At 37.2% G+C, this 71,276-nt stretch overlaps 6 protein-coding genes and 1 long non-coding RNA gene across 9 annotated transcripts in view; 1 reads left to right on the top strand and 6 right to left on the bottom strand.

The window, feature by feature from the left end:
- The window catches only part of LOC130081883 (izumo sperm-egg fusion protein 1), a 7,700-nt gene extending 6,607 nt beyond the window's left edge, over positions 1 to 1,093 (bottom strand). Inside the window, exon 1 of the mRNA XM_056246597.1 lies at positions 808 to 1,093. Coding sequence (XP_056102572.1) covers positions 808 to 1,027 — 220 coding nt within the window. The 5' untranslated portion in view covers positions 1,028 to 1,093. The remainder of the gene's footprint in view (positions 1 to 807) is intronic.
- A 9,156-nt stretch (positions 1,094 to 10,249) lies between these two features.
- Positions 10,250 to 11,466, bottom strand: LOC130081884 (uncharacterized). Its single transcript, XR_008806722.1, has 2 exons — positions 11,190 to 11,466; positions 10,250 to 10,495 (listed from the first exon to the last, which is right to left on the bottom strand). It is a non-coding gene; the product is annotated as an uncharacterized LOC130081884 (long non-coding RNA).
- A 6,265-nt stretch (positions 11,467 to 17,731) lies between these two features.
- LOC130081880 (serine/threonine-protein kinase pim-3-like) lies at positions 17,732 to 19,288 on the bottom strand. Its single transcript, XM_056246595.1, has 3 exons — positions 18,913 to 19,288; positions 18,627 to 18,806; positions 17,732 to 17,896 (listed from the first exon to the last, which is right to left on the bottom strand). Exons 1-3 carry the CDS (start codon positions 19,247 to 19,249, stop codon positions 17,847 to 17,849), a joined length of 567 nt encoding a protein of 188 aa, XP_056102570.1. The 5' UTR covers positions 19,250 to 19,288; the 3' UTR covers positions 17,732 to 17,846.
- Positions 19,289 to 19,506: 218 nt separating this feature from the next.
- Positions 19,507 to 21,928, bottom strand: LOC130081754 (uncharacterized). The gene is made up of 6 exons (XM_056246463.1): positions 21,774 to 21,928; positions 21,330 to 21,512; positions 20,944 to 21,219; positions 20,321 to 20,509; positions 19,711 to 19,805; positions 19,507 to 19,569 (listed from the first exon to the last, which is right to left on the bottom strand). The coding sequence occupies exons 1-6, from the start codon at positions 21,796 to 21,798 to the stop codon at positions 19,507 to 19,509; spliced, it is 831 nt and encodes a 276-aa protein (XP_056102438.1). The 5' UTR covers positions 21,799 to 21,928.
- Positions 21,929 to 27,751: 5,823 nt separating this feature from the next.
- LOC130081879 (serine/threonine-protein kinase pim-2-like) lies at positions 27,752 to 31,573 on the bottom strand. Of its 2 annotated transcripts, none has more exons than XM_056246593.1 (8): positions 31,318 to 31,573; positions 30,935 to 31,210; positions 30,307 to 30,495; positions 29,730 to 29,824; positions 29,537 to 29,587; positions 28,931 to 29,312; positions 28,647 to 28,826; positions 27,752 to 27,916 (listed from the first exon to the last, which is right to left on the bottom strand). In XM_056246593.1, exons 2-8 carry the CDS (start codon positions 31,044 to 31,046, stop codon positions 27,867 to 27,869), a joined length of 1,059 nt encoding a protein of 352 aa, XP_056102568.1. In that variant the 5' UTR covers positions 31,047 to 31,210; positions 31,318 to 31,573; the 3' UTR covers positions 27,752 to 27,866. The 2 variants fall into 2 exon arrangements, with proteins under 2 accessions (XP_056102568.1, XP_056102569.1); XM_056246594.1 differs by having other exon boundaries at positions 30,307 to 30,483.
- Positions 31,574 to 43,653: 12,080 nt separating this feature from the next.
- Positions 43,654 to 63,701, top strand: npc1l1 (NPC1-like 1). The gene is made up of 19 exons (XM_056246596.1): positions 43,654 to 43,758; positions 45,119 to 46,436; positions 46,977 to 47,241; positions 49,390 to 49,490; positions 49,576 to 49,748; positions 49,835 to 49,963; positions 50,389 to 50,571; positions 51,249 to 51,363; positions 51,663 to 51,928; positions 52,840 to 52,929; positions 53,080 to 53,270; positions 53,982 to 54,109; positions 54,198 to 54,330; positions 54,450 to 54,508; positions 57,125 to 57,275; positions 59,883 to 60,114; positions 60,218 to 60,331; positions 60,446 to 60,608; positions 63,425 to 63,701. Exons 1-19 carry the CDS (start codon positions 43,696 to 43,698, stop codon positions 63,637 to 63,639), a joined length of 4,089 nt encoding a protein of 1,362 aa, XP_056102571.1. The 5' UTR covers positions 43,654 to 43,695; the 3' UTR covers positions 63,640 to 63,701.
- A 1,582-nt stretch (positions 63,702 to 65,283) lies between these two features.
- Positions 65,284 to 70,320, bottom strand: sb:cb288 (uncharacterized). 2 transcript variants are annotated; one of them, XR_008806721.1, is made up of 5 exons: positions 70,156 to 70,320; positions 68,756 to 68,804; positions 68,530 to 68,676; positions 66,848 to 66,932; positions 65,284 to 65,775 (listed from the first exon to the last, which is right to left on the bottom strand). XR_008806721.1 is itself a non-coding variant. In XM_056246592.1 (5 exons), the coding sequence occupies exons 1-5, from the start codon at positions 70,219 to 70,221 to the stop codon at positions 65,709 to 65,711; spliced, it is 336 nt and encodes a 111-aa protein (XP_056102567.1). In that variant the 5' UTR covers positions 70,222 to 70,317; the 3' UTR covers positions 65,284 to 65,708. The 2 variants fall into 2 exon arrangements, 1 of the variants encoding a protein (XP_056102567.1); XM_056246592.1 differs by having other exon boundaries at positions 68,608 to 68,676; positions 70,156 to 70,317.
- Positions 70,321 to 71,276: the final 956 nt, after the last annotated feature.

The following is a 71,276-nucleotide window of genomic DNA, read 5'->3' as shown; positions in this document are numbered from 1 at the left end:
TCAACATTTGAAGTGGATCAAAACCTTTCATCAGTTATACATTAATTTTGAACAATACCTGTTCTTGTCTTAGGACAACTTTGATTAACTTTTTTGATCCACTTCAAATGTTGACTATACACACACACACACATCGCTAGCATATCTGAATGTGACTATACTTGAACACCCTAAAATAACATATTTACCTTCAAGGACCTAAAGTGTATTCTGTATGATGTCTGTAGATATAACGTTACAGACTGACCCAGGCCAACAATGCAAGTGAAATGCCCACTAACCTCCCCGGACAAACCATACGTACGTTTTTGACATGTTTGACTTGCTTCATCTACACCAAACACAAGACAGATATCATCCACATTGTAGGAAATAAATGTCCCCAACCTTTCCGCTAAGAAATTAATTGTAAGCATCCAGACTGAGATTTGCTTTTATCGCATCTCTCGTGTACACGCAAGCAGATAACGTTAGCCGTCAGACTATTCAGGAAAACGTTTAATGTTCTGTGTAAAAAAAAGTGTACGCATCAAACTCTTATTGAAAGGGTCCGGTAATTCCAATCATCGTTTATTTTCAGATTTCGGAAATACCGTAACTGTTGCCTTTTCGCCTGACTTAAAGGGTACGCGCTTGTGGTTTTGGTTTTCACAGATCTGAAATTTAAAAATGGCGCAAACGGAAATGCTTCAGGACAAGACATGCGCAGTAGCATTCCAACGCGTTTGTTATTGTTATTCTTTTACTGTCTATGGTTATTGTTTACGTCCTTGAAATTGACTATAACAGCAGTAGGCCTAACGTTACCTATGACACCCCGAAATGATGTGCTGGTCTCCCGATAGTTGACGTAAGCCTGCTCAATTATTTGCTTCAGTTCAATCTGATCACGGACAGTGATTCCTTTAACTGAGGACAGGAAATCTTCGTGCACATAACGAACCACCGGGTCACACTGCAGACAGGACCTTACACTGGGGTATGAACCCAGAATCAAAAAACACCCAAAAAGAAACGCAAACGCCATTTTGTTATATATAAAACGTGAATCATTGGCATTATTTAACCCGTTCACACGTATGTTTAGCGTGAGTTTTAAGGCGACCGTTATTTTAGAACGTATCGGTCACATGACACACCGCAGCCACAATGGCAGATGTAACGCTTTTATTTCGTTTCCTCCCCTTCTTTTTCTTCAAAATATTCACAAACTTGTTGGCTATGTCATCACCTAAGTTACCTGATATTCCGATTCTCAAATACATGTGTTTTGTCTTTTAAAAACCTTTATGATGATCATAATAGCTTATCTATGTAACTGTCGCCATGTTATTTTGCAGAGAATCGGATCTGTCGGATTTACAACACGTCAATTCATCCTCTTCACCCGAAATACATGAAAGTAAGTGGCAAGAACTCCCAATGTTCATCAAATGTTTAAAGACATCAAGGTTATGTCAGATGCAGACAAGAGGGTTCAGGCAGGCTAACGTTACTTCCTCTAGATCAGTCTTGATGTCAAAGTACATCATCACAGTAAGTCAGCCCACTCAGTGGTTAACCATGACAGTGGCGGGCCGTCCCACCCCGGCACAGGCCCCGCTGTAGGTGACAACTGCAAGATCCTTTTGCTTCGTTAATGACGTGTGATGACTGTAGGTGTGATGACAATGAACATGAGCACATCGGAAAGTTTTGAAGTTTCCATCATGTACCCAAACCATCAAATTACACATGTAGTCATGTGTGTGCATATGCATTTACAGTTAGGCTTTGAAATATAATTCAAACCTGGAAATAATTGAGAGTTTTGAAAAATGTTAAAGAAAGAAACGATATCATGTAAAATGAAGAAGACATATTAAAGATTCTACAGTATTATATGTCAAACAAGCAATACAAAAAAAATATTCTAGAAGTCAAAATCAGCCAATATCAATGAAATATTGCCACCCACTGGTACAAAAAGCAGAAATGCTAAACCTTTCAAGGCATCCCTGCAATCAAGAAATTAATAATTTTTAGTTAATCAAATGTAAAGGTATTTGGACACCATTTTAACCAAGAGGATAACATTTATAAAAGGATAAAAGATTATAAGCAGGGAAAAGATGTGGTTACCTGATAGTTTATCACCTGCCAGAACATCTGGGTAAAGTTCAGCATACTGTCTCGCCATAAAGAAACTATATGTTCAGAAGTGAATTTGTGTGTCCATAACCATCTTTCTATATGTGCATTTAAAAAAGTGTACAGCGCATAACCTGTGTAAATCTTCATCCATGCACATTCACTTAATCTGACCCCTTGCATGAAATACACAAGACTCAAAACTGTAAAAAGTTTGCATGGTATTTTACTTTTAAACATTTTCTTTAACCTATTACATTAAGTCCAAACAAATAATTACTCCTACATCACAAGACAAGTTACTGTGACAAGAGCAATGTAACAATGTAATTAACAACAATGCAAAATAACAATGTATTAATTATCTATGCCCCAATGCATGCTGGAAGAGGGTACTTTTTTCTAATTAAGCTTGAGCTAAAATAAAATGCATTAAACCAGTTCGCTTAAACTAAATTTGAGTATAAATAACTGCATGATGCATTACATGTTTTCCTGAAACTTACAAGTCATTAGGGTTACACTTTATTTCGATGACATTCTAACTAGTAACTTTGCAACTACATGTCAACTAACTCTCATTAGCCTATTAGCAAACTGTTAGGTTAGGGTAATAAGTTGACATTTACTTGCAAAGTTACTAGTCAGTAAATGCCTGTTGTGGAGCATCAAAATAAAGTGTTAGATATTAAACAGACAGTCTAATAATACTGCTAGTTGACATGTTGTTACAAAGTTACTTATAGTTAGTAGAATGTCTAAAGTGGACTATCAAAATAAAGTGTTACCTTTATTAGAACTATAGTGCATAAACCCAAACTGCTTTTTATGGTGTTTTTACAACCGTTTTACAACTTTTACAGTAAAAACACAATACAAGACTCTCAGACTCAAGAACAAACAATGACACTAAAGAAAAAAACATTCTCACACACCCTTCGAGAAACTATAATCATTGTGGCACCACACCTAAAATAATAAAGTTATTGTTCCTAGTCTTCAATGTCCAGCAGGTGTTTGCTGAAGAACTCTGCTCTCTGATGGCAGGATGTATGCGTTTGAAGATCTAAACAAGTGTTAAAGGTACACTCACCCTTAGCAGAACAAATGGAAAGCCCCTCTCAGTGGTTGCATTTAACTGGGATGACTGGACTGAAATGTGATTCAAATTCACTTTTACTTACTCAGATCCCTTTTTTGCTTGGTAAGCCCCTGTCATTATTCAGCATTTGCAAGATTTTTACCTTTCAAATAATATTTCCCCATTTCTTGAAATAGTTTGATCGAACTAATAAATCTCAAATTTGAAATAATTAGGATTTTTACTGGTTGTGATATTAACATAGTCCATGAAAATTCTGGTGGTTTGACATTCATAAAGTCATGTGAGAAATTCATCTCTAATCTGAACTGAATCAACACTGAACTGACTCAAAGTAAATAGCGACTCTTATGTTTTCTGTAGAGCTGCTCAGTTGAATTGAACATTTGAACATTGTTTTTTTTTAACTGAACTGAATTTTAGCGCTGATTTACAGCAACATTTGATTTTAATATTTAATGAAGTTTGCATCATTGATCACTATTTTCCTGTTTATCACTGTGAAGCTAATCTGGATTGTATAAAGCATTAAAAGGTGATTTGCCTCTAAAAATAGTTATATGTTACCTGATGTATGTTCATTTATTCATCAGCCGACAGATAAGTTCAATTTATACAACAAGAGATTCTCAGAATTATCATGTAACAGCTTATGTTTCCTGTTCACTATGGCAACGGTCACTTTGTCCTGAGCATCTGTATTATCAGTCATATACCACACACTGATAACACTAATCTTAATTAATTGGATTCTCAAGGGCAGGGCAGGTAATCATTCACAAGTATATGGGATTATATGTTTTACATGAAGAGACAAGATACTGTACATATGAAGATAATATGCAGATTATATTATATATTTTTTTCTAGAAGACTTCAAAATAACAAGCAGGTATGTTTCTTGAAGTGATTTCACGCAGCTTCTTTTATACTCACGCTGAAATTCATCTCTCCTTTAAAAAAAAAACAGGCATTTCTATTTCATATTATCCCCACTCATATTGTGTTTTTATGTAATCAGTGCAAAACATCTTTGTGTTTAAGAGTGTTGGTAAATTATAAGCATAATTCAGCACATTGACAGTTTACTGTCCAAGACTCTGAATTACTCAAACTATTAAGGTACAGAGACACAGAAGCTCAAAATCATTGGCAAGCTTTTAAAATACTTAAAATAGTTTGATATAGAAAAATGCATGTGGTTGTGTCTAATCTGCTTAGAAACACAATGGAGTGAAAGCCACAAGTCTGGCAATAGTCTAGTTCAAATGCAGGCAAGTGTTTTTCACTTGCTTCAGAAGTGTGCAGACATTTTTGTTGATTTTGTTTATTATTTTGTTGAGCACTATTGTATTAACTGAAATTTTCTGAAGTCTACTATTTATATTCACTCTATTCTGTTTCAAACCCCTTCATTCTTCTCCCCTATGTGTGAAATTCAACAATATCTTAATCATTAATCATTTGTTTTGATTCTGCACAATTACGCCTGTCCTTTTACTTTATTTCGATTCAGGAATATACACAAATCATATATTGTCATTATAGTCTATTTATTGGTCACACAGCCCATTTGTGTGCATAGAAAAATGTGGATATTTAGACATTGTAGAATGTCTAGGCCTTAGTTATTAAGTGCCAAAAGATAGCAGCATTAAAATATTTAAGTTATTTGAAAGGTGTCAGCTGCCAAAGAGGCACAAAATCTTAAGGTTTCACCTTTCAACTGGTATTATTAGGTGAAAAGGTAAATAATAGCTCTCACTGAGGTTATCTGTTAAAGATTTGAGACCTGAATCTTTCTAATAATACAAGAAATGAAATGAAAACAGAGGCTGACATTTTTTATATATATAAACAACCATGGAGAGGGCTGTCGTGCACCTAATTTTTCTATTCTTTGAAAGCATTTATATTAAAGGGATCATGTCATACTTTTTATATAATCCCACTAAGATCCACTTAAAATGTTTGTCAAGATTTTTATTGAGCTGAATGATGACATCACTGTTTTCTGCAGAGCTGCTTTACAGCTGAATTGAACTCATTACATAATGGATTAACTTTACACAATTACTGAACTGAATCAACTATGAACTGACTGCAGCTGAATAATGACACTACTGCCTTAGAGCTGAATCTTAGAGAATTGAATTTTGTTTGCATCATTGAACATTATCCTACAGTTTATCACTGTAAAGCTGCTTTGAAACAATCTGTATTAAATAGAGATGATTGTCTTAACTTTTAAAAACAAAGCGTGCTTTTATTTGATTGTATTTCTGTACCTTTTATTATTAACAAGACATACGATACACTTACCTAAATGATTATTAGGAACACCATACCAATACTGTGTTTGACCCCCTTTCGCCTTCAGAACTGCCTTAATTCTACGTGGCATTGATTCAACAAGGTGCTGAAAGCATTCTTTAGAAATGTTGGCCCATATTGATAGGATAGCATCTTGCAGTTGATGGAGATTTGTGGGATGCACATCCAGGGCACGAAGCTCCCGTTCCACCACATCCCAAAGATGCTCTATTGGGTTGAGATCTGGTGACTGTGGGGGCCATTTTAGTACAGTGAACTCATTGTCATGTTCAAGAAACCAATTTGAAATGATTCGAGCTTTGTGACATGGTGCATTATCCTGCTGGAAGTAGCCATCAGAGGATGGGTACATGGTGGCCATAAAGGGATGGACATGGTCAGAAACAATGCTCAGGTAGGCCGTGGCATTTAAACAATGCCCAATTGGCACTAAGGGGCCTATAGTGTGCCAAGAAAACATCCCCCACACCATTACACCACCACCACCAGCCTGCACAGTGGTAACAAGGCATGATGGATCCATGTTCTCATTCTGTTTACGCCAAATTCTGACTCTACCATCTGAATGTCTCAACAGAAATCGAGACTCATCAGACCAGGCAACATTTTTCCAGTCTTCAACTGTCCAATTTTGGTGAGCTCTTGCAAATTGTAGCCTCTTTTTCCTATCTGTAGTGGAGATGAGTGGGACCCGGTGAGGTCTTCTGCTGTTGTAGCCCATCCGCCTCAAGGTTGTGCGTGTTGCGGCTTCACAAATGCTTTGCTGCATACTTTGGTTGTAATGAGTGGTTATTTCAGTCAAAGTTGCTCTTCTATCTGCTTGAATCAGTCGGCCCATTCTCCTCTGACCTCTAGCATCAACAAGGCATTTTCGCCCACAGGACTGCCGCATACTGGATGTTTTTCCCTTTTCACAGCATTCTTTGTAAACCCTAGAAATGGTTGTGCGTGAAAATCCCAGTAACTGAGCAGATTGTGAAATACTCAGACATATTTGCTTTGTTTCAATACTTAAAACAAAGCAAATATGGCTGTGCTGACTTCTTTTATGTTGACTTTGTTTCACTTGTTTACAGGGGCAGTGCACATTAATGAACAACATAAATGTAAATGTGCCAGATATGCATAAAAAAGTATATTTTTCATCTGTAGACCCTTGACAGAATGTTAAAAAGTCACCCTAAAAACCAAGCATCTACAAACACCCAAAAGAGAAAGAAGAAAAAAGAGGGGGGAAACCCCATTCACATTACCAAATAAAAAAAAATACAAGTACACGATTCCACGTGGAAATCATGCTAAAATACACTAACAGAAAACTTTGTCTAAACATATTGTGCTACATAAGAGGTAAGAAAAATAGTGACAGGAGAAAGCAAATAACTCAGAGCAATTATTACAAAGAAGCTAAAATCAGAATATTAAGATACTAATGTTGACAGTGCTGAGTAGTAAGTAACCATTTTTTTTTTTTAGATGAAACTTAAAAGAACCATATGTATATTCAGTCTTCTAATTATTGATGTGATGGAGTTCCGTTCCCTTGCGCCTTTTACTGAAAATACAGAGCGACTAAATTGACTTTTTCTGAGAGGAATAATACAGTCCCCTCTTTCTCCAGCCCTTGTGGACCGATGTGCAGTTGTTCTAACGCTAACATACAGTTTTAACAGGAGAGACAGGCTATGTATAGTCTTAAACATAAGACAAACATCTACATCAGATTATCCCAATTTAGCAAATTGTCTTTTTTTTTGTGTATTGAGCAATGATGAAAATTAACTGATTTTTTTATCAAGAATTTATGTGATTGTTTATACAGAGTCCAATGGTTTTAGAGTAGTGGTACCTAATAATTTAGACATAAGACTTCTGTGGTTTACAGTGTCAAAAGTCTTTGTGAGGTGAAGATACACCGCCCAAAAACCCCACCTTTGTCTTATGCTACGTTCACACCGGACGCGAATAGCGCGTCAGGCGCGAGTGATTTCAATGTTAAGTCAATGCAAAGACGCGTTACGCGCGTAAAAAATTCCTGCGGCGCGAATGAGGCGTAGAGCGCGGCGCGGTAGACGCGAATACGCCTCATTCGCGCGTCAAGTTTGCGCGAATGGCGCGAATTGAAGCGTCTGGCGCGGAAGCGCGTTACGCGCGAATGATTTAGGGCCCTTACATAGTCAACGCATCGGTACGCATACGCGTGCGCAAGGCTACACATCGCTACGCTTCGGCCGCCATTATGCGTCGATGCGTAGCCAAATGTGTCGTCCTAGTTTTTGATACGCGACGCGCCGATGCACGCAATACTATGCGTTGTCGGTGGGGGCGACATTGCAAGTAATGTACATAAAAAGGTATATTATTATGTTTACAGAAGAAGAAGATTTGAATACAATGGCGGGCGAAGAGGAAAAGTTATGCGAGCTTGTTCGTATATATCCTTTGTTGCCGCCGATGTAAAATCCAATAGTATCCAGCTGCAGACCCGCAGCACCACCAGTTTCAGAACCCCAGCGCCAGAACCGGAAGTAGGGGCGGAGCTTACGTTCTAACACCAGCGCCAGGACCGGAAGTGAGGGGCGGAGCTTACGTTCTAAACCGAGTAACGCCACCTAACGTTTTGGAGCGTAATTTGCTTAGACACGAAACGGCATTATTACACACGAAACGTCATACTTTATACGTATTATAATGATACATTAAGGTATAGTACAATAAGCATTTTAAAACAATGATTTTGTGTAATATAATTGTATATAGTTATCCGTTTCATTGTATTATGAGAGTTACTTCCTGGTCATGATGGTAAAAAAAAAAAAAATAATAAATTTTATATAAAATATACTTTATTTCACAAGAACATGTGCAGCATGCATTTTTCTTTATGTAAAATAATGTCCAAAATCTTTGAACATTCGGCATTGTTTTAAAAGAAACAATAAAAATGTACCGTAAAACTTCAAATAATAGCCGAGTCCCAAATAGCCGATTGTCTCTTTAGCCTACACGCCTGGTGTGGCTGCAGGTTTGGGTCAATAAAGGCCGGTCTCAAATAGAGGTCGGGTCTGTTTTTTAGTTTCAGGTTGTATTTAATCTTCTAAAACCCGTCAGATCGTCCGCTTTTTAGCGGCCGCCAAAGCAAATTTGTGTCCCGCCAAAGCCTATTTTGATCGGTGAGTGATGTAGAATAGAATGACTGCTGCGCATGACAGGGCGCTTAACGAGCAGAGAGAGAGAGAGCCCTGGCCGCGCGCGCGCACTCTGTCTTCAAACAACACGAGCGCTGTCTTGCTCTTTATTTGTCACATACCAGTTACCCAGCTAACACAAATACGTAACTGTTACGTAACTGCAACGTAATCTGGTGACCAAACTTTCGTCGTGGCGACGTAATTAGTTACGTAGTGGCAACCGGAAAAGTGAAATTCCCAGATACGTTGTTACAACGTAACTTTGCAACGTTGTCAGTAAGTAACTGCGACGTTGTGGCAACGTCGTGGATCAATAGTCGTGTGTTGGTAACCAGTTGGTCATTTTAGTTTTAATTAATATGGGCGGACAAGCAGTGGTCTAATTTAACTTGTCCTCATTTGCCCAAAACTATTTTTTAAACTTTTCAACGACATACGAAAGATACAGACTCAGTATTTGGTTAATTCAGTTCATTTACTATAGAACAAAGCACAAACAACAGCAAAAACAGTGTACAAACAGGTTTATAAGCATTTAAATGAAGAAGGTTTTATATTAATATAATTAAAATACTGTTTTTCTATTTTAATATACTTTAAAATATAATTTAATCCTGTGATGCAAAGCTGAATGTTCAGAATCATTAATCCAGTCTTCAGTGTTACATGATATAATATCAGGGGCGTAGAATTTAGTAGGGATAGGGACGTGTCCCTACCAATATCCAGTGACACTGATATATCCCTAGCAATAATTTCAATCAAAACTTAAAATATATTTATATATTTATGTCCCCGTCCCCACCAATTTCAAAATCAAACATACGCCACTGTATAATATTATACACAGGAATAAATTACACTACTATATTTTCACATAGAAAACAGCTGTTTTACATTATGATAATAATGTTAAGCAGATGATAAGCTGAATAGTAATGTTTCCAAACTTTTGACCAGTACTGTATATGATTTTATACAAAATAAATAGTTAATAAGATTGACACTGTATTATATCTAGTATTATTGAAGCAAAACAGAGTCCCTATAACAGTGCAATTTGTAGATTTTAAGTCTTCGAGAAAATGTTTTATGAGTTGCAAACCTCTTTTTCTTTCCTTTATCTCTCACAAACACAACACATCAGTTACACCTTTTTAAATTCTTCATTGCAGGTGCACAAATCCTATTCTACAAATTACCAAACTCATAGGGTCATATTTTTGTTGATAAACAGTAACATTTTGGCCAATTATGCACATTTCTTGGTGTATAATTTTGTGAATCATCTATACTGTTTGGCTATTCTCATGTGGTCACACTTCACTTTTTATTCACAGTCACATATGCTCAAACCCCCTGTGTGGCCGCGCCTTAAATGTCAGCATACATTTCTTACTTTGTGATTTGAAAAAAATAAAAGTATTTGTGCACCTCCAATGAAGAATTTGAAAAGCTGTAACTGCAGTGTTTTTTGTGAAAGAGAAAATAGTTTGAAACTTCTATAAAAAAATAAAAAAAACTTTCTCTCTGTGACTTTAAATGTACTGATGTCTGACTACTTTACACCTACAGATTCCACTGTCACAGGTGCTCAGTTTTGCTATAATAAAACCTATACAGAACATAGTAGTAATCAGCCATCCATGCAAAAGCAGAGGTCGGTGTGGTGTTCAGGTACATCAGTCCAGGCCAACATCTCACGCCTTGATGCCTTCCGCTGCGGATCCCAGAAAACCTGCAATACAAACATAGTACAGTTCAAAATCTATCATACATACATCTCATCTGGTATCACAAATTATCATTCCAGGTTCAATTTAAAATTAGGGTTAGGTTAAATGCTCAATATTAGGGCTGCACAATATTGAAAACCTTAAATAAAATATGTTGTTTATCTGCTGCTATATATATTGCGATATAAAAACAAATTTCAAGAGATTATTTATTTAGAGGAGTGAATTGCATTGAAAATTATAAACAAATTACAAGCATGGATAAATTCAATAGAAGAAAAATACAACTGAAATAAGCAGTGCATGATGTTTTTTAAGGAAAATCTAACTTATCAGGTACGGAAATTGAATTATCGAATGTAAAATAAGTCTTCACTGAGGTACAGCCTCTCCCTACTCTTACAAAATTACAAACAACCAGCCTGAAAAACACATGTTGTATGAAGACTGTTTAAAACACCCCTCCTAATCCTCACAGAATTTGCAAGACAATGTCTATAATAAATAGTGTGTGTAATTTCTTCAGTACCGTCAGCAGAGCCGATAATGTCTGGGCTTATGCGGTCTTCCTTAATTTGGCCCCAGGGCCCGTTTAATGTTTAATACCGGGTTTCGGAACCTATCCCTACATATGGATGAAGGCCTGTTGTGTTCTGTCTCTTGGTTTGTGATAGTGGCAGCTATTGTGAAACTCACCTTCGTCATGTACTGAGTGTTGATGGCATCAAGATCTCGTCCTGAAGAATCACAGGGTCAAAGATATCTCATCTGGTAACAAGAGCATAGCCATAACTTTAAAAACTCTAATGATATCTTTACCCCCTGATATTGTATTGCGGATATACATTCAAACATTTTAAGGGCTAAGAGTATGAGCCATGAGTAAACTGGACAGATATCTGTGAAAAATAACTTGCGTGCCTAAAGTTGTCGACTCCCTGAATTCAGCATTTAAAAGTAAAAACAATTTCAGTATTTACCAGTAAAAAATACATAAAAAATACCTTTGAGTTGGACAGTATGGTGTCTGTCTCATTGGCCAACATAATTAAAAACACACCTAGAGAAAAAATATATATATATAAATATATATATACCAATGACCATGATATCCTGTTATCATAATAGTTAAATGAATTATCACTATGACCATTATAACATTATATTTGCCGCCTGAGGCCTATTATTTAGCTGATTATTTAGCCTACAGGCTTCTCAAGGACAATGTCAGTGAAAAAAACTGGGGTTAATGCATTTAAAGTGTGAGACTTCATTCAAAAGCATAAATCCTACAGACCCACAACTATTGAACAGTATGTTTGAGGTTTTGCTTAATAGTCGAGTTCATAGCCGTGGAGGTTGTCTTGGACAGGGGGTGCAGCAGGCCATCAGCATGATGATCTTCTAGAAAATAACATGCAATGTGTCACAGAGCCAACAATGTTACATAGAATTTACAATAGAACAAAGGGTTTATTACAAGGAAGCAAGCTAGAGCAGAGATGAAATGCAGAAAAAATCTTAAGGTAATATATTGTGCAATAAATGCATATGAAATTATTATCATGATTAAACAATAATTCCCCCTTTCTATCTTTGTAAGTGACGTCATTAACAGTACGTTACAGTGAATTATTTCAGGTTAAATAAATTAGCTTACTTCCAATCACCCATTGACAAATTACCAGCAAAACAAAACAAAACTATCAAAAACTGTTATCAACACAAAAATGTGGTTAAAAACCCAAACTTATGTAAAACAAGAGCTCAATTGTAACGTAAACTTAACTTAGCTCTTCTGAAAACGGTTGAGATGCTAACGTTAACGGACTTTTTCCGTTAAGACACAAAACCATTTCTATAAAGTAAATATTCAACAGAAGTGTATCAGTTACACGTAAGAAAGATGTCAGGAACGTTTGTATGTATTATTTGTGTGATTTTGGTAACTATACTTACCTGTAAGCAGTGAAAACAACAGTGAGAAACGCTAGTTTTGCTGTTTGTCAGTTGAGGAAACCTCCTCGTTTCCATGGTTTCCATCTGCTCTCGCGCGCTCCTGTCTTTGAATCAGATAGCTTTGAATGCGACTCAATGTTTACGCGCACGTACGCCCATTGAAACCATAGAACACGTAAAAAAGGCACGCAGTATTTAAATAAACATCTAGAATTATAACATTTAACAATTTAAAATATCATTAATTTTAAATAATAAATTTAAAACTCATTGTGTAGTTCTATGACCCATTCACTTCACAATTATGCTTTATTTTTTTAATACCATTTTGCTTTTATTTTTATTGTAAAGCAATTTCAAGACATCTGTATTATATATTTAGGCTATATATATATATATATATATATATATATATATATATATATATATATATATATATATATATTACATTAAAAGAGAATATGAATTAAGCACTATCTTTATATAAATTAAAGATGGTAATGAAATTACGGGCCGTGACGTTGCAGTTTCGTTGCCAGTAAGTCATAAAATTACCAAGTTATTACGATTAGAGTACGTATCTGCGACGTTGTTGGTTATTTTATAACCTTAGGAGGACGTACTGACGACGTTGTGGTTTGGTCATATGATGGTAATGAAATTACGGGCATGCGACGTTGTAGTTACGTTGCCAGTAAGTCATAAAATTACCAAGTAATTACGATTAGAGTACGTATCTGCGACGTTGTTGGTTATCTTATAACCTTAGGAGACCGTACTGACGACGTTGTCAGTTGGTAATTTGATGGTAATAAAATTACAGACATGCGACGTCGAGACTACGTTGTCAGTTGGTAAGTCATGAAATTACCAAAAAGTACGAATAGATTACGTAACTGCGACGTCGTGTGTTAGCTGGGTATAGTTCATACAACGAGCAGTGAAATGTAAGTCTGGTATTCCTATAGACTCACTGTGTAATATAAACATACCCTAAATATTATTTAAAAGATGCAACAATTTTAAATATTTTTAAATACTTGCAAAAATAACCTTGCTTGTGTCATTGTCAATAATTCCGCCCCTCCCTCACTTCCGGTTCTGGCACTGGGGTTCTGGCGCTGGGGTTCTGAAACTGGTGGTGCTGCGGGTCTGCAGCTGGATATATCTCGTAAAATCAGCAATATGCACTCCTCTTCAGTTGCCATTTTGATCTGAATTTTACGTGACCCGACTCTAGACTCTACTACCCCCTGCTGCGCAATCGGTGTATTGCATTTCACGCATCGCCGGTGACGCTTGTGTACTATGAAAAGGAGCGCGTAGCTCGCGTCGCTCGCGTTGCTCGCGTTGACTATGTAACGGCCTATTTGTGCATTCACGCGTTTGACGCGAATTCGCGTCTGCCGCCCAAGTTGAAAAATTTGAACTTCTGCGTCAATTCGCGCCGCGTTAACCAATCAGGAGCCTGCTTGCTGCTGTCACGTGGTGAAGTGAAAGTTTGTTATTTTAATAAATTATTTTGTAATATTACTAAAATGTCTGGTTTGGTTCTAATGCACAACAAAGCAAATCTTTCACATAAAAACTCGATTTTAATATATGAGAGATAGTACTCATTTTGTATTGAATGCTATTTATTCCATATCTATTTTAGATTATATGAAACATTATTATTTTAATGTAAAAACAACAAACACATAGTGTATAATAAATAAAAAAATCACAGGACAGGTTTCACTTTTGGAGGCTGGCTCCATTTATTATCAAATAAATGTGCGGGCGAGGGTGAACCTCGCGCCGGGCTGTAGAGCGCGGGCTCTTCAGGCAGCGACCACTCGAGGCCGAGGCTTTACACGGCCTACGGTGTCCTCGTCAGCGTCCTCACCGTTAGGTCCACCAAACCTAGCTCCTGGAACAAATGATGAAACTCCTGAAACCCTCCGGAGGGTCTGGTGGACCCGAGTACAGCGACGATGTCCCCTACGCAGCTGTTTCTGCTCTCCAGAGCATATACGAGCGGTGACTCTCTCGAATAATGCTAATGCTCGATAAACATCTAAAAAGATGGCCGCCGACGGGTTTCGAAACTTTCGCCTCTGACGCGCGTAAATTTCGCTTCAAACTTTTGTTTTTACGCGCGTCAATTTCGCCATTGACACGCGAATTAACACAAAGTGGTCAAGCGTCAAACTAGACGCGGTAGACGCGAATTTGACGCGCTATTCGCGTCCGGTTTGAACGTAGCATAAGAGAGACTTAGGGCCCTATCTTGCACCCGACGCAAATGACTTTGTACACTGACGCATGTATCATTCCTATTTTGCACCCGCGCAAAGCAGACTTTTCCCTCCACGGACGCACGTCGGTTAACTAAGAAATACACTTGCCATGTATTACATGAACCATGGCGGTTCAGCGCAAAGAGGAGGCGTGTTCCGGCGCAAACTTTCCCTCATGCTATTTTGCTGTTCTATAAAACAATTGCGCCACTGACCAGAAAAAAAGTAGTCTAAAGTCAGTAGCGCGTTGCGCGTTGTTCTTTATGCTATTTTAAGGGCACGTGCTTGGCCATAATCAATGTAGCGTGTCCACAACGCGCATACACTTTGATTCTCTCATCTAAGCAGCAGTTTTCATTTTTGCAAATCATACATTATTACGATAGATAGATAGATAGATAGATAGATAGATAGATAGATAGATAGATAGATAGATAGATAGATAGATAGACAATTTATTATAAAAGCATACATGTAGCTTACACATTTACCCAAATTATACGCCTGTTTAACAGAAGTTAATTTGGGTGGGTTTCTCCATCCCCAATGTCACTTCTCTGTGTTTTACGGCCCTGACAAGAACGTTGCTCTCCTCGGCTGTGAACCGCTCCTGGCGCGCGCCTGGCAAATCCGCCGTTATAATAGGAATCCGCTTTAGAACAAGCGCACCTGGGGCATGTTCAAGATCACAACGGTGCGCAACGTTTTGCTACGGTTTCCGGGTTGAACGTCATGTTTCCTGGAAACGGCGTGCACCGGTGTGCAACGTGGTTTGAGATGCGTTTTCTCTTGTTTGGTGGGCGTGTCAGAACTGCAGTCCAATCAGCAGCAACATGTATATAAAGCACACGGTATTAAAGAGAACTCGCACAATGGAAGTAATTTACAAATGTGTTCGATACGCAACAACTGAGGATATCAGAAGACATGTTTGTCATCAGTATTATTGTCAAAATATAGGATATCAACATAATGATGTAGTTGTTTATATTTTTAGCTTCATTGCACAGATCTCATGAAATGGCGTATGTATGACACGCCAATTCGTATTTCCATTTTTGGCGTGCTATCAACACGCATAATCGCTTTTCAGCGTGTTTATCAACGCCTTTGACTTAACGTTATATTACTGTATTATGTATAGATATATGACCTACCCCAACCCCGTCCCTAAACCTACCCGTCACTGGGGTTAATACCATTTATGAGTGTTCTCCTACCATCCTAGGAAAAGAAATATCGCTCCACAGATGTAGATATAGATTTTGCTTCGTTTCGCTCGGACATTTAACGGCGTACACATACACGCGGAATCACTCGGACATTTAATGGCGTAGACATACACGCAAAAGATTTCGGTGTGAACATACACGCGGATAGCTCAAAATGCGTATAGATAACACGCCACTTGACTTGAAAGTGGCGTGTATGTTTACGCAAAGTCATGATGTCATGTTGCATTGCAAGTGTGTGACATTTGGTATAGAAATAAACAATGCATGTAAAGTGCTTTTCCTAAAAATGAGAAAGAAAATACAGGGTATTAATAAAACATTATGAACAACAAGAATGCGAGGCTAAATAGATGTGTTTTAGTCTTTATTAGGTAAGATGTGCTTCCATTTCAGTTTCCACAAATCCCTTCACTCGACTGGGATGTTCTCTTGTGTTCTGGGCGGCAAGTGCAGTAACTGTAACATCGGGCATATTTTGTAGTATTAAACACATATTTATACCGACTTCATCAGGCTCCGAAAATTCTTCACAAAGAACACAAAAAGCCTTCTCAGCTGCCGTAGTTGCAACTCTTGCGTCATCACAACAGTGCGTTCAACGCATCACCGTTTCTGTTTAAAAAACGTTCTGCAACGTTTTGTCGGCGCTGAACGCAGCCCTGCTCTTAAAGGGAATGTGAGATGACGCTCTGATTGGTTTATTTCACGTTACGCCCAAACCACACCTATGAATAATGAAGCTACTTCAGACCAACCCCTTTTAGATTTGCGCCAGGCGCAAGATGCATTTATCCCTCCGGGAAAATAGCAACAGCGCCGGGATCCGCCCACAAAGTTACTTGCTTTGCGCTTTGACACTTGCGTTTCAGATCTTTAAAATAGGGCTCATAAACTTTTTAGTCGAAGTTTGTCAAGAAACACTGCCCGAAAATCCCACCTTTGTCTAAGAGAGACTTAAACTTTTTAGTCGAAGTTTGCTCTGAAGCCAAATTGCATTGGATGAACTAGTATGAAATTAACTAGTATTAGATAATCAGTGATTTGCACAGCCATTCATTTCTCTGCAACCTTTGAGACTATTGGTAAAACACTAATAGGTCTGCAATTACTAACAGCACGAGAATCTCCACTTTTAGATATAGCCACTACAGCAGATGATGACTTCCAAGTGAACAGTTGATCATTTTGGTGATAGTTTTAACTAGTGACTCACTGAGCTCTTTAAGCATTACTACATCCATACCAAATATATCCTTTGCTCTGGATGGTTTAAGAGATGTAATGTTAAAAAAATGTCTAATTCATTGATTGCTTATGCTTTTTCCACTGTATTAGCTAGATACACTAATGTAAAAAAAAAAAAGTTTCTAATTTGAATAAAAACTACTATTTGAAGAGGGAAGACGATAAATTACAATTAATACAAATAACCTTTGTGGTGAAAGAATAAGATTCAGACCAATACATTCCAAACCCATACAATTTGACCAAGCGATTTCATTAGACTGGAAACCAGTTTTCACATAGATCATAACTCCACCCCCCTTAGAACCAACTCTATCTTTCTTATACAGTTTAAAAGCAGGTACTTCTAATGCAGCTGACGGAGAGTTTACATGAAGCCATGTCTCAGATAAACAAAGAAAATCTAAATTAGAGTCCAGTAAAAGATGATGAATTTGATCACTTTTTAATTTGATATAATACTTTGTGTGTTCAAATGACCACCTGAGAGACCCTTTGGCTTAACTTTAGGATCCCAAATTGTTCTTGATCGATTCACTGTCCGAAAGATCCCCCGTGTTGCCAGGCTCTGAGCTCTCTGGTGTGGCGGCTTGAGTTCCCTGTCGAGTTGAAGTTGGATTTCGGGCTTCGGGTCACGTCACGAGCTCAAGCCCTCCACCAAGGACAGCAAGTATGTTATTTCCTATCCAATACAAAGATTATATGAACATGTCAACTCGTAAATGATTTTACAGCAGAATTTAATTCTGTTTGCATCACTGATTCTGTTATTTTCCTGTTTAATATCATGAAGCTGCTTTGAAACAATCTGTACTGTATAAAGCGCTATATAAATGAAGAAGACTAAACTATGACAGCAACATTAAAATGAACTCTGTTCACTCCACAAATTTGAAAATAGATAAATGATAACAACAAATGATAATAATCCTACTCTGTCCGTCTGTTACACTTCCTCACACCTGAAATCACTGATGGAGTGAATCTCCTGAACTTCTCCAATCTACAAGAAGGTCATTTTCTAATCCATTTATGTTGTAACATCTGCTCTAACGTCGGCCGTTTAGTTGGATCCTTTGTAAGGCACTGGCTAATCAGATCACTGCATTCTGTACCAATATTAATAAGAAGAGAGCTGGTTAGTCATGATGAGCATGTGACTTGGCATCTAAACATGATTAATGTAAGGTAACATGTTCTTTATCTTTACTTTAAAGGTGAAGTATGCAGTTTCTGCATCAAAAAGAGCATATGGTCTTTGCTTCACGCCTTCTCCCAACTCAAACATCACAAAGGCAACTCTTACTGGTTCAAAAAAAATCTTACATAGAGTACTTCACCTTTAACTGGTTCTGTACAGAGCCTTTGCTTTATGTGTGCGTTTATCAAAGATATCAATATTATTCACTCACCTTTGGATAAGTTGGAGTTCCTAAATGTAACTTTGGCTTGTGTGATTTCCATTCTATTGCCAAAAGGAGAACATGCGTTCACCATCTCATATAACAACACTCCTAGAGCCCAGACATTTGTTGGGACGGCGTGGAATCTCGTATCTGTGAAGACTTCAGGTGGGCAGTAAGCCATTAATCCTGTAAGCAAGACATTTGCGCGTTGTTGAGCTTTTTTTTTTTTTTTAAAGTGTCAAATAATCAGTAAGTCACTACATTCAGGTTTCCACACTGCCAAAATGCTCACCAAGGTATATTCTGCTCTCGTAGCCGTCACTACTAAGTAGCTGACCGCAGCCAAAGTCTATCAGCTTGAGCTCTAACGTGTTTTTCTTCATCAGGAAGTTATCCGCATGAACGTCATTATGAAAAACGCCATGTTCGATGCAGTGTTGTACCGCCAGCACAGCCTGTCTCATGATGACCCGTGCCGTTGGTTCATCCAGTTCAGGGTTACGGATGATGAAGTCCAGCAAGCTCTCGCAAGGTTCGGGGTACTCCATGACGAGAGTGAATTTTCGAGGGTGTTCAAACCACTCGTACAGCTGTATGACGTAGGGGCTTCTGGGTTCTTGCCTCATCATTAGCAGCAGCGCCACTTCTGTTACGAGAGGTTCGGGATGCCCAGGCTAGAGAAAAGTAGCAGATAGAAGATTAGCTGGGTACAAATCTCATTTTTTAATGTACTTTTCTTTGACCTCTGTAGATACAGAGCCTTTTCAGCTCAAAGTTATTTGGTGCTTCTAGGCTTATTTGTCTATAACATGTACAGCTAATGCTTCCTACAGGTGTATTGACTACAGTAATCAGCACTTAAACAACTAAATACACATTCAGGTTTTCAACAACTTACAATATCAAGATAACGATTATTGTCAGTCTTGCTGATCTGCTTGATGGCAACCTACAAAAAAACAAACAAAAATTTTTTTCATTAACAGTAACAGTATTCAGGCGCCTGACCTTGCACTAGGTATTAAACCATCGGTAAATTGTATTTAAACGTGTTTTGCAAAAAAAAATTGTACAGTTCGGTAATATTTACCTTTTTGCCATCAAATTTCCGTTTTCCCTCGTACACCCTGCCAAATCCCCCGGATCCAATCATCTTTCCTACCTTGAAGAGAGACGCAAAGGACCCTGAAAAATAGAAACAATATTATAAATATATGAGCTTGCTAGATCCTTTGAATTAATAATAAAAGGTTACACTTTATTTTAAGGTGACGTACTTACATTGTACTGACTCAGATAAGTACTGGGTAATATTAATTGACTACATGTACTTACTATAGAGTTACGGTTAGGGTTAGTTACTTGTAAGTATGCATAATTTACTGTTATTACTAGATGATGTACTAACGTGTAACTACGCCACCTTAAAATAAAGTGTTACTGGTAGCACTTTATTTCACAGTCCTGTTCCCCATGTACATACTATGTACTTATTAAAGTTATTACAATAACTGGGTAATAACTAGGTACGAACCTTCACCTGAACCTAACCTTAACCCCTGTAGTTACCTTTTATGACATTAATATGGGGAGAATAATATTATTATTCTCAGAAAACAAGCCTTAAGATATTTTTAGTGGAAAAGAAGACGGCAATACTGTTTAAAATAATGATCAAGAAATAATGACTGTGGATTTACCATTATTTGGCTTGACGGCTGAGTGATCTGGATCAGGCTCTGGGTCCAGATCTGGTGGAGGGACGAAAGGCTCCACAACATCCACAGCACTGCTGTGACGACAGCAGCCGAAATGATGTTTCAGAGCCTTCCACACGCTCCTGAGGAAACCACAAATTCCTTTCCTCTCCCTATATTCTGTAGGTTTTTCTGAAATGAAGAAAAACAATTGAAAAGACAACTATTAGAAACATCTCTGACCTCAAATTAAACAATGACAAAATTACACATTTTACTGTTCGATTCGTATCTGTAATGTTACAAATCCAAGTAATGCAAATATTATACGACGGCCCTGCTTCTGCTTAATGCCTGCATAAATGTCCCAAAGTCTTATTTCACAATATTAAGCATTAACATCCAATTTTTTTTTTCAATGTTTCAAAAATGCATTTTCTTGCAAATGCAAATGTTTTTTTAATTTTTTAATTTTATAATTTTGCAAACATTTTAGCTAAATTATGCTGAGCAACGGTAAATATGACTAGAGCTTAACCTGTTAAAAACTTGAAGCAGTCTTATGCACGAAATGGCAAAATCTCTATCAGTACACTTTACACCCCCCACTCCTATTTCAATCTCACCTGTTGAGCTCTTGTTCGCAGGAGACGCCTCCACGGCACCATGAGCTGTTAGGCCATTGGAAGTCACTGTTGGCTCCAGAGGAACTTGACCTGGCAGCGGAGGACACATCATCTCTTGGAGGCTGTCGGACCTGGACAAACTCCAGTTGCCACAACTGTCCTGTCCACTTGGGCCGTCCGATCCGTCGCCACTCCACCTCCACTCAACGATGTACGTCCCTCTGCTGCTAAGACTCGATTCTCCGGCTCTCTGACTGGATCTGGAGCGGCCTGACACTGGAATATTTCAAACATCAAAAAGAGTTTTTTATTTTTTAAATAATATAAATAATCAATGTCAGTGGTCACTTGTTATAAGTATATTGTTATAATAGAAGTGGACGCACATCCACCATCTGGGCTTTGCTGGCTGCCGCTCTGCCTCTTCCTCTTCCTGTGATCCTGACCTGTGAACACAGAACCAGAAAACTCAGAAGACAGAGGAGCTAAATCATCAGAACTGAGTCTCCAAACCTCCAGACCAGCCGTCTGAGTGGAAGCAGCTCTCCTGGATCTGGAGCGGCCTGAGGCTGGAATATTTCAGACATCACATAGTTAGTAATGTTTTGATAATAATCAATGTTCAATGTCAGTGTTCAATTACAAATTGTTACTATATTACTCAAAATTGAAAGGTTTATTTCACATGCAAGGAATCAAATACATGTGATCACTGTGAAAATTGACGTATCAAATGGGTTATCTCGCACAAGTTTCTGCACATTAATTTAGTCCATCATCATACCATAACATACCATAAACAAATGAAAAACTAACGTTAGAGCGCTCACCTCCTCTTTCACTCTTGTGAGCCATCAACGTCCTCCTCCAACCTGCAATAGAAACAATACAAAATACAATACAAAAAAATTACACAGTACAACCCTCCTCAGAAATACTACCAAAAGAAATCAAATAAATAAATAAAAATAATAAATAAATAAAACAAAAATAATAAAATTAAATACACAATTAAATAAAACTACAAACTCCTAGTTTAACTCCCAGATAATAACAATTAACGTTAGATAAAAGCGTCCTCAGAAATAAGATGAATGTGGAAAAAAAAGGAAAGGATCCTCCGATCTAACGTTAAGTTACTCCTCCTAGAATATAATCAGTTTTCTCTCAGGAATTCTCCGAATAGCTTTAAAATCGCAAGATCTGCACAGAAAATACTCGGCAAAAGTCTCTGAATTCGCCTCGTCTCTCGAGCAACAGATAGCGATGTTTAAGTGTAAACAAACAAATTCATAACCAACACGCGTCGCTATAGCAAATAAAATTCGAATCATCATCGCACGCAGACCTGAAGAAGTCGGCATCAATTAATTTACATATACTTGCAAAACACCCCGATGTACATGCGAAAATGTCATCAAAACAAATAAAACTATCCGGACATAAATACAAAAGATGGAGTACTTGCATGCTGATGATGAGTACGTAGTGACTTTTAAAGCCAGACACGCGCGCTTCTGAAAGGCTTGTTGTGTGTGTGAGAGAGAGTCGTGTGTGGCGTAATATTTATATAGGCCTAGAGATTGTGCTTTCCGCATCCCGTGAGATTGCCTTTATGTCGAAGTGGTATTAATAGTATGGAAGCTTGCAGTGGTGGACGAAGTACACATACCATGTACTTGAGTAAAAGTAAAGATACTCAAGGTAAAATATTACTCAAGTAAAAGTAGAAGTGCTGCCTTTAAACATTCACTTGAGTAAAAGTACAAAAGTATTTGCCTTCAAATGTACTTAAGTATCCAAGTACTTTGATTTTTTTTTATGGCTATAATGTCCTATTATAATTTGTCACAAGATTCTTGCTTAACTCTGTCTAAGTGAAGACTAATGTCACTCTTGGCACACCAATCTATTAATGAAATGACATTAATTAGTCTGATATATACAGTATATATATACTGTATATATATATATATATATATATATATATATATACATAAATATATAATATACTGTGTATATATATATATATATATATATGTATATTTGAATTGAATTAATTTTTTGTGTATTTAATTTTGGAGGGAAGGGGACTGTTCCCATAAGGTATAAAACATTTACAGTATTTACTGTATATATTTTTCTCCAGCGCCTATGGTCATAATTATTAACATCTTTAATGTTATGATACACTCACATAAACCTGCACAACACCATTAAATAAATATATATATATATATATGTGTGTGTGTTTGTGTGTGTGTATATACACACATACACACACACACACATACTGTACACACACACGCACACACACACATATATTCACACACACGCGCACGCGCACGCACACACACGCACACACACATACATATTCAGTGACTTTAATTACAGTCTGTAGTGTTCAGCAGATGCCCAGAATGGAAAGGTGAAAAAATAAAATAAAAATAATAATATTGAATGAGTTAAATGAAAAATAATTACTTGTTCAAGTGTGATTCAAGTGTTAATTATTCAATCAATTCCCCTTTTGATCAATTATTTTCTGCATTGTTCAGCAGATACGCCCAATATGTCCATAGAAGACTTGGAAATGTTTGGTGCCAAAAAGGCGTATCTGACGTTTTTGACATATTTTTTTATTTTAAAATGTTTTAGAACATGTTCATTGTGTTAATATGCCATACATTTTTTACTTAAATACTCATTCATGTAAGTATGCCTGTGGTTGCAATGTTTGTGGTTTAAGGTTAATGATACAGGTGATTGAAGTGTGGTCAAAATTTTGTTTTGTCTCTCCTGTAAAGTTGGTCAAAAGCCACTTACGCCCCTCTGGCTCCAAGCCCTCTATATACAGTATATATATATATATATATATATATATATATATATATATATATTCTATGTTATGGGAGCAGCCAATTTCCCTCCAAAATTAAACACAAAAACGTATTAATGCAGTGTTTCTGCTAGGCTACTCCCCAGAAAAAAGAAAGCTATTGTATGCACGTCATTTTAGTGGCAAAAACGTAAGCAATGTACATTATGCGTCAATACTTACCGATAATTGCTGCAATAATAGCTGCTGCTCTCTGTCCCGCTTAAAATCATTGTCAACGCGATTTGTTTGGAACTATTGAGAGCTACACGAATAACGTGACCGCGCGGCGGCGAGATCACGGTCACAACCATCTATGTTCGCAACTCTCATATTTAACGGCTCTGGTTCGCGCTTAGTAGATACCGCCAAGGCAGGTTCAAAACAAAGCGCGCGTGCTGTACTGTGATTGGTGGCTCGTTTGAGTTACGTTTTTATCCACTCATAAATAAAAAGGAACGACTGATTTTGAAAATGTAGTAGAGTAAAAAGTAAGATATTTGACTTTGAAATGTAGTGGAGTTAAAGTAAAAGTCTCCCAAAATGTAAATACTTGAGTAAAGTACAGATACGCAAAAAAGCTACTTAAGTACAGTAACGAATTACATTTACTTCGTTACTGTCCACCACTGGAAGCTTGTTTCTGCCATAAAATACAATAAAATTAAAACAGGCTTCCTGTCTGTCAATCATTTCAGGGCAGTCATGTGCATGCGAAACCGGAAGCCGAGAGCGCAATAGAAGTTATGAAATTATTATCTGTCAACCACCGTAAACATAGCCAAATGTCCTAAAATAAATAAGAATACACACACACACAAAATAAAAATAAAACAGCAAGACATCGGTAAAGCTTTTTCCTCGCTGGAGGAAGCTGAGAGCGCTTGCAAACAGATGCAGAACTCGCTTAGCTTGACAGGTAAGGCTAAATATCGTTGTCACAAAGAAGTTTAGATTTGGTGGCTAAATCTGGCAAAAGTTATAAAACAGTGCTTTGCCAGGGATCCTCACTGGCCACGTACAAACTCCAGTTAAATGGATAGTTCGCCCTAAAATGAACATCAAGTCATCATTTACTCACCCTGGTGTTGTTTTAATGCTGTATGCCCTTTTTTTTCTTTTTCGAACCACAAAAAGAGAAAAAAAAGGCAGAGGGTCTACCAATCAGACACAATTATTTATTCATTATATTTTATAAATAGTCCAGCAACCCCGCCTCACCCAAGGCTCTAGTCTAATTTATTGTAGGGTTATGTTTTATAGGTTCTATGGTGCATTGAAGATTGCAGCAAGTAGATTGAGATTTTATTTCAGGAAGCAAAAAAATAGGCCTTTGCCTTTCACTTCAAACTGACAAAAAAAAAAAAAAAAAAAACTATACGACTTTGGAGCAACATAAGGGTTAATTAGTAAATGATGAAAATATATCTCTTTTTTAGAATTTTGTTTTTGGGTAGCTATTTCTTCAATTTTAAAGATTTGAAACCTGAATCTTTCTAATAATACAAGAAATCAAATGAAAAGAGGCTGACATTTTTTATTTTTTTTTATAAACATCCATGGAGAGGGCTGTCGTGCACCTAATTTTTCTATTCTTTGAAAGCATTTATTTAAAGGGATCATGTCATACTTTTTTTATAATCCCACTAAGATCCACTTAAAATGTTTGTCAAGATTTGTATTGAGCTGAATGATGACATCACTGTTTTCTGCAGAGCTGCTTTACAGCTGAATTGAACTCATTACATAATAGATTAACTTTACACAATGACTGAACTGAATCAACTATGAACTGACTGCAGCTGAATAATGACACATACTGTCTTAGAGCTGAATCTTAGAGAATTGAATTTGGTTTGCATCATTGAACATTATCCTACAGTTTATCACTGTAAAGCTGCTTTGAAACAATCTGTATTAAATAGAGATGATTGTCTTAACTTTTAAAAACAAAATGTACTTTTATTTGATTGCATTTCTGTACCTTTTATTATTAACAAGACATAGCTGCTTATACAAAGTAAGAGACCAATGATATTATATATATATATATATATATATATATATATACACACACACTAAAGTACAAATAAAGGGGAGAAAAAACAGCAACATATATAGATGTACAGATATAGTAGTGTAAAATCATACTACTATGCAAAAATTACTTTTTAAAACAAAGCAAATATGGCTGTGCTGACTTCTTTTCAGTCTTGCAGTCTCTCATGTTGACTTTATTTCACTTGTTTACAGGGGCAGTGCACATTAATGAACAACATAAATGTAAATGTGCCAGATATGCATAAAAAAGTCAATTTTTCATCTGTAGACCCTTGACAGAATGTTAAAAAGTCACCCTAAAAACCAAGCATCTACAAACACTCAAAAGAGAAAGAAGAAAAAAGAGGGGGGAAACCCCATTCACATTACCAAATTAAAAAAATACAAGTACACGATTCCACGTGGAAATCATGCTAAAATACACTAACAGAAAATTTTGTCTAAACATATTGTGCTACATAAGAGGTAAGAAAAATAGTGACAGGAGAAAGCAAATAACTCAGAGCAATTATTACAAAGAAGCTAAAATCAGAATATTAAGATACTAATGTTGACAGTGCTGAGTAGTAAGTAACCATTTTTTTTTTTTAGATGAAACTTAAAAGAACCATATGTATATTCAGTCTTCTAATTATTGATGTGATGGAGTTCCGTTCCCTTGCGCCTTTTACTGAAAATACAGAGCGACTAAATTGACTTTTTCTGAGAGGAATAATACAGTCCCCTCTTTCTCCAGCCCTTGTGGACCGATGTGCAGTTGTTCTAACGCTAACATACAGTTTTAACAGGAGAGACAGGCTATGTATAGTCTTAAACATAAGACAAACATCTACATCAGATTATCCCAATTTAGCAAATTGTCTTTTTTTTAGTATTGAGCAATGATGAAAATTAACTGATTTTTTTATCAAGAATTTTTGTGATTGTTTATACAGAGTCCAATGGTTTTAGAGTAGTGGTACCTAATAATTTAGACATAAGACTTCTGTGGTTTACAGTGTCAAAAGTGTTTATGAGGTCAAGAAACACTGCCCGAAAACCCCACCTTTGTCTAAGAGAGACTTACTTTTTAGTCGAAGTTTGCTCTGAAGCCAAATTGCATTGGATGAACTAGTATGAAATTAACTAGTATTAGATAATCAGTGATTTGCACAGCCATTCATTTCTCTGCAACCTTTGAGACTATTGGTAAAACACTAATAGGTCTGCAATTACTAACAGCACGAGAATCTCCACTTTTAGATATAGCCACTACAGCAGATGATGACTTCCAAGTGAACAGTTGATCATTTTGGTGATAGTTTTAACTAGTGACTCACTGAGCTCTTTAAGCATTACTACATCCATACCAAATATATCCTTTGCTCTGGATGGTTTAAGAGATGTAATGTTAAAAAAATGTCTAATTCATTGATTGCTTATGCTTGTTCCACTGTATTAGCTAGATACACTAATGTAAAAAAAAAAAAAGTTTCTAATTTGAATAAAAACTACTATTTGAAGAGGGAAGACGATAAATTACAATTAATACAAATAACCTTTGTGGTGATAGAATAAGATTCAGACCAATACATTCCAAACCCATACGATTTGACCAAGCGATTTCATTAGACTGGAAACCAGTTTTCACATAGATCATAACTCCACCCCCCTTAGAACCAACTCTATCTTTCTTATACAGTTTAAAAGCAGGTACTTCTAATGCAGCTGACGGAGAGTTTACATGAAGCCATGTCTCAGATAAACAAAGAAAATCTAAATTAGAGTCCAGTAAAAGATGATGAATTTGATCACTTTTTAATTTGATATAATACTTTGTGTGTTCAAATGACCACCTGAGAGACCCTTTGGCTTAACTTTAGGATCCCAAATTGTTCTTGATCGATTCACTGTCCGAAAGATCCCCCGTGTTGCCAGGCTCTGAGCTCTCTGGTGTGGCGGCTTGAGTTCCCTGTCGAGTTGAAGTTGGATTTCGGGCTTCGGGTCACGTCACGAGCTCAAGCCCTCCACCAAGGACAGCAAGTATGTTATTTCCTATCCAATACAAAGATTATATGAACATGTCAACTCATAAATGATTTTACAGCAGAATTTAATTCTGTTTGCATCACTGATTCTGTTATTTTCCTGTTTAATATCATGAAGCTGCTTTGAAACAATCTGTACTGTATAAAGCGCTATATAAATGAAGATGACTAAACTATGACAGCAACATTAAAATGAACTCTGTTCACTCCACAAATTTGAAAATAGATAAATGATAACAACAAATGATAATAATCCTACTCTGTCCGTCTGTTACACTTCCTCACACCTGAAATCACTGATGGAGTGAATCTCCTGAACTTCTCCAATCTACAAGAAGGTCATTTTCTAATCCATTTATGTTGTAACATCTGCTCTAACGTCGGCCGTTTAGTTGGATCCTTTGTAAGGCACTGGCTAATCAGATCACTGCATTCTGTACCAATATTAATAAGAAGAGAGCTGGTTAGTCATGATGAGCATGTGACTTGGCATCTAAACATGATTAATGTAAGGTAACATGTTCTTTATCTTTACTTTAAAGGTGAAGTATGCAGTTTCTGCATCAAAAAGAGCATATGGTCTTTGCTTCACGCCTTCTCCCAACTCAAACATCACAAAGGCAACTCTTACTGGTTCAAAAAAAATCTTACATAGAGTACTTCACCTTTAACTGGTTCTGTACAGAGCCTTTGCTTTATGTGTGCGTTTATCAAAGATATCAATATTATTCACTCACCTTTGGATAAGTTGGAGTTCCTAAATGTAACTTTGGCTTGTGTGATTTCCATTCTATTGCCAAAAGGAGAACATGCGTTCACCATCTCATATAACAACACTCCTAGAGTCCAGACATTTGTTGGGACGGCGTGGAATCTCGTATCTGTGAAGACTTCAGGTGGGCAGTAAGCCATTAATCCTGTAAGCAAGACATTTGCGCGTTGTTGAGCTTTTTTTTCCCCCAAAGTGTCAAATAATCAGTAAGTCACTACATTCAGGTTTCCACACTGCCAAAATGCTCACCAAGGTATATTCTGCTCTCGTAGCCGTCACTACTAAGTAGCTGACCGCAGCCAAAGTCTATCAGCTTGAGCTCTAACGTGTTTTTCTTCATCAGGAAGTTTTCCGCATGAACGTCATTATGAAAAACGCCATGTTCGATGCAGTGTTGTACCGCCAGCACAGCCTGTCTCATGATGACCCGTGCCGTTGGTTCATCCAGTTCAGGGTTACGGATGATGAAGTCCAGCAAGCTCTCGCAAGGTTCGGGGTACTCCATGACGAGAGTGAATTTTCGAGGGTGTTCAAACCACTCGTACAGCTGTATGACGTAGGGGCTTCTGGGTTCTTGCCTCATCATTAGCAGCAGCGCCACTTCTGTTACGAGAGGTTCGGGATGCCCAGGCTAGAGAAAAGTAGCAGATAGAAGATTAGCTGGGTACAAATCTCATTTTTTAATGTACTTTTCTTTGACCTCTGTAGATACAGAGCCTTTTCAGCTCAAAGTTATTTGGTGCTTCTAGGCTTATTTGTCTATAACATGTACAGCTAATGCTTCCTACAGGTGTATTGACTACAGTAATCAGCACTTAAACAACTAAATACACATTCAGGTTTTCAATAACTTACAATATCAAGATAACGATTGTTGTCAGTCTTGCTGATCTGCTTGATGGCAACCTACAAAAAAACAAACAAAATTTTTTTTCATTAACAGTAACAGTATTCAGGCGCCTGACCTTGCACTAGGTATTAAACCATCGGTAAATTGTATTTAAACGTGTTTTGCAAAAAAATGTATGTACAGTTCGGTAATATTTACCTTTTTGCCATCAAATTTCCGTTTTCCCTCGTACACCCTGCCAAATCCCCCGGATCCAATCATCTTTCCTACCTTGAAGAGAGACGCAAAGGACCCTGAAAAATAGAAACACTAATAGGTTACACTTTATTTTAAGGTGACGTACTTACATTGTACTGACTCAGATAAGTACTGGGTAATATTAATTGACTACATGTACTTACTATAGAGTTACGGTTAGGGTTAGTTACTTGTAAGTATGCATAATTTACTGTTATTACTATAGTAAGTAGATGATGTACTAACGTGTAACTACGCCACCTTAAAATAAAGTGTTACTGGTAGCACTTTATTTCACAGTCCTGTTCCCCATGTACATACTATGTACTTATTAAAGTTATTACAATAACTGGGTAATAACTAGGTACGAACCTTCACCTGAACCTAACCTTAACCCCTGTAGTTACCTTTTATGACATTAATATGGGGAGAATAATATTATTATTCTCAGAAAACAAGCCTTAAGATATTTTTAGTGGAAAACAAGACGGCAATACTGTTTAAAATAATGATCAAGAAATAATGACTGTGGATTTACCATTATTTGGCTTGACGGCTGAGTGATCTGGATCAGGCTCTGGGTCCAGATCTGGTGGAGGGACGAAAGGCTCCACAACATCCACAGCACTGCTGTGACGACAGCAGCCGAAATGATGTTTCAGAGCCTTCCACACGCTCCTGAGGAAACCACAAATTCCTTTCCTCTCCCTATATTCTGTAGGTTTTTCTGAAATGAAGAAAAATAATTGAAAAGACAACTATTAGAAACATCTCTGACCTCAAATTAAACAATGACAAAATTACACATTTTACTGTTCGATTCGTATCCGTAATGTTACAAATCCAAGTAATGCAAATATTATACGACGGCCCTGCTTCTGCTTAATGCCTGCATAAATGTCCCAAAGTCTTATTTCACAATATTAAGCATTAACATCCAATTTTTTTTTTTCAATGTTTCAAAAATGTTTTTTTCTTGCAAATGCAAATGTAAAGGGAACATTCTGTTTTATAATTTTGCAAACATTTTAGCTAAATTATGCTGAGCAACGGTAAATATGACTAGAGCTTAACCAGTTAAAAACTTGAAGCATGCAGTCTTATGCACGAAATGGCAAAATCTCTATCAGTACACTTTACACCCCCCACTCCTATTTCAATCTCACCTGTTGAGCTCTTGTTCGCAGGAGACGCCTCCACGGCACCATGAGCTGTTAGGCCATTGGAAGTCACTGTTGGCTCCAGAGGAACTTGACCTGGCAGCGGAGGACACATCATCTCTTGGAGGCTGTCGGACCTGGACAAACTCCAGTTGCCACAACTGTCCTGTCCACTTGGGCCGTCCGATCCGTCGCCACTCCACCTCCACTCAACGATGTACGTCCCTCTGCTGCTAAGACTCGATTCTCCGGCTCTCTGACTGGATCTGGAGCGGCCTGACACTGGAATATTTCAAACATCAAAAAGAGTTTTTAAAAAAAATATATATATAAATAATCAATGTCAGTGGTCACTTATAAGTATATTGTTATAATAGAAGTGGACGCACATCCACCATCTGGGCTTTGCTGGCTGCCGCTCTGCCTCTCCCTCTTCCTGTGATCCTGACCTGTGAACACAGAACCAGAAAACTCAGAAGACAGAGGAGCTAAATCATCAGAACTGAGTCTCCAAACCTCCAGACCAGCCGTCTGAGTGGAAGCAGCTCTCCTGGATCTGGAGCGGCCTGAGGCTGGAATATTTCAGACATCACATAGTTAGTAATGTTTTGATAATAATCAATGTTCAATGTCAGTGGTCAATTACAAATTGTTACTACAGTTACTCAAAATTGAAAGCTTTATTTCACAACATGCAAGGAATCAAATACACGTGATCACTTAGCTGTGAAAATTGGCAGATCAAATGGGTTATCTCGCACAAGTTTCTGCACATTAATTTAGTCCATCATCATACCATAACATACTAAACAAATGAAAAACTAGAGCACTCACCTGCTCTTCCACTCTTGTGAGCCATCAACGTCCTCCTCCAACCTGCAATAGAAACAATACAAAATACAATACAAAAAAATAATACAGTACAACCCTCCTCAGAAATATTACCAAAATAAATAAATAAATAAAAATAATAAATAAATAAAACAAAAACAATAAATTTAAATACAAAATTGAATAAAACTACAAACTCCTAGTTTAACTCCCAGATAATAACAATTAACGTTAGATAAAAGCGTCCTCAGAAATAAGATGAATGTGGAAAAAAAAAGGAAAGGATCCTCCGATCTACTCCTCCTAGAATATAATCAGTTTTCTCTCAGGAATTCTCCGAATAGCTTCAAAATCGCAAGATCTGCACAGAAAATACTCGGCAAAAGTCTCTGAATTCGCCTCGTCTCTCGAGCAACAGATAGCGGTGTTTGAGTGTATACATTTGATTTTGAAATCAGAATTCATAACACGCGTCACCATAGCAACTAAAATTCGAATCAACGCATGCACACCTGTAAGTAACAGCGGCATACATTAATCTGCATACTTATATTTGCCAAAATGTTAGTCATCAAAACAAATAAAACATGAATACAAAAGATGAAGTATTTGCATGCTGATGCATTTGCAATGACGTTTATAGAAGCGGGGGAGAAGTCGTGTGTGGCTTACTCAGCGTATTTACGGTAACAGACGTCCCCGTTTTCCGGGGACACAGGCCCGGTTTTGGGTGTTTTACAGCCCAGTTTTACAGCTCGTTTAAAACAACCCGCAAATACATTGCAAAAGAGCCCGACCAACAGATGGCGTTGCGAGCTTGGTCGCGCGCGCGCCGCTACTTCATGAAGAACGTGACCTGGGACCATGGGACCTGGACGCGAGCAGAACGCCATTATCGTCATATCGCTTTCAAGGTAGTAACATACTAACTATTCATGTTAAATTAAAGTAATACTGTTTGTATGTGCTTTACAACAGGGCCTTAACAGGGTGCGTGATTGTTTTCCACAATTTTAAACGACCCCAAAAGTTCCCACAACCCAGTAATTCCCAAAAAAACTAAACAACACTGGCAACAAATACATTTGCAGAATACACATATCTGCTTAAAATAAGCCTAACATGCAAAAATAACAAGCCCAATTAAGGATAGTTAAAGTAATTTTCAAGCACAAACGTAACAAAACATTTGAAGTTAAACCAGTTGTATTCAGGCTAACAGCTTGTGAAAATGAAAATATTAAATACAATTATAACATAGTTAAAATATTAATTAAATAGTTTTATTTATCATATCATAGCCTATTTCTGTTGTTTTATTTTTGTAGTGTGTTTTTGTAAAGTCATAATTTTGTTATAATATTGTTTTGAACTGCTTGCAATTTTACAATGGTTATGAACTGTTTTCATTGTGTGATTTTTTTTTCTTTTCTTTTTTTTTCTGGTGCAGTGAATTGTACCAAAACCAGACCAAAAATCCTAGTAATCAAACTAAATCATAATAATTATTTTATCCAAGTTGTCCTAAACATGCTTCATAAGTGTTTCAAACAAAAGCGTTTTCCCGTGACTTGCCCCCTAGTGCTTTGACAACTCATTGAAAAAAAAAAATTGTCATATCCTTATCTGTAAAAAATAGAAAGTCACCGCGAGAATTTTCAGTAACATATTCAAGCGTCGTGTTAAAGAGGTGGTAATGCCCTTTTCACAAGATGTAAAATACGTTTTTTGATGTCCCCAGAGTGTGTATGTGAAGTTTTAGCTCAAAATACCCCACAGATATTTTTATATATCATGTTAAAATTGTCACCTTTTGATGGTGAGCAAAAACGCACCGTTTTTGTGTCTGTCCCTTTAAATGCAAATGAGCTTCTGCTTCCGGCACAGAGGGTGGAGCTTACACCACACAGACATGCACTGAAAAAATCAAACACTTTTAGCCTTTTATGTTCAAACCGGAGTCAGACAAAGATGGAGAGACTCAAGAACCAGTGTCAAAATGTAGACAACATTTCTGAATGGTTAGTTGATGAATTTATGTAGCTTATGTGTAGTTATCTTCTAGTCATTGATTAGTAGCTATATTTTGTCATGATAATCTAGAAATCGTGTTCCCGGGGGCGGGGTTAATGTAAATTTTAGGGTTGTTGATGTCACTAACCCGGGAGGATAGCCTGACTTCGTCATACTCATATTCTAGTCAGAATGTGAGTCTGATACTGCTTCATAGGGCTTTGATTATGAGGCGTGTCTTAACCATAGACAGTAAAAGAAATGGACAGAGCGATCTCATTGGAACTCAGTTGAGACAGTTGAAGCCCACTTTTGGCGATTTTTGAGAACTTCCGTTCCTGACGCGCAGACTCAAACCGACTCAAACTAAGCTTGATGACGTGAGCAACCTGTCTGACAGACGTTAATCTTCTAGTAGCTGTGCGTGAAAACTGCCAACGTTAATCTTGCAGAGACGGGGAACTTGAGCAAAGAGTTCTTTGGCGTGAGTGAGCAGGAGTAAGTATTCCGTTGCTTTTATGGACTCATTATCTATGGGCTTCTCCCTTGACGGGACGTCCCCCCGATTGCCTGCGAGCTTCTCCTCCTGTCTGTACGGTAATTTCTGTACAGCGCGACAGAGAGTCGAGTGGTTATGACGCAATCGTTAGCCTATTTTTACTAAATCTGTTTCTACGGGGCCATAATGTAACATAGAAGGTAATGGAGCCCTTTATACATTGTCGTGTTTCTTTAGAAATAAATAATGGACAAATGGAGTCTTTAAACGCCTCAGATGTAAAGTTATTCGCTGTCAAAGTGACGCAAAAATCAATGGGAGTCAATGGAAATGCTAACGCAAGTGAAGTTCTGCTACAACATGGCGGCACCCGGCCGGCTTCAACTTCCGGTCGATGGATTACCCCCTTGGTCTTAACCGAACCAGGGAAAAAAAACTCTGCACTCAATTGGATAGACCTACAACCAATGAGAGCAACGCAGTAAGTCAACTACTTTGCATAGCACAGTTGTCAACTACAGAACTCAAATGCACGCACGCTGGAAGAAGTAAAATAACGAGTGTTGCTTCTTTTACTTGGTCCTCTATGAGTGCAACCAAAGGAGAAACCACAACGACCACGGGGTTTTCATTGCGTCCCATCTTCTTAGTGACCATCGGAGCCAGCTGATAAATTAAACTTTTGCCGAAGCCCGTAGGAAGGACGGCAAACACATCTTTCCGATCGACAAATGCCTTGATTGCAGTTCTATGTTCGTCTTTTAAAATGAATGCGCTGTCGATTTCTTTTACAACGGACGCGATAGCGGAATCTCTACATCTCAGTTCTCCAGCGGCAGTCATCTGTGAGGGAAACCAGTTCAACCCAAGCGCTCTTTGATAACGTGAGGGGGTGCTTCTCATTTCTTATTTGTGCATCCTCGTTTCCTTTCCTCGCTTCCTTTCCTCGCGTCTCAGCTCCACCCCCTGTAGGACGCGAGGGAAGGCTGCAAGGAAAAAAAATGAGGACGGAGGAATTGAATGAAAGCTTTTTTATACATTGGAATACTTGATCACTCGCGCATCACTCCACTGCGTCATCAGCAGTGCTCAAAGGATCTGCCCTTATGTTGTTAAAGTTTGTTTATTTAAGAAATTCATAATAAATAATAATAAAGCAAGATACCTAGTTGAAATATGTGAGTTGTGTGGTTTATGTAAAATACAAAAGTAAAGTATAAATTCAAATGATTGTGACAGACGTGAAGGGGGAGGAGAATTGATACGTGCGTCACGTTAAGTCGATAAAACTCTTCCGCAAAGGGTACACCTGTGTATCCTCGCTCATAGCTCCTCTGGAAGCCTCGTCGCTCCTCGATCCTCGCCTCCTCGCGGTGCAATTAGAGAATTGAGATGTCCTTCAAGATGGCTGAGCTCGATTGGTTTCCGGGTCATAGGATGGAGGACGGAGGAGCGAGGAGACGAGGAGGGACATTGAGAAGCACCCAGGATTACGTCCCTGCAGATCATCTGTCCATCATCGTATAAAGCCCGCCCTGGCAATTTGATTGGCCCAACGATTTCTGAACCGATCATAATTACTCCTCAATGGAGCGAGTCCAGACCGAACTTCCCGATCAAAAAATGTTGTGGGCGGGGTTCGGGCTGGCATCCAGGCTACCGGGAGGAATGTCATGTAGTCCCTATACCAGTCATTTCTAGTCCTTAAAAATGAAAGTCCTTTCTTTAAAATAAAATATCTCCCTTTGCTTTGAACTTTGAGCGTTGCAACTTTGCAGATGTTGTTTATGCTCAAACAGCAACATTACACACTAACTAAAGTTAGAAAAGTGAAATCGGTAACGATTTAGATTACAGCCCGTAAAGTACTGTGTAATTAAGAGGAATTTACAGTGTAACTTTCTGTAATTATAGTGTACCTATAAAGTACTTGCATGTAAGTATAAGGGAACAATATGTAAATTTTGGGGAATAAAGGGGTAACAACCAGGATAATTAAAAAAATATTTATACTGTAAGTATTATAGAACTAAGGGGTACTTATTCTACTATTATGATACAACAATCTTACATTTGGGAGCAATTTAGCGAGAACATACACTGCGTAGCTTTTTGTAATAATGGTGCAGCCTACCAATACATACTGTATAGGCTTTTAAAAAATGACAGGGTACATATCTATGCATTTATAAAAAAAAAAATAAAAAAAAATTGATAGCAAAAGTGCAGATGTTTAAGTTTGGGCTAACATGTTTCAAGGCAAGAAAAGCTAAGACTATTGCAATTTTTTTTAAATACTGGGAAATACAGTATACTGTATCTTGTTTGATGTGGTTACAGGGTAAGTGGTGCTTGTATAATAAATAAAGGTTTCCAAGTCAGTGATATAAGATTGTGTATGCATTTTTATTGTACTTACCCTGTAACTACATGGAACAAGAGGGTAACAAGCACCACTTTAATTTACGGCCCGCAACGTCACACTTACCCTGTAACTACATGGAACAAGGGGGTAACAAGCTACATGAAACAAGAGTATCTTTCCCCAATATTTAAGCAAAAGTTGCAATAGTTTTCGTTTTCAGTGCACTTTTGTCAAAAATATTACTTTATAAATGCATAGATATGTACCCTGTAACTTTTAAAAAGCCTATACAGTATGTACTGGTTCACCATTATTTCAAAAAGGTACGCAGTGTATGTTCTCGCTAAATTGCTCCCGAATGTAAGATTGTTATATCATAATAGTAGAATAAGTACCCCTTAGTTCTATAATACTTACAGTAAAAATAATGTATTAATTCTCCTGGTTGTTATCCCTTTATTCCCCAAACTTAAAATATTGTTCCCTTATACTTATATTGTAAGTACGTTACAGGTACACTATAATTACCGAAGGTTACGCTGTAAAATCTCTTTAATTACGCAGTACTTTCCGGGCTGTAATCTAAAGCGTTACCGTGAAATCATAATCAACCACCCCTTTAAACTTCACAGACTTCAATGAACGAGCGCCATGCGTCAAACGAAGTAGAATTTTGCTCTTTTTTGTTAGAAATTAACAAATGAAGTTTTAAAAATATACATGTAACACAAGTAATCATATTTATGAGAGCAGTAACAGTAAAGGCATTATTGTTTGAATAACCCGTTAGTGTAATTAATAATTAGATGTTCAGAGGAGGGTGTGTTAACCATGTTAACATGTGCTTTTGTTTTTGGGTATTATCCTAATTTAATTTGGTCGTTTTAATTTCTGCTTTAAAATAGTAACCAATCAGTTGTTTTAGGTTTAGAATGTAATGTTTGTATTTTAGTCCTTTTTGCTATAATAATGTAGGTCTACATACATTCCCTATAGGCCCATTTGTTTTCATAGGCTTTATATTGCACATTGTTTGGAGGACAGCATTGAGCAGGATGTGGAATTATAATTTAAAATATAACCGGTATTCATTATTAAGTGACATTTTTTTAATGTAGGCTACCGTATAATCATTTTTTCAAATTTTCATCAGACCAATCGATTAATCGATTATCAAAATAATCATTAGGCCCTATAATGCAATTTATAATGCACACAAAGTAACAATGGATCCTTTTCAGCGACTGATGATGCATTTCCACAGTTATCAACATTGCAAAACTACACATTTATTACACTAAACTTTGTTGTAGGCTATTACCTTGGCAGAAGATATAAAAAAAATGAACATTGCTGCGAGGGTGTTTCTAATACAACAGCTAAGGGAGTGACATAAGTTTCACATCATTCTCTCTTCTAACTGTTCTAATCAATCTATATTTTTTCTCTCTTTTGAAAAGTTGGGGAATGCTATTATGGATTTTTTCTTTTCGTCATGGAGCAAATAGGGAATGATATTTGCTGTCGTCTCCCGTTCAGTGCTATAGAAGGGCAATTCCATGCAAAGGTCATCTTTACCATGAAAAAATAAAGTTTTAACCAAAAGAACAAAACCCTTTTTAAGTTATCCATTTAGGTCTGTAATATACTGTATTAATGTGCTTTAACAAAAAATTTAAGAAAATTGCTTTGTTTATCCACCAGATATGAGGTGAGCAACAATGCTTAAATTACATTTTCAACCAGCCATATTTCATGCTTTCAAAAAAGGTATCAAAGACCCCCCTTTTTAAACTTTATTTTAACAGTAAGCATTTTGCAGAAAGATGGAGGCATGCCTGAGAAATAAATATACTAATTTGGTCATAACAGCACTGCCTGTTGAATTTATAAGGGCTATAATAAAGAGGTCTTGACGCTTCAGTGCACTGTCACGTCCATAACGTTTTAAAGGTTTAGTTTATTTAATATGACAATTATAAATGCAAATAACTTGAAACTTTATTTACAAAGCTAAATTATGTTTATGCTTATTAGGATAAACAATTAATCTCACTTTGCTCTGAACAACCATAATAATGCGTTACGGACGTGACCGTTACGGACGCTTCATATTAAATTCAGACTATTGTGATCTGTTTCAAGACAGAAATGATTTTGGCCACTTCATTTCAAGTTTTGTTTTGTAGAAAGACTTTATTTAAAGTGAATTTTCGTTTGTATAAATTGTAACTTATCCAAAGCACATCAACTGACCACAGGCGTTCCTCAGGGTTCAGTTCTCGGACCGCTCCTCTTCTCCATTTACACCACATCACTGGGACCCATCATACAGGCACATGGTTTCTCTTACCATTGCTATGCTGATGACACCCAGCTCTACCTCTCATTTCAACCAGATGATCCCACAGTAGCTGTACGGATCTCAAGCTGTCTGGCGGACATCTCGGCATGGATGAAGGAACATCACCTGCAGCTCAACCTGGCAAAGACTGAGCTTCTCGTCCTCCCTGCCAATCCGTCTCTTCAGCACGACCTCACTATCCAGGTAGATTCATCCTCAATCACCCCATCAAGGTCGGTCAGAAATCTTGGAGTAATCTTTGATGATCAGCTGACCTTCACAGACCACATTACAAAGACAGCTCGATCATGCAGGTTTGCTATGCACAACATCAGGAAGATCAGGCCTTTCCTAACTGAGCATGCAACACAACTTCTCGTCCAGGCCCTGGTCATTTCTAGGCTTGATTACTGCAATGCTCTTCTGGCTGGACTTCCATCATGTGCAACTAAACCTCTACAAATGATCCAGAATGCTGCAGCTCGTCTGGTCTTCAACGAGCCCAAAAGGGCCCACGTCACTCCTCTGCTCATCTCTCTGCACTGGCTACCACTCGCTGCTCGCATCAAGTTCAAGGCTTTGACGCTTGCTTACAGATTGACCACAGGTTCAGCTCCCTCCTACTTCCACTCACTACTACAAGTCTACATCCCTACCAGAAGCCTACGATCGGTCAATGAGCGACGGCTCGTGGTACCATCACAGCGGGGCACAAAATCACTCTCCAGAACATTCTCATTCACGGTTCCATGCTGGTGGAATGATCTCCCCACCCTCATCCGGAATGCAGAATCCCTGACAACATTCAAAAGACAACTGAAAACTCATCTCTTCCGGGAGCACTTAACTTAAAAAAAAAAAAAAAAAAAAAAAATCATTTCCTCTAAATCCTCGCTTGCCTGCCTTATGCTACTCCGAGCTATGGCTGAACTTTGTATTTTGAGCACTTCTTGCGTTGCTTTTGCCTCTTCACGATGACTCGCTTGGTTTAGTCCTCAGTTGTAAGTCGCTTTGGATAAAAGCGTCTGCTAAATGACTAAATGTAAATGTAAATGTAACTTAATTTTAAATCAAAGTTTCATCAACCAATTGCCTGTATTTAATAAATAAGCAAAATATAGCATGGAGGTGCGATCACTTGCAACACGTAAACTTGAGCGCGTCTCATAACTGAACAGAATCATTTCAGACAGTCTTCTTAATGTGAAAATACAGCCATTATGCGTCAACAAAAGTGCCATGATGGTTTGATTGTTGATTTTCCAAACAGATTCTATGTATTTCAGACGCGTCACATCCATAACAGGGTTTTTGTCACATCCATAACGTTGGTTTTTCCTCATAATACACTTCATAAAAATATATATATTTTAAACATTGATATTTTTATGTTCAGCTAAGACCCCTTCATCATGTGGATAGCAATATTTATACATTGGATTTAAAAGTTCACAGACTTTAAAGGAAATCGAACAGTATACCAAAAACTCTGTCATTTCCCGTCACATCCATAACGCATGCATATTTTCCTTTTTTGGGGGTGCTTAAATATATTTTAGAAAAACATATTTTGCCTGTCAATTCCCCAGATTGGGTGCTCTGAGAATATGCATTTCCAATTTAAATATTGTAAGAAGTTTTTTTTTTCTGAGACATTTCACCTGTCATTATGAGTTCAAATGTCACATCCATTACGCTGGAATTACCCAGAAGTTTACCCAACTATGATGACTTCCACTTCTGAGGACCCTGGAAATGTAAAAAGTGTCCATATAGTCTTCACAGTTATTACAATAGAAGGCAGATTTTTAAATATTTATGAATTACACATGATGAGCTATTTTCTCTTAAGGCTATATATTAATACTCTCTGATAAAGTGCAGTTTAAAACTTTTTTTTGTGATGTGTAGCCTATTGATGGCAAAACTAAACGAATATTGTTGTATTAGAAGTATTATGAACTAACTAAAACTAACTAATATATGATTTCTTTCTAAATTGTATTTATACATTATACATACAAACATCTGCATCAAACAATATAAATAAAAATGTACTGTATGTCCAAATGTACAAAAATACCAAGGAAGTCCAAAAAAAGTTTTTTAAACTCCATACATTTTGTTACGGAAATTAAACGTTTCAAAAAGTTCACCTCATTAATTTCTTGAAATTAGTGAATTGTGGTTTTACACGTGAAAGTATCCATAATAGTTGGATTTGTCTCAAATTACTTCTGTAAAATACATTTAGTCTGTCCTACAGTCATGCAAATGTCCTTCCCACTGGGCCTGTATTTTGTTTCTAAACTTGCTTGCACACGCACACACACTCACACACACACACACACACAATAATTCTGAAATCAAAATAAAATGATAAATAAAAGTAATATCTGTTTGTATATTAAACGTTCATAGACCAAAAAGGCCTAGTCTAAATTTAAAAAAGGAAAGAGTGAACACATTTCACTCTGCTGCCACCTAAGGATGAACTATTGCAGCATGAAAAGAAGATTCAGGCTGTTTATCATCTTTTTTTCCGTTTATGCAAGTAAAATAAATATATTGTTTGAAAACTGATTTTCATGCTGTTTGAGTACTGATTGTTAGCAAAAGTTGTTAGGAATTTTTTTTTTTTGATGGCCAATGAAAAAGTTCCCAGTAGTAAGTATGTGAGGTTATAAAGGCAAACCATTCATATTTTTTAATTTTGTGTTTGAAAAATAACAGATTTGAGGGTTAGATCCACTTCCCATGAACCAGTACCAGATAGGACAAAGGTTTACATAGTCGTCCTTCAGGAATATCAGTTAAAGCAATCGGATAAGGTAACCAGATTGATGATAAGATTAAACATGCAATTTCATAAACTGATACTGAACATGGAAAAATTAAGCTTGCAAACGCATTTGGAATCAATTACCCCTTGTAATACATTAAAAAAAACAAGAAAAAAAAAAACCTAGGCTATGAATCTGTTGCATTTCTTGGTCTGTTTAGACCCTGTAGAAAATAAGCTTATACAACATAACTTAATATTTTTCAACTATAACCATATTGTATCTGATCAGTAACTTCTCATTAATGAGTGAATGCACAATTTTATTTAAAAAAAAACTTTTGAATGTTACCATGTTTTTACCATGACATTACCTCATTTAACCCTTTTTTATTAATTAAAAAATTGAGAATTTTTTTGAAATGATACAAGAACTAGCAGAAACCAGTGTGATGCCTGAAAACTGATAGATTACAAAATAAATGAATACTGCATACTTGTACATACATACTTTCTCTGTTCCTCAAACGCCTCCAGATTTGCTTGATCGTTTCTGCCTATTTCTGCTTTCTCTCTTTGTTGTGGTCATTTGTTGATTTTTTAAATCTAATTGGTTTATTTTGCATCGTCCCCTTATACCTTTTACATTTATATTTATTCCTTTTGCAAACACTTTCATTTGAAGGCATTTAAAATGAGGAATGCTACAACAAAAGCGATTAAGCTTCTTACCAAATCACTAATAACTATTGTTAAAATAATTATATAGCTTACTTTTAGATTATATTAAAGCTTCTGCTTAGAAGAAATGCCATAAATGGTCAACTTCAAAAGACATGGCATATCATTAATTCAATTCAAATTATTGTCCAATAAAAAGTTTTTTTTTTTTAATTAATGCATTTTTGTTCAGCAAGGATGCTTTAAATTGATCAAATGTGACAGTAAATACATTTATAATGTTACAGAATAAATGCTGTTCTTTTGAACTTTATATTAATCAAAGAAAGAATCCTGAAAAAAAACAAATGTTTCCACAAAAGAGCATCAAATCAGTAATGATGCTGAAAATTCAGCTTTGTCACCACAGGAATAAATTACATTTTATAATATATTAATATATAATTTTTTTGGTGAGCATAAGAGACTTCTTTCAAAAAAATTATATTTTACAGACCCCAAACTTTTGAATGGTAGTGTACAATATGATATGGTCAATTGTGATTTCATGGCCAAACAAAACCTTCAAGCTTCTTTAGTCTTGTCATAAATATTACATTACATGTTCTTCAGCACTGATGATGACTTTCATTAGACTATATACCAATAAATGGTTATGTGATTTCACTGCAAGAAAAAAAGCACTTTCATTTTTTTGTGTGATCATTTGAGTTTTTCATTTTATTTTTTTAATACAAAAAAAGAGCAAGCACTGGAGGGACAGAATTGTATGTCACACATTGTGTACAAATACGATTCACCCCACTGAAAAAGGGAAATAAAATTAGTTGTTTTGCAGTTGCTCAGACCATAGTTTTATGCACATATTATTAATGAGAGTCATCGGGTGGTTATCAGATTTTGGTGGGTGTGTTGTGTTTTGTTCTTTCGAAATTCCATAGCGTCTGTGTAACACACCTTTGGTTTAGTCTGCCCATCTAGTTAATGATCAGTGAGCTGGATTGGCTTTTGTCCATTCTAGTTGGTGGAGGACACATCAGGCCAGATAAGACTCTGGTCATCATCAGTATCAATACGTTCATCCAATGAGAGTCATCCAATGAGAGTGAGAAAGCCTTTCATTTCCTCTTGTCTTACTCTACACTACAGTATCAGCGCAGGCAGAGGTAGAGCTACCCGAAGCTCCTGCCTTCATCTCTCCACTGGAACTAACACTCCTCATACACAGAAGAGCAAATACTTAGGAAGAGAAATGTATTCTCAAAGAAAGGGCTGGGAATGGTCCGTTACATTGTTGTCACTTGCTGTTGGCGTGGTAAGTCTTCACTTGTCATATTTTGTATATCCGAATCGTCTGAATGGCAGAATCATTATACAAAATATCTGAAACGGGCTGCTTTAAATATTGAAATAGCTAAGTTAAGAGTTGTGTCTTCCACAAGTCTCCTTTATATGCAGGATAGGGATCAATAGTATGAGTTGAGGTCATTGTTTCATTTTCCGAAATAGAAAATTGATCCACAAATAAATGTGAAGCATTTCATAATAATGAGATATTGAAATATGTATGGAATTTTGACCATACAAAATTGCCTGTCAGCATGTGGAGAATGAATATTGTCTATAAATGTAAAATGATAATTTCAGGTTTAAACATTCAAAAATGTTTTTGCCGATGGATTCTGGTTGTCATTAAATTCAGAACAGTTGACGTTATGCTTTTTCCAACGAGACCCATCCAGACTCCGCCTCCTCTAGCTTTATTAAAAGTTTTCTGGCTATAATTGTGGTACAAAATATGATTGGTTGATTGGTCAGAGGCATTGGCAAAAGATTCAAATCTGTTTGTATGAAACACAATACATTTATCAATGTATGCTTGCTAATCTCATTTTATTTATTTGTGTATTTGTTTGTGATTTTTGTGAATCACTTTAGATTTATTTGTGGATCCATTTTTGTGAATATGAAACAAACATCACCTCATTTGATCACATCCACACTTTTTCTCGCTGTGGAATGTGTGTGAGCCAGTGTAGATACTTTTGAAAATGATTTGCTCCTATTATAAAGAAAACATTTAATTTCCTTTCATTGTCATTTTTTGAAAAAAGAAAAAAAAAGAATAACAAATTAAACACATTACCATTCAAAAGTTTGGGGTTAGTAATTAATACTTTTATTCAGCAAGGATGTATTAAATTAAACTGTTGCTATATATATATATATATATATATATATATATATATATAAAATACAATGAATCCTGAAAAAAATATTTCGACAAAAATATTAAGCAACACTGCTTCCAACATTGATGATAATAAGAAATGTTTTTTGAGCAGCAAATCAGTATATTAGGATGATCTCTGAAGGATCGTGTGTCTGAAGACTGGAGTAATGATGCTAAAAGTTCAGCTTTACCATCACAGGAATAATTTTTTTAATATATTAAAACAGTTGTAACTACATTTTGACATTAGCATAAGAGATTTCTTTCAAAAACATTGAACATTTTTTGATGTAAATGCAGGCAAAAAACTGAACTCAGCAGGAAAAATCCTTATTGTTGAGTTCTGAGTGCTAAAGATTCGATACAGATCTACTGTATAAGACACTTGACTAAACTACAGATTGTTACATCCCTATCTATGTTATATCTCTGTCTTTTGCAGGTTCTCACTGGTGCTCAGCATGAACCAGGCTACTGCTCGTTTTATGAGGACTGTGGCCTAAACCCTGCTGTAGAGGGGGCTCTTATTCCCCCTAGGGTACCCTGTAAGGACTACAGAAAAGCCATTAATGTGACGGGAGACCACTATGAACTTTTCAAATCTGTGTGCCCAATGTTTGCCAACGGTGATGGTGAAACACTGGGTTGCTGCTCCATCAGGCAGCTCACAGCTCTACAGGGCAGCCTGACGCTGTCCAAAGCCGTGCTGATCCGATGCCCATCCTGCGCAGACAACTTTGCACATCTCCACTGTGCCACCACCTGCAGCCCCAACCAAAGTCAGATGTTAACAATCACCAAAACCGCGAACATCACGCAGCCGTCTGGCATTGTCAAGGAGGCTGTGGTAGGTTACGAGGCTTACATATCCACCAACTTCTCAGATGCTTCGTTTAGATCCTGCAGAAACGTACGAATCCCATCCACCGGAGGGTTCGCTATTGCCACGATGTGTGGCCGCTATGGTGCGACTCTGTGTACACCGCAACGCTGGTATGATTTCCAGGGTGACTCAAGCAATGGACTGGCTCCTCTGGATATTAATTTCAGGCTCTTGCCAGAAGGACAGACCGCTGAACTCCCACAAGGAGCGTTTCCGTTTGCAGGAAGAGCTTTGAATTGCAACGAGACGACACCTACAGGGGGTGAGGCCTGTTCCTGTCAGGACTGTGAGCAATCCTGTCCAGCTGTACCACCGCCACCACCTTTACCAAAACCATTCATGATTGGTAGACTTAACGGCGTCCTTGTCATCTGTATCATAGTCTTTGCCTGCATCTTTTTCCTTTTTATGTGTTACTTAGTTTTAGAGTGCACTACCTACTATCAAAAGTCGAGGAGTGCTCGGAAGGGCAGGAGCACCAAGGATCAAAACGAAAATGAGATTAACCATAAAATCAGTCCTAAAGATGTTAAGTTCTCTGACAAAGCCAGTCTTGCCACTCAGGACTTCCTAGGATCTCTTTTTCAGACCTGGGGAACCATAATGGCACGGTATCCTCTATGTGTGCTTCTGGTCTGCCTTGTGGTTGTGATCGCATTCACAGTGGGAATAAAAGACATAGAACTGACCACAGATCCTGTCCAGCTCTGGTCAGCACCCGAAAGTCGTGCCATGCGTGAGAAGGACTTCCATGATGCACATTTTGATCCATTTTACCGCACCAATCAGCTGATCTTGACCGCTCCAGACCGGCCCAGCCACTACTATGACTCCTTACTCTTTGGCAAACAGAACTTCAGTGGCATCATCTCTAAAGGTAAAACTTCCTATTGTTTCAATTGTTGGTCAAAATAATTAGTTTGTGATAAAATTGTCATTACCAATATGGTTGTCAAAAATGTACTCATTGTGAAACATGTCAAAAGTATTACGCATACTATTTAGATCTAGAGAAGTAGCGACCGATCTTTTCCGTATTGTAATCTACAATGGATTATCGAAAAAAGGTGTAGGATGGGTTCTACCTTGGTTCTATCATCAGCTGTTGATTGAATGGAGATAGATCTGAATGTGAGCTTGCAGTCCATTTTACCACATGACTGCAAAAGTCCAGCACACTGTACTTCACCAGTGAGAATTTCACTTGAAAAGGGTTTTGCTTATAGCTTTCTGTATATAATCCATTCACAATTGGAATAACCCCTGTGAAGTTGGGATGTATAGGCTTAGCCTCATGCAGTCCTAATCAGTGTTTTATGTAGCAATGCTTTCTTTTTTGAGAATTTTCTGTTCCCCTGAATCTTAGGTTTCAGTCATTAAAATATAGACCTACTGAGAATGTTTTTTTTTCTCACAGATTTGATCATAGAGCTGCTGGAGCTTCAGAAGAGAATCCAGGCAATTGAATTCTGGTCAGACGATCTAAACCGAACTGCAAGCCTTAAAGATGTTTGCTATGCGCCACTCAATCCAGACAACCCCTCTTTAACAGACTGTGCTGTCAACAGTCTACCGCAGTACTTCCAAAATAGCATGGACAACCTAAACGCCAAAGCAAACATGACAGAGCTCGGCGTGACTAAGGAGGTGGATTGGAGGGACCATTTCATCTACTGTGTAAAGTAAGTCACATATCCATATCTGTAGTTGTTACATTACCTTAGGGACATTTCCAGGTTTTTGAAGTTCCACTGAACAAGTTTCAAGCACTGGGACTTTTCACGTTTTTGCATGCTGGGTCTTTCTGCAGTTTACATCATAAACTGCATCAACTGACTGTTTATGAGTCAGTCATTTAAAGGTGCTAAATGTAACTTTTCTTCTAAAATGAATCCTTTTTTATTGCCTGTGTGTGAAGGGGTTTTAATCACACATTACAATGATCCACTTGTCGGGTTTTGCTATTACCTCTGAAGGCCAGTATTCCTATTTCTATGTGAAGTGTCCGGGTCGGATTTTCTGCGAAAGCCATCGGATGTGACGTGCATGCATGCTCCCGAGCCTCTCTCCTTTTTATATACACAGTCTATGCGACGGCACTGCAGCTGACGACATGGAGTCTGATAACACCAAAAAACGACCTGCCTCCAGCACAACACAGACTCCAACACAAACTCCTCATAAATATAAAAAACAAAACAAAAATCTATCTGCTGAAGCTCGTCAGGCCAAACGTGAATCGGATCAACATCGGCAGAGCATTTGAATTATGGAGAGACCTCCGCTATTTTTATTGTGATAAATTACAAGTTTTCAGATATGCTGAAATAATGGTAAACCGTAATGAAATGGCAAGGTAAACTACAACATACATGAGACATGAAAATGAATACAAAAGACTGTTCCAGGATAACAAAAAGTAGGTGCTTTAGGATGTAACTTTTATTTTATGTACTAGATCTACTGTCTAACGTCACTCATCCCACTACTATCATATTGTTTATCATTTCCAGACATGGTTAGTACAGTAATGCTACTTCCTACGATCTTACTGTTACACTGAAGTTCTAGTCTAGTTCACTAACCGTTTTCGTTATCATATTATATATTCACCTATGTTGACATTGCTGATTGTGAAAGATACACGAATAGTTAGTGAAATGCCTTATAGATAACACCACATGTCGGCTAAATCCAGTCAATGTAACGTTATCATGGTACGAGCATGGAGCATTAGTTCAACGTCAAGCTGATAAAAGTAGCCTATTATTGTAACGTTGCAGGGGGAGTTTACATGAGTTTCCAGCATGTTGTGTGATGCTTTCTCCGGTGTGTTGAAAGTCTCAGTGTGGCCGGTACCATGAGTGCTCGCTCTTGTGTTCGAGCACGCGCAAGAGCACGAGCGCTCTTGTAAAAATTGGTTGCAATCTGAAACATCACCGATAGAGGCCGCTAAAAAATACATATAGCACCTTTAATCATTTGCTCACCGATTGATTCAAATACATTCATTCAGGAACGAAATAAGACCTGGTTCAATTCAGAATTCTGTAGCATACTCTTCTCTTAAGCTAATACGTTCTACTACTACAATATACAATATTTTATATTAATATAACTAATATATGCTAGTGTGCTACTCCGAATTCAGTCACAGTCTTTATGACATACTCGCATACTCTGAATAGGGACTTCTTTTAAATAAGTACTTACTCTGAAACTTTTAAAAATAAATGTTTTTGTATGAATGTGTATGAATGTAATCCGAATGGATGAAATACTACTCTCCTCTTATTGTCATTGTCATCTGACCTACCAGCATTAGTTGTGTCACTACATGACCATTCACAAATCCCCTTCTATGGACTCATGGCATAGTAAAGTATCCATAAGATGTGCACTTCAGGAGCAGTAGGTCATCCGGGTACTTTGTGCATACTGTTTTATGAATACTGTGAATTTGAACACTACTCTTTTCATCTACTATTTTTACCAACTATATAGTATAGGGAAGCATGCATATTTGTTGAAGCCAGAGACTGGCTACTATATAGCATACTACTACTATAATATAAAAGAAATAGTAAGAGTAGTATGCTATTTCAAACAAAGTCTTTATGAGAGAGTCATTGAATCATTCACTCAACCAATTTCATCAATCAAAATAACTGAATCATTCAGGAATGAAAAAGCACTTATTGAGCTTCTTTTAGAATATTTTTTTGTTGGTGCCGCAAAAATAGACAAAGTAACTCAATTATTCTTGTCTATTGAACTGTTTTAAAAAAACAATATCACACATAACATAATTAGATTCTGCTTGCCCACAGCTCTCCATTATCATTTAAAGACATCACAGCTCTTGGCATGAGTTGCATGGCAGACTATGGAGGTCCTGTCTTCCCCTTCCTGGCTGTAGGCGGATATGAGAGTAAGGCACAAAACTGCCTGCTAGCATCTCATCTTTGTCTTAAAGATTTACTGAGCTGACTTTCAGCTTTCCATTCCATTTTCAGATGAGGCATACACCATTGCTGAGGCCCTGATCCTCACCTTCTCCCTGAACAATTACGGACGATACGACGTTAAATTTAAGGTGGTTCAACAGTGGGAAAGCATGTTCCTCAAAATTGTCCAGGAATATCAGAAAAACCCAAACACAAACTTCACATTTGCCTACATGGCTGAGGTGAGATTCTGGTTGACCATATGCTGTATAGATCAAAGATGTCAGTGTTTAACAGTGTCATAATCGAATGATCTGGTGCTCCGCAGAGGTCTTTGGAAGATGAGATTAACAGAACGACTGCAGAGGATATCCCCATATTCATGATAAGCTATGCTGTCATTTTCCTCTACATTGCTGTGGCTCTTGGGGAATATTCATCCTGGAAGCGTATCCTGGTGAGTGAGTAATGGAGTGGTTAATGGCTTACTGGGAATGTCCTAATTTCTGATAATGGAATAAAGGATGAAGCATTTATTTTTCTCAAAATGAAGGCCTAATGGAAACTCCAGCATGTTTTAACTGTTCTGAGCAATTCAAATGATACATTCTGGATATCAAAAACGAAGTCACATACCCATTTTTTTAAACGTTTTCCATTTTTTAATGGCTTTTTCTCAAAATATTTCAGATTTGTTTCTCAGTTGATATAGTAGGTCAGAAAAAAATAATGAATAATACTGGTAAGCTTAGTTTTAGATTGAGTATACACATCTCCACTTTCCAAAAGTATTTCAGATGAACTATCCATTGGCCTAGTTTGACAGGTAAATATATTCTAATGCTGCTTCTGCAAACCATGGTTGTGTGATTGTCGTCTTAGGTAGATTCAAAGTTCTTGGTCGGACTGGGTGGTATTCTGGTCGTCGGCTGCTCTGTCTTAGCCTCAATGGGGTTCTATGCCTGGATTGGGCTTCCGTCCTCACTGGTCATTCTGCAGGTGGTGCCCTTCCTCGTGCTTGCTGTGGGAGCTGATAACATCTTCATTTTTGTTCTAGAATATCAGGTATGTTTCTTTCTTCATTCTGTTTTTCTTTGTAGCTTATCTTTCTGACAGCTTTAAATGGTCACTTTTTTTCACTTACAGACTCTTTCACAGTTCTTAGTTCTATACAGTATCGTTCAAATGTTGTTGTTTTTTCTGTTTTTTTTAAAGAAATGTATACTTTTATTCTGCATGGATACATTAAATTAAAATAAATGTGCAAATGTGCAAAAAAAGCAGTACAACAGTTTTAAACTGTGATAATATTATAACATATTTATTGTGCATCAAATCATCATATTATAATGATTTCTGAAGGATCATGTGACACTGAAGTGTGGAGTAATGATGCTGAAAATTCAGCTCTGCCATCACAGTAATAAATTACATTGTAAAATATATTCAAATATAAAACAGTAATTTTACTGTATTTTTGATCAAATAAATGCAGCCTTGTTGAGCATGAAAAAAAAAAATCTTAAAAAATCTTACCAACCCCAAACTGTTAAATGGTTGTGTATATCCATCCATCCAAATACACATACATATACATAAATATACAGTACATATACATGCATATATATATATATATACATGCATACATATAAGTAGAAGATATTACTTTATGTCTCCACTACTGACTATAACTTCATAAACCACACTTTTTTTCTTTCTTATCCATGTTGAATCTCAATCAGAGAGATATGCGCAGACCAGGAGAGCAGAGGGAGGAACACATCGGGAGAGTTCTTGGAAATGTGGCTCCCAGCATGCTCCTTTGCAGTTTGTCTGAATCTGTTTGTTTCTTCCTGGGTGAGAATTTCCCATTGATCTTAAACTCTGCTTCATCCCATAAAACACAAGAACAAGAGAACCCCCCCATGATTATGAGGAACATTTATATTACCTGACCTTTATTCACTTGTGCATGTCAGCGAAACATATAGCATCAGATATGTACCACCCTAATTAAATAGAGATATGATTGATGTATAGTGGCAATAATGAACTTTGAATGAGTCATATATAATGCAGTCAATGGGTTCAGATGAATTCCATGAATGAGTAAACATATATGGCTGACTTAACACACCCTCATTGTCTCTTTGCAGGTGCTTTGAGCACTATGCCGGCGGTGAAGTCGTTTGCCCTATACGCGGCATTGGCTGTGCTCATGGACTTCATTCTCCAGATGACTGCCTTTGTGGCTCTGCTCTCACTTGATGCTCGACGACAAGATGCAAACCGTTGTGAGATAGCTTGCTGTGTTACTGTGACAACTCCACACCCATCCAAACCCAACCAGGGCTTCCTGCTCCCATTAATGAAAAAATACTACGCCCCTGCACTGCTCAACCCTGTCAGCAGGATAATAGTGGTACGTTCCTACTTTACAGTATTATGGTTTCTTTAACTACAGTCATTTTATGATTTTTATTAGAATTGCTACTTTTCAAATGTATTTTATTTATAGATTGAATGGATTTATCTTTATCCCAGTTCTAGACTTTCAGCCATAAAACATGAAAATTCATTAAAAAAAAATATATAAAATAGTACATTTTTAAAGCTATAGTAATACAAACAACTTGTAAAAAATTATTGTGTTAACCTTTATGGTAACACTTAAAGCCTTTATGTATAATGCATTATAAAGGTATTCATAATGTACATTATAATGCATTAAATCTTTTCATAAAAAAAATCATTATTTTTATAATATTTGCAGATTCCTTGTTACATCTGAAAGTGGTTGTCATGTGTTTTAATGCTTTCTAAAGGTTTAACAATGAATAGATATGTATTATAAATGTAACTGTGGTTACAATTATTTATATTGACAATACAAGGCATAATTAATGCATTAAAATACTTTTATAATGAATCATATATAAAGGCTTTAAGTAAAGTTTTACCAATTCCTCAGCTGTCCTTGACGTGATTTCCAACACAACCAACAATTTTGCCACTAATAAAGTTATTAAAACCTGTAATTTTCTCAATGTTCATTTCATTTGACTATTTTTAGGCTACATAAAAATATGAAATCAACCTTAAAAGAATAAAGGAATCAGACATTTTATTCCAGTATAAATGTAAATTTACAAAGTAAAAGTTTGTGTACATGACTAAAACAAGTATCCATTGTTTAAAACACCCACCCATACTAGAATTTCATGCATTTCTTTCTAAAAAAAAAGAAGGTATGGTGTTTTTTGTTTGTTCTTTACATGCTTTTATATAATACAATTAGTAATAGTTTAATATCATGATGTCTTGTTCTCTTAGATGGTGGTGTTCCTTGTGATGTTCTGTGCCTCTGTGTTCCTCTTGTTCAATGTAAAAGTGGGCTTAGATCAGGAACTGGCCATGCCATCTGTAAGTACAGAAGTTTATTTAACACCCTTCTAGCCTGCCAATAAAAATACAAGAGCAATTTTGCCAAAATGCCAATTAAAAACACTTTCAGTTATTCAATAATTAGTTACAGTGTTGTCTCTCTCTTCCCCCGTGTGTAAACATTACCAGGATTCCTACATGTTGGACTACTTCGCATACCTCTATAAGTATTTTGAGGTTGGCGTGCCAACGTATTTTATCACGACCAAAGGGTTCAATTTCACCAGTGCAGAGGGCTTAAATGCAGTGTGTTCTAGTGTGGGATGTGACCAGTTCTCCTTTACCCAGAAGATCCGTTATGCCACTGAGTACCCTGACCGGTGAGCACTATATATCTCCCCTGTATATCTCCACTATATGTCTTTCCGCTTTCAATAAACTAAAAATGTAATTTGGTGTCCTGCACTCCTCTACTCTTTACCTCACTTTGCATCACATCAGACCTTGAACTTACAGCTTTGTGTTATCGATCTTGAAAGTCCACAGTGACACGGTCCTGGCAAGATACCATTATTAACGTTTGAGAATTATACAATGAAATGACTATGACAAAAAAAGCTTTATCACTTCTACCTCTAGGTATTCTTTGAATACTGCGTCTGCCATCATTCTAATTATAATGTTAGAATAGAGACAAAGATCTTTATAATACTGGTAAAGAGCCAGATAAATTATGAGTTATGGCTTTACTACCATACAAAAGTTTGGGGTTGGAAAGATGTTTCAATATTTTTGAAAGAAGTCTCTTTTGCTTACCAAGGATGCAGTCACAACTTTTCTATCTGTTGTTTTTTCTATTTGAATATATTCAATTTGAATATATATTAAGTATTCATGTGATGGCAATGCTAAATTTTCAGAATCATTACTCTAGTCTTCAGTATCACATGACCCTTCAGAAAAATCATTCTAATATGCTGATTTGTTGCTCAAGAAACATGTTGAAAACAGTTGTGCTGCTTCATTACACATACATTTTTACAAAATGCGAGTTCAAGATCACAAAATCACAATCTCTCTGATTGCTCTAGATCTTATTTGGCTATCCCAGCATCCTCCTGGGTGGATGACTATATTGATTGGCTGAACCCTGGTTCCAAATGCTGTCGTATCTATACAACTGGCCCAAACATTGGAACATTTTGTCCGGCCAATGAGAGTAAGTGTTTATGTATAAATAACCAGTTAACTATTAAAGCCTTGTTGTTTATATGGTTCAATTAACTAAATTTTAAACTTTTTGACAGCGGGTATTTTTGCGTGTACCAAGAAGTGTATGAAAGCCCCCGAAGATGGGGTTCTGCGGCCTAGTGTTGAAGAGTTTTACAGATTCCTGCCAGACTTTCTGAGCAACAGACCTGACCTACAGTGTCCAAAAGGGTAAGAAATGCTACTACATCTGGTCATCTAAAGGACTGAATAGAAGCTTTGAATGTTTAGAATAAAACACGTCCATGATTATAGTGTATTTACTAAAAATGTTTTTATTTCATTTACAGTGGTTTGGGAGCTTATGATAAAGCTGTAATTAGAGACAATGAAACTGGGGAAGTAATAGGTGAGATACATCAATTTGTACATGTAACATTTTGCACTCACTTTCTATAGTGGTTCTTAACAGGGCCAGGGTCAGACTCGGGGGCTTCAGCAAACTTCCAATGGGGCTTCCAAGATGCCTTTAAATGATTTAAAAGAAGACAAAACAAGCTTTAAAATAAGCCAAAACAGCTAAAACAACAACAAAAACAGGTTCTTTCTTATTTTAATTCACCGCCTCAACAACGTTTTTTGAAAACATGGACATATGAAGTAGCATCATTTTAATTAATAGTGTAATTTCTAGACTTGGAAATGGCTATGGTAATTAATAAAATGTTCAAACGAAATGGACATTTTTAAAATGAATATACATGTCCCTATGCCGAGCTCTAAGATATTTTATTGGGTAGAAATTGTGAATAAAAATATTATGTGCCCTTAATTTTTATCCGGTAAATCTGGAAAAGTCATGGGGGCTTCAAAATATTGTTGTGGACAATGTTGGTGTCAAAAATATTGAGAATGACTGTTCTACGGAGCTGTTAAGTCCATAGGCGGAGTTTGACATTCGAGCCAGGGGGGGGCAAAAAAAAATAAAAAATCATTGTAGCATTCATTCATTCATGTAGTAATCATTAGGCGCGTTTCCATTACAGATTTGCGCAAAACTTTTGCGACTTTTTCTAAATGTCGATAAAAAACTATTGCGAAATGACGGCGTTTCCATTAACCGATGTTATGCGACTAAAATGTATTTTTTTCCTCTCGTGATAAGTCATTCCAAAAATCATGGTAAACGGATGTTGGTAGGTTTAAAGCCTATATCACAGCCACCGCACTAGAAATTATTATTATTAATGGAAGGAGACGTGGTGTTATCCAAGCATTAATGGCAGACCCTTATATTGCGAACGGCACATAGCCTATAGCCTAAGAGTTCCTGGCTGTTTCTCCCTCATTTCTGCTCCGAGGTCTTGATTGTGGCATTTCTTTGAGGTTTAGAATCCAGTATTCCTGTAATTATTGTTTATTTTATGAATTTAATAAAGAACTCTGTCTCGTATTATGTCCAAACGGTCAGTGTACTTTTGTGTCCATTCGTTTTTCCTTATTTAACCCGTAATTGCAAAACGAAAAATAAACGGTTGTATTTTTAAAACGCAAAGTCGAACACCAAAATTTTAATTTGAACTGCTACACACCAAATGCTGCGCAAAATAAATAATATGGACGAATTTTCAGATTTTTGTTTATGACTTTTTGCCCCTTTATTAAACATTTAAAATATTGACAAATTAATATGAAAAAAATGTAGATTTAACTGGTTTTCTAAGGCCAAATTAGAACCTGGAAATTATATTTTTCCCGTAGTGCTGAATGAGAAGATAACCACAGGCTACAGAAAGGGGATTTAGTTGAGTTATAGGCTATAATAATTAATAAATGTGTCTGAAAAAATAACAAGGCATTTTAATTGTTTATTAATAAAAAATTAGTGTCGGCTAAAACATATCTCCATCTCCGCTGTAAGGCGGATGCACCTTTAGAGAGAAATGCACCTCTCATACGGATTACATAATCAGAAGGTATTAGCTTTCGATTCGAATTTGTTCGTTTTAAAGTGGACATTTCAAGCTTTAGCTTAGGCTATTTTGTTTCAGTTATAGCGCTTCAGTTCACGGAGACCATGAAGCGCGCCTGATTGTTTTATTTTATTTTACAAAAGCACAACGTTTTCTTGTTATTGAGTGTACACAAATAAAAGTAGTTGCGAATAATGTATTATTATTTTCTGTATGACCAGAAATGATAGAGTAGGCTAGCCTATTTTAAGTTGTTTCCACTGTTGATAGGAAAATGCAAGTGTTCGCGCCCGCGCCCCGCGCCTCCGTGCCATCCAGTGCGCGCTCCACATTCCGCACACACACTTGGATATGCGTCAAAATCTTGTTTAGCCTATTTGTGATCATCTTAGCCCTGTATTATGAATGATATGTGACGAATTGCTTTGTTCCTTTTTTTTTGATAAGCGTCTTCTACATATGTAGCCTAATAAATGTTATAATAATGATGATAATTATTATTATTATCCCCGCGTCTTCTTTAAGTCAGCTGACTGTAAATGCGCAAAACCTGTTTCCATTGCAGTTTTTTTTTTTACTAAAGCAGTATATAAAATCAGATGTGTATTACCTACCACGATAGCAGTTTCCGATTTATGAGTAAAATTTATTACTGTAAGATATTTTAACATTTTGTTCTACAACAAAAAAATACTCACTTTCATACATTACCTCAATCGTGATTCTTGATTCTTGTTGTTTTTTTAAAAGCTAAAAAGTCGCTAAGCTACAATGGCTACAACAGTTGTCTCAATTCGTTATACACGTCAACTCACATCATTATGGTAGTTGAAGCCCTTAATTGTTCACAATGTTTGAGGTATGACTGTAATTTATGTTATAGAATAAAATGTGACAAACCCACAGACTCTATTTTACTCATAAACTGAAAACCGCTAATTGGTAAAATGCTAATTCTCTTCCAGGTTTTAGGGCCTACAAACAACTCATTTAAGACACATTTAAGTGTTTCAGTCCATTCACAATTCATCATGACATCTCTCCATTTACAGCTTCTCGGTTCATGGCCTACCACACTCCTCTGGCCAACTCGCAGGAGTTCACGGGTGCGCTGCAGAAGGCCAGAGAACTGGCGCGTAATATCACGCTGACCATGAGGCAAATCCCCGGCACCTCTCCTGACTTTGAGGTCTTCCCTTACACGTAGGTGTCGTCTTCTAAACCTCCCTTATCTTACCATCCTCACCCTTGCTGTTTCTTTTACGGGATAAGATAAGAAGCGATAATCAGGAAATGTAATATTATTGAATGATAACGCGTCCTTGAGCTACTTCATAAATTGCAAAACTACATCACGAATCCTTGAGATACTTCATACATTTCTTGCAATTGCAGAATAGAACCCTAAAACATTTGTTTGAGATGTTAACAGATATGTGCAGGTGGCACATCAATGAAAAAGCAATACCACTCATTGTTCATTATTAAGGTAAAAGTGATTTTTTTCTGAGCCATTCCTTCCTGTTTAAAAAGCAAAGTCTTGAAAAGTGAGATATATGCGTAAATTCTGAGCGGTGATTGGTGGCTCACTTGGTGCACTACCTTCATGAAAAAGAAGTGTGCTTCATTATATTGAATATGCACTTGTAGAGTACGTCAGATCTCCAAAGTATATTTTTAATTAACTCTACTTGCTTTTAATATATTGTTAATGAAATAAAAGTCCTCTCAGGTGTACTTTAACGAGATTACACATTCATTGCCTGTTTCTTGACTCAATTAAAAAAGTTAAAAAGTGCACTTTGTAATAATTCCAAATTAAAAGCTTTAAAGTACATTTCAAATCACTGTTTTTGATTTTGTTGTGCTTTAACCCTCATGTGGTGTTCAAAACCCTATAACACCTGTGGTCTTCCCGGGTCAAAATGACTGGCCTATAAAAATAGCTTATAAATCACTCATTATACCATATTTTCACCCAATCTTGGATTCAATCTTTTTGTCAACTTGTTCTCTTTCAATTAGGACTGGTTTTATATTTCTGTTTGCATCTGATTAATCGTGGGCCTCATTTATCTAAGAGTAGGCATCTCATTTTATTTGTAAAAAAAGCATTATTTTTGAATATTTTTGGAAATATTAAATAAAATATTTTAAAAAGTTGGCAGTGTTGATCACACCAGTCTACTTTAATGTTTCACCGGGAAGTTTGTTTTTGAAAACTTTTATTTTGTAAAAAATGGCACATAGTCACACTTGTGGTCTTCCCGGGTCAAAATGACCGGCCTATAAAAAATAGCTTATAAATCACTCATTATACCATATTTTCACCCAATCTTGGATTCAATCTTTTTGTCAACTTGTTCTCTTTCAATTAGGACTGGTTTTGTATTTAATTTTCAAACGGTTTAATTGTAGGAGTCATTTATCCGAGCTTATGCACTTCAGTTTTTGAGTGAAAAAAGCATTATTTGTTAATAATTTTGGCAATATTGAGTAAAATATGACAAAAAATTTCACTGTTGATCACACTTGTCTACTTTAATATTTAATGACACCGTTTATTTTGAAATGTGTGGGGGTTTTTGCACAAAATGACACAGAGTCACACTTGTGGTGTTCCCGGTCATTGAAAGTGAATGGGGGAGACTAAAAATTTGAGAAAAATGTAGTTGTCAGGAGCATGTTCATGTTCATGTTCACATATGTACATGTGTGCTTAGAGCCCTTGGACATGTGCATGCGTGGATACATGCACACACACACACACACACACACACACACACACACACACACACACACACACACACACACACACACACACACACACACACACACACACACACACACACAAACTATTTTCTGAATGACACATTCTTTTTCACAGTGATGAAATTGATCCTACCCTGAACTACATCTAATATCTAATATCTGACATTATCACACACACACACACACACACTTAAAGTAGACTAGTGTGATCAACAGTACCAATTTTCTAAAAAAAATAATAATAAAAAAAATCCAAAATTATTCAAAAATAAAGTTTTTTTTACTCAAAAAATGAGATGCCTACTCTTAGATAAATGAGGCCCACGATTAATCAGATGCAAATGAAAATACAAAACCAGTCCTAATTGAACGAGAACAAGTTGACAAAAAGATTGAATCCAAGATTTGGTGACAAAGTCACTAAGTTTCAGTCCAATGCAATAACATTAACTAGTATTTTTGATAAAAAGAAAATCTTCTCCGGGTCAAAATGACCCGAAGACCACATGAGGGAAGTACACTTATTTTGATATGTTTACAAACCTATGTTAAAGCACATGCAAAGTACTTGACATTAAAATATATTTTAGTTAGCATAAATGCTTGTCAGTACATTCGGCAGTACACTTTAACCACATTTCAGAGACAATATAAGTAATTATGAAATTAAATATGAAGATGTTCTTAAGACCTATTTAAAGATGTCCAAAAGCATTCTTAAGTTCTACTAATTGCATTTAATATACATTTAAACTATGTTGCCATTAAGAAAATGACATGCAGTTAAGTGTCCAAAAACACTACATTTAGTTCGCACTTATTATTAATTTTAAAGTATATTATAACCATAATAACAGCTCTTTTTAAAAGTATGCTAAAGTGTACTTCTTTTTCACAAGGGTGTCCAAGATAAAAAACTTGTTATTAATTTGTTAAAAAAAAATCTTAACAACTTAAAAGTTCTTTATACAAGTAAATGCAGAAGAAGAAGCAGGTTCAAAAATCTCTGTGCCCTGACTGTGATCTTTCATTTCGCAGAGTGACGTACGTGTATTACGAACAGTACCTGACCATCGTGAATGAGGGTCTGTTCAACATTGCCATGTGTCTTCTCCCCACATTCTTTGTGTGTTGTATCCTGCTCGGCATGGACTTGAGATCAGGCTTTCTGAACCTGCTCACCATAGTGATGATCACTGTGGATACGGTTGGCGTCATGACGTTGTGGGGTATCGATTTCAACGCTGTGTCGCTTATTAACCTTGTGACTGTGAGTGTGTCAAAGAAACGCATTAGCAAGTTTGCATTTCATAAAACCAATGACAGTGTCATTAGCGATCCCCGACATTATTAACAGATGCTTTGTTTTGCAGGCTGTTGGTATATCGGTGGAGTTTGTATCTCATATAACACGCTCATTTGCTCTCAGCATTGGCCACACAAAGGTGGAAAGAGCCAAAGAAGCCACAGCTAACATGGGCAGTGCTGTGAGTACCAGAACAACAAAGATGCTAGACTTGATGAGTTTTTAAGACATGCTCAGCTATGCTATTCCAGTCTAGTTGTGGTGCCATTACATATGTCTATGTTCTCTTTTGCAGGTGTTTGCTGGAGTTGCAATGACCAACCTACCTGGAATCGTTGTTTTGGCATTTGCTAAAGCCCAGCTCATCCGGATCTTCTTCTTCAGACTCAATTTGGTCATCACTCTACTCGGCATGGCCCACGGCCTCATATTCCTGCCTGTGCTGCTCAGTTTCCTCGGTATGTTGCAAACATGACTGCAAGCACATAACTACATATTCAGTCTTCATGTCATTGGTGCTTAATCAAGTTCAAAGAAACTAGTTCTAATTCTAAACAAAGGCTATGTTCAGATTCACCTGGCCTCAAGAGGTCAGGTAGCTACTGATGCTGGAGACTAGGGTCTTTAGCATCATTGTTAATGCGTCTGCCTCCCATGCCGGAGATGGTAGTTTGAATCAATCTCGAGTAGGGTCAAGCGGCAACCTTCCGATCTCTCTCTAGAATCCAACACGGAAGTGACTTAAACTGGAATTCGTCGACTGGCCGCTAGAGACAGGCTGCAAAAGAGAGTCAATCCCATATACCCCCATGTTAAAATGCCCAAATTTACAGCAGAAAAAAAGGTAACACTTTATTTTAAGGTGCTTGTAATAAGCAGTAATTAACAGTTAATAAGACACTTATAATGGTGCGTTCACACCGGACGCGAATAGCGCGTCAGGCGCGAGTGATTTCAATGTTAAGTCAATGCAAAGACGCGTTACGCGCGGAAAAATTCCTGCGGCGCGAATGAGGCGTAGAGCGCGGCGCGGTAGACGCGAATACGCCTTATTCGCGCGTCAAGTTCGCGCGAATGCCGCGAATTGAGCGTCTGGCGCGTTACGCGCAAATGTTTTATGTAGTGCTTTTTGTGCATTCTCGCGTTTGACGCGAATTCGCGTCTGCCGCCCGAGTTGAAAAATCTGAACTTCTGCGTCAATTCGCGCCGCGTTAACCAATCAGGAGCCTGCTTGCTGCTGTCACGTGGTGAAGTGACAGTTTATAATGTTATTTTATGTTTGGCCTCAATAAATTATTTTGTAATATGACAAAAATGCTTGGTGTGCAATACAAATCTTTCACATAAAAACTCGATTTCAATATATGAGAGATACTCATTTTGTATTGAATGCTATTTATTCCATATCTATTCTAGATTATATAAAACATTATTATTCTAATGTAAAGACAACAAACACAATTTAGTATATAAAAACTTTAAAAAAAATCACAGGACAGGTTTCACTTTTGGAGGCTCCATTTATTATCAAAACAAAAATAAATGACAGATTAGGTGGATGCGGGCGAGGGTGAACCTCGTGCCGGGCTGTAGAGCGCGGGCTCGACAGGCATAGACCACTCGAGGCCGAGGCCTTATACGGCCTACGCTGTCCTCGTCAGCGTCCTCACCGTTAGGTCCACCAAACCTAGCTCCTGGAGCAAATTGTGAAACTCCTGAAACCCTCCGGAGGGTCTGGTGGACCCGAGTACAGCGACGATGTCCCCTACACAGCTGTTTCTGCTCTCCAGAGCATATACGAGCGGTGACTCTCTCGAATAATGCTAATGCTAATGCTCGATAAACATCTAAAAAGATGGCCGCCAACGAGTTTCGAAACTTTCGCCTCCGGATTTCGCCTCTGACGCGCGTAAATTTCGCTTCAAACTTTTGTTTTTACGCGCGTCAATTTCGCCATTGACACGCGAATTAACACAAAGTGGTCAAGCGTCAAACTAGACGCGGTAGACGCTAATTTGACACGCTATTCACGTCCGGTGTGAACGCACAGTAAGACCTTATAAGATGCATATAAGATGCATATAAGCATTAACTACTTCATATAAGGGTTAATTAAAGGTCCAGGCCCTGAAGAGATCAGGGAAACTACTCCCTCTTGGGAAGGTCAATTTTTAAGGGACTGGGAGTTTGTGTTACCATTTATGTTTGTTCGGCTGTTCTAAAAGTGCAATGTATTGATACTTGAGAAATTTTTTATTTAATTTATTTATTATCATTAGTTAATGCTTATATGCATCTTATATGCATCTTATAAGGTCTTATAAGTGTCTTATTAACTGTTAATTACTGCTTATTACAAGCACCTTAAAATAACGTTACCGAAAAAAAAATTTGCCCTTCATGACAACTAGTCACTACTAGCCATTTGTCTGCTGTCTGTTAGTCGTCACGTCACCTCAGCTAATCCCGCCTTTTTGCCCATTTTCTGTTGAAGCGCGCTGCCAAGTTGGCGACGGCCGTCTCCGCCCACTTTGGGCTTCAAAAAAGTTCTTCAGAAACCTACGGGTGACGTCACGGACACTATGTCCATATTTTTTTACAGTCTATGAGTAGGACGGGTTCCATTCGGTGCCGTGACCCGGATGTAAACCTCACCCACCTGGTCTCAAGAGGTGAGCTAGAGCAGGCTTTAGCGTCCTTGTCAGCACGCCTGCCTCCCATGCTGGAGACGCTGGTTCAAATCCCGCTCAGAGCAGATCGAGTAGGAACAGTTACATACAGTTTATACTCAAAAGGGTTAGATTTGTTATGTTTTTTAATGGGTTTTAAAGAGGTCTGTTATTCAAGTTGTTATTCAAACTGTATTCAAGAAAGTATGGCATTTTTAAAATATTTGTAAATACTTGCAGCTGAGCTACAGTACATACAAATAAAACAGTTTTATGAAATCTAAATAGTGCAAATAAACTATCTAAGAAAAGAGAAAATACATAGTGTAACTGATGAAGAAATATAAAAGGGATAATGTTAAAAAATAAAAATGATACAGTCTAAACTATATGCAGTACACTAGTATTCAATTCCAAATACCTGAACAAACCAAACAATTTTGTGTGTGCTTCTTTGTATATATTGTGTTAGAATTTGGGAAAAGAGAACATAATTGTATATAAATACATTTATAATATATATATATATAATATGTGTGTTAGAACAGGTTTGGATTAAACAAAATGGAACTGTTTTATTAAAATTTACTGTCTGTGTTGCTCAGGTCCTGGTGTGAACAACGCAGTTCTGCTGCAGATTCAAGAGAAAAAAGCCAAGGAGATGGAGCTCAACAGCAAAGCCACATATGACAATGTTAGCTTCGAAAACCATGAGAAGTCGAACGGCGAAATCCCCGTAGAGCCTTCGTGTCCAGTAATGACCGACATTATCTTCAACACCACCCAAAAACCCCCCCAATGGGATATTGCCATATTGTAGCCTAAGACCTCTTACAAACTGCTCTTCCTCTTTCTTCCAGTTCATTTACCTATTACACTGAATTGGCAGTCATGAAAGGAAGACATAAGTTTGCCATTACATACACTACTGCATGTAAGCATTTGAGGGAAAAACAACCAACCACATTGAAACTTTCCAAGCAGAATCACCTCATGCTACAGTATGTCAGCTCTATACCTCCTTATGTGGGCTTCTCGATAGCATTGCGTGACTGCTATCAACCTGTCCGTCTCCTTCTGAAGATGTTCATGAGCGAGATCGACATCGCCTTGCCCAGGTCACGCCTGAGACAAAGTGATATGGATACAAATGAGGAGCTCAATTTCACTGTTTTAGAAATAAGGAAATTACTACAATAGATAAGAATTATTTTAGTTTTTTATCATGTAATATTTGTTGAATGTTATATTTAATTGTTGTTGTTGTTTAGGTTTTATATTGTCATTTTTGCATGATAGTAATTGTCTTGTTCATGATAGAAACACAACTCTGAAAGGAGGAAAATGTAGCTCAAATAACACTCCAGTTTAAAGAGTGTCCGCTCTTGTATTATAAGCATTACTGTAGTAATATTAAATGCACTGTGTGTATTTCTACATTCTGCAAAAATTCATTGAATGTTCAATAGATTTCAACTTTGCATTCAAAGTTTACACTTACTGTTAAAGTAACTATAAAGCACTTTTATGACAGTTTATTGACTGTATGATTGCAGGCAAATCCATTTCAGAGGCAATTAAGGAAACAATTTTTTCAATTCAAAAGGATATTTATTACAGAGTAAATATTTAAAAACATGATTGTAATACTTTCAAACACTGTCGAATGACACATTAAATGAAAATAGTTGTATTTCGGTTGCAGGAAATGATATGAATTAAATAATAAACTATACTGTAATGTTGCCTTTTCTCACATGAATACTATCTAGCAAGTATTAAAATGTTTAAGCCTGTTATTAAATAAAGCAATAATCCCCATGAAGCAGTGGTTTACAGTGAATTAAGAACATTTTAAGGCCCGACACAGAGTGGTTAGTCCATAAAAATATTTATGTATGTTTGGTGTAGAGTACTACACTACAGAGTCTTATACTGCATGACACATTCATCCAAAATAAAAGGAAATCCAACCTTCACAATGAAAACCATTGGAATTAAAACAAAAAATAAAATATGTAACAGTACGGCAATTGTGCAAACAAAGCCCCTGCGATAAAAAAAAGTGCAATCTGCAACTCTCTTTTCTTATGTTAAACTCGCACGTACCCAAAGACTTTTAACCCAGAAATGTGCTGTGCTGGCCAATACTGCTGCATAAGGGAAATCTCTCTTACTCAGACACACACACACACACACACACGCACTCATTCACTGGTGCAGAGTTCACTGTGGTCAAAGGGGAAGTTTGAAGGAAAACAAGGGCCTGGTCTCTTAACATTGATTATATCTTCGATGGATTAATTAGCATAGCGCTATCAGCAGTAAAATAAACGTCCCAAAACAAATACGTCTATAAAGATAAACCTACATCCCGTATATGTACGGTGATTTCCTTGTTTCATCAAGTGAAAAAACACAGAGTCCTCTGCCATCTGGTGGACATTTGTTGTGTTGTGCTACACCTACATTATAAACTCTGGAAATATCTTATACTCAAGTACACTATTCATACGTAGCTCAAGAGCACATATGGGCTTGTTATTTTCTATATACATACACAAAATTATTCAGTTTAATGACTAAGTTCCACATTATCAAGACAATTTTCAAAAATGTAACTCCCCCTGTCCAATTGGATAACGTCTGGTGATCAGCCAAGCAGACCGATTAAGAACCTGATGGGTGACTTATGAAAGACTGGAGATATATATCTGTTGAGGACCATGTAGAACTGCAAAACAGAAGCGCCTCAAAATGTTCCCTCAAATAGTGTGCGTTAAGACCTAAACACAGTTCATGAGGATGCTGATACAGAGCAGGAGAAGATCTGACCTAAGATCAGTAACTCAGAATCTCTGGTAGACTGGCGGATGTCCTGTCCAGGGGTCAACACATAAGAGACCGCTGTTCACGAGCCTTCAAACTTGTTCTTTTTTTCCTCCTAACAGAGACACTGAAACAAAACAAAAATTCGTTATTAAAATACTATGGTTTATTTATTTTTACAGTGGATCCGAAATTGCTGCTGCTCTACTTTTCTAAAGTTAATGCTAATTTTTTTTAATGAGAACAACAGTTTTTGAATGAATATGCCACATTCATTTAAAGTTATAATGTTGATTTGTTTTACTTTTGAACCCCACAAACTGCAACACAACAAAAACAAAACAAAAAATTGCAGAACAAAATTCAACAAAAACACAGCATTACACTCACACCATAGTGAAAAGTTTGTGTGGTTCAAACCTTTTCGGTTGGGGTACTTTTGGCAAAAAAAATTGCCCAAAAAAAAAACAAAAAAAAAAACTAAACAAAACAAACAAAAAACAAAGTATAATTCTAAACAAAATGCAACAAAAACATCAAAACAGCATTGCACTTGCACCTTGTGAAGGATTTGTTTGGTTTATACCTTTTCGGTTGAGGTAATTTTGGACACCACAATATGCAAAAAAAAAAAAAAAAAAAAAAAAAAGTTAAATCCTAAACAAAATGCAACAAAGCAAATCAAAACAAAAACAGCAAAATTCTAAACAAAATGCAACAAAACACAGCATTGCACTTGCACCTTGTAAAGATTTTGTTTGGTCCATACCTTTTCGGGTGCAAAAAAAAAAAAGAGGCAAGCAATATGCAAAACAAAAAGTAAAATGCTAAACAAAATGCAACAAAACACAACAAAACAAAAAAAGTAGCATTGCACCTGCACCTTTTGAAAGGTTTGTTTGGTTTATTACTTTTCGGTTGGGGTACTTTTGGACCCCACAATAAGCAGAACAAAACAAATAAGTAAAATGCTAAACAAATTACAACAAATCAAAACAAAAAAAGTAAAAAGCTAAACAAAACGCTACAAAACACAGGATTGCGCTTGCACCTTGTGAAAGGTGTGTTTGGTTCATACCTTTTCGGTTGCAAAACAATATGCAAAACAAAACAAAAAAGTCAAATGCTAAACAAACTGCAAAAAAAAAAAAAACACAGCATTGCACTTGCACCTTGTGAAAGGTTTGTCTGGTTCATACCTTTTCGGTCGCGTAACCATGCATTTCCAAAGAACAGCATAGAGGGCTAACAGAAGGCCTATGAACACTGCCGCAGCGATCGCACCTGCAAACACACCAGACACCTGTTAAACCGCTGTCTGTAGTCTTGAAAACACTTGTCTGAAGAGGCACATAATCTGGATCATGAGAGAACTCGGATATAGAGTGTGACCGAATGAGAGGCCGCAGTTTCATTGTCCGCAATCCAAAGTCACTGGTCTTTCTAGTGAAAAATGCAACTTGGATACATATCTTAGGCCTGTAAAAGGTCAAAGGTCTCACTAAGTGAGAAAGAACAGTCAGTTTTAATTAGTGTGTTTTATTCAAGAATCAAGACATAGAAAGGCATAAACCCTGTGTGTTTAAAGAGATACTCTAATGAGGAAGCATTGAGGAGGAGGAAAATTCCAGTGATGACATGGAAACCTGTTTAAACCTGTGAGCGGGTAAAAGGAAAATCAGCCCTGAGCAATGATTTAACACTCCATATTCCATAAATTTGAAAAGTTTGTATTGGACACAAAACAAAATCACATTAGTGCTGAGACAAGTTCTAGCAACAATTCTTTCCAAGTGAGTTACATGGTTTTAATCTCTTTTGTGTAATGGAATCATGAAATATTGAAATGTTTAAGTCTGATAAAGGAGTCCAAATACTTCTGGGGCCAACTTATTTGTAGTCAATGAATTATATTTTCATAGACATTTTGCAAACAAATTAGGTTATGTCCTCATTTCAAATGATCAGCTCAGCCTCTGAAATTCTGCCCTTGTCCCGAAGTTCCAAGTGTTTAATAACGATTCGACACACACACACACACACACACACACACACACACACACACACACACACACACACACACACACACACACACACACACACACACACACACACACACACACACACACACACACACACACACACACACACACACACACACACACACACACACACACACACACACACACACACACACACACACACACACACACACACACACACACACACACCTCTAGAAATGTTGTGTATACATGTGGTTTTTTGAGAACTCATTGAGTTTGATATTTCTACAAAAATACTGTAACCCCTTGTTGTATTTCAGGCAAAAGTTCATTTTCTGAACATGAAGAGAAAAACAAAAAAATGTGATCCATAGGAAAGAGCAATTAGAAAGGAGAGCGCTCAGATAAATCATGTTCCCTAAGGTTTTATTTTGCCAGGACTTGTATGTTTTAAAACATTTAAAAAAAAGACTTGGTCAGACTGATTAATGTCTGCTTGATAAGAAAGACATGACAACATTTATAACTGTACTTCTTTTGTAAACAAATAGATAATGAACAAGGTAGGACTGAGGACAATTGGCCGAGAGTGAGAGTGAGGAAGACGACAGCAATAAAAGAGGAAGGGCAGGTCAGATCACTGACAGGTAAGGACATCTCAGAGAATCAACTTCAAATGTATGAGCAGAAAATCAATCTAATATGCTGATCTGCTGCTCAAGGAACATTTCTTATGATTACCAACATTGAAATTCCAGGATACTTTAAAATATTGAAAAAAAAAAACCAGCATTAATTTAAAATGGATTTTTTTGTAACATTATATGTGATCACTTTTATCCATCCTTGCTGAATAAAAGTATTAATAAATAACTGACTGAATGGTAGTGTAGCTGAAAAGGTGGTCACTTTTGCACTCTATTGTGACCTCGGGGAATCAGAGAGTGAAACTCTACCTGGTATGATTCCACTCGGTCTGTTCACGGGGGTCTCAGCGAGAGGGGGTGGACTGGCAGTTACTGAGCCTGTGGAGACAATGAAGATTATGTTAAAGCATGTACACCATCATTAGCATGATGTATTTAAGGCTGTTTAAGGCATTACCATTTCTATCAGAGTTGAAGGGGAGCCATGAAGACACTTGGGAAACTATCTGGGGAGAGAAAACAACAGGTTATTCAGTGAGAAAAGAATGGGTGGGGCTTGATTTTACCTTTCAAGAATTGACTGAATTGGGAAAAGTGGGTGTTAAATACTATAATAGAGGGGTTGAGGGAGGGGTTAAATAAATAAGCATAAGGTGACATTACATTACATTGATATAATGTCCTGTATGCTGTAACTGCACGACAGCTACATATCATTTTCGATATTACCTTCTCACAAGTAGCATATATTTCTCTGCCATGATTGATTTATTCTGTATAAGAACATGTCTGGTTATGGAGATAAAGCAGGTAGTATTTGGCTAGTCATGTGATTCCAAAATGGCAGCTCCCGTGAGGGGGGACCTGCCCCATCATGTAGAATAAAACAGAATTGTCTAGGCCGCTGATATAGCTGAAGTAGTCATCATCAAATACAAGGGTACATCATTTTACACATTTGTCAAAGTATCAACAGAGCCTGTCTATCCAAGCACTGATATGTGCTCAAAGTCAGCATGAAACAAAATTACGATGGTCATTTCTTCCTTATTGCAACGTATCCAAGTGAAGCTTTTCGAACAAGAAAAAACATTGTAGGGCCTTGCGCTGAAAAAAAGTGTCATCAGAGAAGATATGCCATTCCAGTAGGGAGGGGAAGTTATTTTGAGTAAAGATTACATGAGTAAGTGAATTTGGAAAGATTTTTTTTTTTTTTTACAATAAATACTGCAACATTCAATAAAAAAAATAAAAAGAGAATAGTCCATTTTGATTTCATGGTGGCTTTAAAGGACAAAGAGAGAGGGAGGGGGCATGTCCCTGCACTGTTTAACAAAGATAAGAAACTATGCCATGACTGAAAGTTTCCAAAACATGCTGGAAGACAGGAAATGAGAGAGAGGGAGAGAGAGAGAGAGAGAGAGGAGAGAGAGAGAGAGAGAGAGAGGAGAGAGAGAGAGAGAGAGAGAGAGAGAGAGAGAGAGAGAGAGAGAGAGAGAGAGAGAGAGAGAGAGAGAGAGAGAGAGAGAGAGAGAGAGAGAGAGAGAGAGAGAGAGAGAGAGAGAGAGAGAGAGAGAGAGAGAGAGAGAGAGAGTTTACTGTTTCCCAAGAAGTAGTTTTGCTTCTCAAAACAACAGTTGATCTGTGCTGAAAATGTAACTTTATGTCAATGAATATACTAACAAAAAATAAATGGTATTCTGATACACTGACCTATTTTGTATATTTGCAATGAAACAGTACTACTTTCCTCATCTTAAAAAGATACTGTCTTTAAAAAGCCTTTCAACAGGTGGAGCATTTAAAACACATACTGCAGAACATTGCATTGCATTGTTTCTCATGAGTTTGATTTACCTGTTTGAGACTGTGGTCCTGTGGTTCTTCGTGAGTGTTGTTGTTGTTTCTCACCTCCGTCCACATGTTTCAGCGTGTTTGTGAGTGTCTTCCCTTAATCATAACGAGGCGCCCAGTGTGAAGAGAGCGAATGAGACTCAAACAAAACAATGTCAAATCGCTCCTAGTTTGCTCTTAAAGTGGCCGGGGTACATAAATCTAGTGGGCGGGGCAACAATCCGCCTCTACAGTTAAAGGTAGGCTATCTCTTCACCTCTTCACTAAGTAAAAATACTTCACTACTGTCCACCTCTGGAAAAATTACATGAGGGTGAGTAGCCTACATAATGGAAGACTTTTTATTTTGGGGTGGAATGTTTCAAAAAGCACATTAACCCCTTCACACCTGAATTCCACTGAGAAAAAATGATGAACTATGAATTATGAACTAAAGTTTACAGTTTTTTCTGAATGCTTAAACCCTAACCGTGATTCTTAGCACAATTTCTAAAACTATTAATACTTATAGCAAAACCACTCACTGAGTTTGCAAAACTAAAAGCACAAACACTGCTTTGCACTCAGTTTGCAATGTTGTAACACTCACTTTGCAAAACTGTAGGTACAATCCACTGCACAGCACTCTTTTTGTGGAACTGTAAACACAACTCACTGCTTTACACTCAATTTCCAAATGATCAACACACTCCTAGCAAAACTATACACATGTATGGCTGTTACACTATTTTGCCAACTGTCTGGCACACTGTCACATGTGAAAACTGTTTTAGATAATTAGTTCACTTTGCAATCAGCCTAAGCACTATAAATAAGCCACAGGTAAGCTGTCCGTGTGGAGTACAATGGAGGGAGCAGGAAGAGTGAGAAGAGTGAGAATTAGAGGAGGGCTGGCCGAGGAAGAGGACGTGGAGGTGAAGAAGTATGAGGAGTAGGGAGAGGACGCAGAGGTGAAGAAGTATGAGGAAAAGGAGGAGGAAGAGGAGGAGGACGCAGAGGTGAAGAAGTAGGAGGAAAAGGAGGAGAAAGAGGAGGAGGACTCGGAGGTGAAGAAGCAGGAGGAAAAGGAATAGGACGAGGAGGTGAAGAAGCGAGGGGGAGAGGACGACAAGGACAAGGAGGTG

This window comes from Rhinichthys klamathensis, unplaced genomic scaffold (assembly GCF_029890125.1).
Source record: "Rhinichthys klamathensis goyatoka isolate OS25496 unplaced genomic scaffold, OSU_Roscu_1.1 h1tg000040l_1, whole genome shotgun sequence".
Lineage (NCBI taxonomy): Eukaryota > Metazoa > Chordata > Actinopteri > Cypriniformes > Leuciscidae > Rhinichthys > Rhinichthys klamathensis.
Note: the sequence above shows the minus strand (reverse complement) of the source record. Positions and strands in the feature narration are given on the sequence as shown.

What these genes read in the sequence shown, in the direction of transcription:
- LOC130081880 (XM_056246595.1), bottom strand. Translation starts at nt 19,249, where the DNA reads ATGATGAGGCAAGAACCCAGAAGCCCCTACGTCATACAGCTGTACGAG. An exon ending in CGAGAGCAGAATATACCTTG is followed by an intron (nt 18,807 to 18,912) that starts GTGAGCATTTTG and finishes TCTTGCTTACAG; the next exon opens with GATTAATGGCTTACTGCCCA. An exon ending in GAACTCCAACTTATCCAAAG is followed by an intron (nt 17,897 to 18,626) that starts GTGAGTGAATAA and finishes TGTATTGGATAG; the next exon opens with GAAATAACATACTTGCTGTC.
- LOC130081879 (XM_056246593.1), bottom strand. Translation starts at nt 31,046, where the DNA reads ATGATGTGTCCTCCGCTGCCAGGTCAAGTTCCTCTGGAGCCAACAGTG. An exon ending in AGCCGTCAAGCCAAATAATG is followed by an intron (nt 29,825 to 30,306) that starts GTAAATCCACAG and finishes TCTATTTTTCAG; the next exon opens with GGTCCTTTGCGTCTCTCTTC. An exon ending in GAACTCCAACTTATCCAAAG is followed by an intron (nt 27,917 to 28,646) that starts GTGAGTGAATAA and finishes TGTATTGGATAG; the next exon opens with GAAATAACATACTTGCTGTC.
- npc1l1 (XM_056246596.1), top strand. Translation starts at nt 43,696, where the DNA reads ATGTATTCTCAAAGAAAGGGCTGGGAATGGTCCGTTACATTGTTGTCA. An exon ending in CATCCTGGAAGCGTATCCTG is followed by an intron (nt 49,964 to 50,388) that starts GTGAGTGAGTAA and finishes TTGTCGTCTTAG; the next exon opens with GTAGATTCAAAGTTCTTGGT. An exon ending in TGAAACTGGGGAAGTAATAG is followed by an intron (nt 54,509 to 57,124) that starts GTGAGATACATC and finishes CTCCATTTACAG; the next exon opens with CTTCTCGGTTCATGGCCTAC.
- sb:cb288 (XM_056246592.1), bottom strand. Translation starts at nt 70,221, where the DNA reads ATGTGGACGGAGGTGAGAAACAACAACAACACTCACGAAGAACCACAG. An exon ending in AGGACCACAGTCTCAAACAG is followed by an intron (nt 68,805 to 70,155) that starts GTAAATCAAACT and finishes TTCTCTCCCCAG; the next exon opens with ATAGTTTCCCAAGTGTCTTC. An exon ending in CTTCAACTCTGATAGAAATG is followed by an intron (nt 68,677 to 68,755) that starts GTAATGCCTTAA and finishes TTGTCTCCACAG; the next exon opens with GCTCAGTAACTGCCAGTCCA.
- LOC130081754 (XM_056246463.1), bottom strand. Translation starts at nt 21,798, where the DNA reads ATGGCTCACAAGAGTGAAAGAGGAG. An exon ending in GCAAAGCCCAGATGGTGGAT is followed by an intron (nt 21,220 to 21,329) that starts GTGCGTCCACTT and finishes GAAATATTCCAG; the next exon opens with TGTCAGGCCGCTCCAGATCC. An exon ending in GGAAATTTGATGGCAAAAAG is followed by an intron (nt 19,570 to 19,710) that starts GTAAATATTACC and finishes GTTTTTTTGTAG; the next exon opens with GTTGCCATCAAGCAGATCAG.